A 72,089-nucleotide genomic window follows, 5' to 3' on the forward strand; every position below is an offset into this window, starting at 1 on the left:
TCGCTCTGGTCCCTTGGAGAGGGACAGGAGCGCCCATACATTTTAGACCTCGCATTTCTAATTTTTACGTTCAAAATCCCATCCTTGACATTCAAAATGGCACTCTTGCTTGGAATTTTGAGTTTAATTCATGTGACCTTTGGAAGGAGCTTGCTTTAAAACATTTTCGCCCTGGTCCCTTGGTGAGGGACAGGAGCGATCCCACCTTTTGTCCTTGGACTTCATTTTCCAAATTGCCAATTCATGATGTGAGGTAGGCAATGATCATTATTGCTCGTTCTATGCATGCTTAACTCGTTTTCTCAAGACAGAATGAGCTCTTCTAAGGATTTTCGCCCTGGTCCTCCAGTGAAGGACAGGAGCGATTTTTGCATTTGAGCTTAAGATTGTTGACTTTTGGGGTCGATTCCTTGTTCATCGTCCTTCGAAAGACATTTCCCATCTTGTATCACATTGCCTTGGCATGGCCTTGGAAGGAAATGATTGATTTTATGAAAAATCGCCTTGGTCCTCCAGTGAAGGATAGGAGCGCTCTTTAGCTTATTGCACACATTCATGATCGCATCAACTTCCAATGACCTTCGAGGCGTAAAACATCATCCCTTATTCCATCTTGAGTCTTGGAAACGAAAGTAGCATTCCAAAATGTTAGGCTATTTAGGCAAATTTGAAGATTTCGCTCTGGTCCCTTGGTGAGGGACAGGAGCGCCTTAGCCAATTTTCATTAAGTTTTGTGATCCTTGCAACTTCATTCTTCCTTGAAGCATTTTAAATATCATCGCCATCTTGTGCCTTGGCCTGTATTCGTCCCAATTTGGAGGGGAAGACTTGATAATGTGTTTTTCGCCCTGGTCCCTTAGTGAGGGACAAGAGCGCTTTGGCCATTATGAGCTCACTTGTGTTTTGCAAACTTTCAAAATTATCTTCAATGGATCGATTACGCCTTCCTTCCTTCATCTCAAACTTGAAACTCGCGTTACCTTTGCCAAGAATTTGTCTCTTGAGAAAATCGCTCTGGTCCCTTGGAGAGGGACAGGAGCGCCTATTGCAACTTGGGTTGATTTTCTCCTTTGTAGGCCACTCAAGTTATATTCAACGAATAAAACATACTTCTCTTGACCTCCTCAAATCGCGAAATCACTTAAATCTTGCAAGGAAAATGCAATTTTGGAATTCAAGCTCCGGTCCTTCAGTGAGGGACAGGAGCGATTTTTGTCCTCAAGGCCAAATCATTACAACTTTTATCTCAAATTTCCTTTGCTGTGGAAGATACCATCTTTTTGCAAGCTATGAACAAGAGCCCAAATCCTGAAAAGGTCGAAAAAAGGTGCATACAAAGAAAATCGCTCTGGTCCCTTGGTGAGGGACCGGAGCGAATTCATCTTGCTAGGTAAAACGTTCAACCTTTCATCGCTTTTGACTAAGTCTGGGTGTTCTATCATGTTGATTTCATCCATCATTGTATCCTTGGTGCTTCAATTTGATCAATCAAGGCCAAGAATGACCTAAGCAAACCATTTCGCCTTGGTCCTTCAGTGAAGGACAGGAGCGAATTCACCTTAAACCTTCAAAACTTGTCATTTTTGAGTCTTCAAAATCTTCAAAATCTTTAATTTACGTCCAATTACCTCCCCCGGAGATCCTGCACAAAACAATTAAAACAAGTCAGTAACCAAGATGCACCAAATATCATTTTCGCCTTGGTCCCTGGGAGAGGGATAGGAGCGATTTTGCCTTTATAAGCCAAAATATCCAAAATTTAGGTCTTCAATCACTTCACAAGGCATAATTAGGTCATCTCCAAGGCCGGGAACCAGTTATCAAGCCATCAAAAATTTGGTCAAAATTTATCCAGACAAAAAAAATGCACAATTCCATCATTAAAATGCTAACACTTAGACCTAACTTGAATGTGCCCTCAAAATCCTGACTAGACCTAACCTGAGACATACTTGACCTTTTGACAGGCTTATCCTATTTCAAAATTTGTAATCTTCGGGAGGATGCTTAATAATCTTTAAAATTTGACTGGACTCGGCCTGAAAATATCCAAAAGAAACCCCTAAGGCTTAACCCTAGTCCAGACAACTCACTCACTTAATCAAAACCCTAAAAGCAGAGAGAAGAACAGGCAAAACAAAAGCAAAAAGAGGGGGTCCCCATTTGTATGGGGCGATGTGTGAAATGGTCACAACAAAACCATAGCTGCATTTATCACCCAACTGCAACCACTGAAGCATTTTGCTTGCATGCATCAAGTCACACATACTGCTCATGTAGAGAAGATTCATTTCACCATAAACTTTACCACTATAGAACAGCCATAAAACAAACTTTATCACTATAGGGCAGCCACAAAACATAAAGTACTTGACTCATCCAATGATGCATTAAGCGTACACAAAGCAGCAAGGATAAAACTCTCTAGATGAAGTCAGCATCAAAAGAATCACCCTTTTGCAAATGAAGAGACTTTTTCCCCACACAAAGGCACATTGTTGTTACAATCATAGATGAACTACGCTCCAAGTACTCAGCAAATCAACAACCAAGTTTTTTGCACCCCCACAATCATTGGGTTTTTCTCACATCTAACACCTTGTACAGCTTGCCATTGCTGCCCCTATGATGAGGGGGTTTGGGAGTGGAAACCAGAATCGAGAACTTAGACAATTAATTTTATCACTATCAAAATATCATTGATAATGACCTGTAAAGCGGAAAAATCGAACCCTAGTCGTTCTCCCCTCCCCAACTCCAAGGAGAGAGAAGGGAGAGTCACTAGGGTTGATGGTTTTCACTTAGGAGAGACTTTACATTCAAAAGAGGGGTTGAAACCCACAAGATCCAATCCCACGCAATGCAAGATTGGATTCTAAATGAGTTTCAAGGGTTAAGATAGCAAGGATACCCTCTTTTGTAAAGAATATAGATAGAAAGATTGAACTAGGAATGCATGTAAAGTAGGAAAGATTCGCTTATAAACAGAGATAGGGATATGGGATGAAGCTGCGGACTTGGAATTAGCAGTAAAATGTCGAGACGGTGCTGTTCTGCAAATTTGAGCGAAAGTTGACGGGACGATGGCGCCCGGCGTGCACACGGTCCTCCGAAAAATCCGCGAAACGAAGGGGGATCTGTTCGTCTCTGCACAAGGATTCTAGATCTTCAATTACAGCCGCGTACCTGCAACCTTGTTGTAAGAATGTTTGTATTCTTACATGCGAAGGTGTAATGTATGTAGTATGTTGTATGTTGTATGTGATCTCCTCTTCAATGGTTGAATCCTTGTCTTGAATGCAACACTTAGCCTTGAATGGAGACTTAGAATGCTCAATTGCTTGAAGGAATGCTTGAATGCTTGAATATCGCTTCCGCCTCTTGCTACACATATGTCCTCCTCCCTTTCTAGGAGAGGAAAAGTAGTTTATATACTTGTCAATTAGGGCTGATAGACTGATTTTCCCGACCTTAGGCCGACCAGGAAACATTATTTTCCAATTTGCAAACTTAAAGACCCGAAGCCCCATAAGAGACCGGGCCCAAAATAGGGCCAGGGACCAGGGCGCTGGGCGCCATGGTCCTGGGGGACCAAGGCACTGGGCGCCCTAGTCTTGAAGGACCAGGGCGCTGGGCGCCATGGTCCCACCTCCAGGGACAGTAGGGTGCAAGGAGGATCAGGCCAGGGTGCTGAAAAATGCAGTTTTTGATGTCATGAACAAGTTTCGGGGTCTCCATTCAGGTTCCGTGTTGCATCGCCATCGTGAAGACCCAAATGTAGTCGAAATTGCAAGTGTCGCAATTTTAGGACGCTACATTTAGCCCCCACTTTAGCGGGAGTATAAGCGTACACTCATACTTCCGGTAAAGTACAAGGAAACAACATTGAAAGACTTTCACCACGTCAAGGAGGCAAGATACACCAAGCCCCCAGTGGACTAAGGATCTTACGACTTCGATTGACAAAGTAAAAGGGAAGATCACGAGGGAGAACCATGACTGTCAGTAGTAAGGTTCCCTCACTATGAGTCGTGCAAGAAAGATATCAAAAATTTTCAGGGAAAGCTAAATTTGTCAAGAAATTTTCAAGTATCTTGAAAAGATATGAACGGGATGTATGCCCCCCTACGTTAAAGCGATCACACACGCCTCACCGGGGGTGATTGCTTTAAGGTAGTGATACATATAAGAAATGAGAAAGGAGCACGTTATCATGAGGATTTAGCCCCCAAGTGTGAGATAAGCCCAAGGATAATAGACACAAAACACAAAGCACAAGGTGACTTCGCTTTCCTCGGGGTCAGTATGCTGTATCAGTATGTATGCATAATTGTTCTTCATTCCTCAATCAAGGAAGGTCACCTAGAAGAAGGGAACACGTGTCTTTTGAGTCAACATGAGAGAGACCAAAAGAGATCTCAATGTTTTGCATCGTCCTCAAGTAGACAACACTAAGGACAACAAATAGAAGAATGAGAATAACACATAGAAGAAGTCACAAAAGAGAGGAGGAGAGAGTCTGTTATGCTAATGAACTAGTCTAGCACGTCATCTACCCCCCGATCTTGCTGATCAATATTTCGGGAAGGTAGGAAACATGCTAGAGGAGGAACATCCAACACAGCAGATGGAGCTATCACAAGATCCAAACAAGGGCTATGTTCATACCCCAAGCCACAGTGTTCTTGTCTAGGAGCTAGGATAAGTGCTTTAGAAAATGCGTTAGATAAATGGTTATTAACATCAACATATTCATACTCACTATCAGAATGAACAGGAGTAATATTTTCATCTATATCATCATCAAGATTTATAAAAATAGGATCTTTAACTCGCACAGGATCAAGACCATCATGCATCTTATGTTTAGGAGATTTCGGCTCAATCGTCGGCTGAGGAGAAAATGGAATAATACTAGCTGAAGGTGTTTTTGGGGATTGCAAAATTTGAGAAGCAGCTGCCTGAGCTCTAAGACGACGCTTTCGTCGGCGTTCACGTGCAGAACGATTTCGTTTAGTCTTAGTAGGAAGTTGAGAAGATTGAGGAGGAGGAATGTTCTCATCCTTATCACTTGGGTGTTTAGGTTGTGGTCTCTTAGGTTGAATAATAGGAGAAGAGGAAGGTCTCTTCTCTCCATAAGAGGAAGGAGGAGGAACTGCTCCATATAAGGGAGCAATATTTGGTTTAGGAAGGAGACCAAGCCCCTCATGACGAGGAGGTATAGGTCTACGTTTAGGAAGTTTATTAGTCATAGGCATAGTCACATTCATAAGAATGGGTAGGGAATCTTCTTGAGGAAAGACATTAGTTTTATCTTTCAAAGGAAGAACTTCCTTCTCAAGAATGATAGGAATGTCAAGTTTGGGTGTTCTAGGTTCATTTAGAGATAGGATCATATCTTTTTTCCACTTTTGATAAGATTTGAAAAGATGATCACTTCGCGGAGGAAGAGATTGGAATTGTTTAGGCCAAAAGTAATCAATAGGAATGCTAGAAGTTCTTTCAGCTAGTTTAAAGAGACTATGATTGACAGTAACAACTTCACCATTATGGGGAAATTTCAAACACTTGTGAATAGGAGAAGCAATAGCTTTCATGGAAGATAGCCAAGGATAGCCTAGCTTCACACGAAATTGTTCGGATGATGGAATAATAACAAAGTCCACATCAAGGGATTTGTTATGGACCTCAATAGGTAATGTAATAGAACCAATTGCAGGAGAAGAAAATGCATCAAATAGTTTCACAACCACATTTGTTTCATCATAGATCACTTGATTTAATTGCAAAGTAAAAAGAAATTCTTCAGTAATGACATTAACCATACAAGAAGGATCAATAAGCACTCCACGACAAGGTGTATTCTTGACTTTTGCAACTATATATAAAGGACCATCAGGTGCCCTGATAGTTTCACTGGAATCAAATGTGATGGAAGGTTCTTTAGGGATTTTCTGCTGCTCTACAAAGTTAATCACATTCGAAGTCATGGACACAAGATCATCAGGTGAGACAGAGGAATCAGTAGTATCAATCGCATTAGAGGTATGAGAAGGCAATGGATCAGTAAAAATCTGAAGATTTTGGTTAGGAGGAGCTACAGATGTGTTGCCTTTATCATTCACACCAGAAACAGAGATAGTATTATTATCAATCAAATCTTGAATTTTACCCTTTAAAGCAAAACATTTTTCAGTATCATGCCCAGGATGACGATGAAATTGACAAAAAGATTTGTTATCAAAATAGGGTGAGTTAATCTTTGCAGGATCTATTTGCCTTATAGGAGGAAGAGTAAGCACATTTTGTTCCAATAACTTATTCATAATACTATGCAATGATTCATTCAAAGGAGTGAACTTTCTTTCTTTCTTGAAAAACTTAGAAATAGGAGGCACACCTGATGCCGCATTCACATTGTTGTTGATGATGTTTTCATTGAATTTAATGGACTCTCTGTTCGGTTTAAACTTCCCAAATGGTTGTTGACTACTATCACCCTTATCACTTGGAGCCATAGGATTTGCTTGTTCCATTTGACTCACAGTCAGTTGATAATTGTGAAGAGTTGCGCACAACTGTTGGAAAGAAGTAAACTCAGAAAACAAGAGTTTTTCTCTAATATCTTTTTGTAAATTAGAAATAAAGATTCTTTGAATATCATTGTCAGGCACTGGAAAAGAAATTTGAGCATACAAATGCTTATATCTACCAATGAAATCAGTCACTTTTTCTTTAACACCTTGTTTACAATGCATTAAATCAATCAAAGTAACTTTAGGACTTACATTGTTTTGAAATTGTTGAATGAAAGCATTTGCAAGTTGTTCGAAAGAAGTAATAGAATAAGAAGGCAACGAGCAATACCATTGTAGGGCTTTATCTCTTAATGTTCTAGTAAACAGTTTTGCAAGCAACCTTTGGTCATAAGCAAAATCAGTACATATTGTTTGAAAGGTCTTAACATGTGTTAGAGGATCACCCTTACCATTATAAAGCTCCAAATGCGGAATTTCAACATGTTTAGGGGGGATAGCTCGAACAATGTCAAGAGAAAGTGGGCTCGCAACATCAAATGTGGGCACACTAAACTTAGATTGATTCATAGAGGCAATTTGTTGCTATAAAGAAGAGACAGTTTGTGCAAGATTGTTAATGGTCGCTTCAGTCGAAGAGTTCATATTAGACGTGTTAGATTGTGATGGAGGTGTTATGTTATTGAAAGAAGGTAGAAAGTAAGGTGGTGGGACACTATGATAGTTAGTCATAGGAGATGATTGGAAAGGAGGAACACTACAAGGAGGAATGGAAGGGTTAAATGAATTGCCCCCTTGCGTCATGTTCATTTGTGGAGATATAATAGGAACACTCATTGAAGGAACGAATGAAGAAGCCGGATTGAATGAAGGAAGAGGGTTGATTGAAGAAGAAGGATTGCCCCCATGACTAGTGATCATAGGAGGAATGTCTTGCATTGAAGTAGTCATTATGTTTGAAAAAATAGGCATACTAGCAATAGGAGTTGTCAAAGGAATAGAATGATTAACTTGAGTAGGAGGTTGTGTGTAACTTAAAGTTTCGGCACAATTTTTCATAGGCATCACATTTGAATCCACAATGTGTGCAATACCACGCAAAATATCAATTCCATTCTTATCACTTTGAATCATACATTTTAGACCCTCAATTAAAGGAAGAGCTTGACTATCAGGGTATTGTTGAGACATCCATTGTCGAAAATCATCAAATTGGTTATCCAATTTTGAAAGTTGTTCTACAGAAACCTCATGGAGAGCTTCTTCATCATTAAGAGGATTAGAGGAATTACCCATGTCCTCGCTAAAAAGGCCATTCAAATTAGGTTCCATCTCCTCGGTAATTACACCTTGGAAAGACTTAATTCTAAGGCTTCGTCTAACGGGAATAGTGTAAGTAGGGCTTATTGTTGTAAAACTCATGCACTAAAGAGAGAGAAGATTTTGAATTTTAGAGGTAGCAAATTTCAGTAAAATCAGCCAATCTCCTAGATTTAAGCTGTTAAATGCAATCAGGACAATCTCCCGAAATTTCGGAAAAAATGTCCGGGACCGTGGCGAACGGAGTGGACACGGTCCTCGCAACTTTTTTCGAAATTTTCAGGGATGAAAGTTATGATGATTTTAAAGCTAATCTGAAAAAATTGAGTGATTTTACGATCTGTAGATAGACCAAATTAAAGTTGCAATCTCAAAATTGAGCCCTACCAAGATTGTTGAAAAATGTAAAATTTGAATTTTGAAAAAGAGAGAGAAACTGAAATTTTGAATTTTATGATTTTAGAGGGAATGCTGAAAGCAATGCAGGCTTCGAAATTTAACAGTTGACTCGATTTCATGCAAAATTCGGATTTTGAAAATGGAAATCAAGGTTGTTGCAATTAAACACTTAATTTCAAAAGTCACAAATTGTAAAAATTTGAATAAAACATTGAAATTTCGAATGAATGCTAACACACTTTTCAGATTTAGGACTGTAAGAAACACAATTTTGATACAAATTTCAATTTCAACAATTTTTGAATGATTAGAAGCCTTAATCCAAGCAATCGCTAGACCAACTTTGACTTTAATTTTGAAAGTGTTAAAATTGATAAAATCAGCCAAAATTCTGGATTTTAGTAGAAAAATACAGTAAGATCTAGCTCCCGAAATTTCGAAAAAAATGTCGGGGACGATGGCGCTCGAGGTGCACACGGTCCTCGCAACTTTTTTCCAAATTTTCAGGGATGAAAAATATTGTGATTTTATTGCGGAATCCAAAGTTACAGCCGATTTGGAAGTGTTTTGATTAGTGAAATTATCAGTCAAAGGTTGAATCAAGAAGGTTTTAAAAATTAGGGTTTTGACATTTAACCACTTAATTTTCAGAATTAAAGCACAAATATGAATTGACAATTTGCAATAGAAGGGTAGATCTGAAACAAGCATTAACAATTAAACATTCCACAAGTTTAATTACTAAAAAGAAAATTTTAGGGTTTTTATGCAATTAGCCTCTAAAATTTGCAAAAGATCAAACATGGAAATGTAATTAAGGAAACAAAATTTTCAGATCTAACCATGAATAATCAGAATGAGGATGTTCACGTCGGATTCACCAAAATGTAAAGCGGAAAAATCGAACCCTAGTCGTTCTCCCCTCCCCAACTCCAAGGAGAGAGAAGGGAGAGTCACTTGGGTTGATGGTTTTCACTTAGGAGAGACTTTACATTCAAAAGAGGGGTTGAAACCCACAAGATCCAATCCCACGCAATGCAAGATTGGATTCTAAATGAGTTTCAAGGGTTAAAATAGCAAGGATACCCTCTTTTGTAAAGAATATAGATAGAAAGATTGAACTAGGAATGCATGTAAAGTAGGAAAGATTCGCTTATAAACAGAGATAGGGATATGGGATGAAGCTGCGGACCTGGAATTAGCAGTAAAATGTCGAGACGATGCTGTTCTGCAAATTTGAGCGAAAGTTGACGGGACGATGGCGCCCAGCGTGCACACGGTCCTCCGAAAAATCCGCGAAACGAAGGGGGATCTGTTCATCTTTGCACAAGGATTCCAGATCTTCAATTACAGCCGCGTACCTGTAACCTTGTTGTAAGAATGTTTGTATTCTTACATGCGAAGGTGTAATGTATGTAGTATGTTGTATGTGATCTCCTCTTCAATGGTTGAATCCTTGTCTTGAATGCAACACTTAGCCTTGAATGGAGACTTAGAATGCTCAATTGCTTGAAGGAATGCTTGAATGCTTGAATATCGCTTCCGCCTCTTGCTACACATATGTCCTCCTCCCTTTCTAGGAGAGGAAAAGTAGTTTATATACTTGTCAATTAGGGCTGATAGACTGATTTTCCTGACCTTAGGCCGACCAGGAAACATTATTTTCCAATTTGCAAACTTAAAGACCCGAAGCCCCATAAGAGACCGGGCCCAAAATAGGGCCAGGGACCAGGGCGCTGGGCGCCATGGTCCTGGGGGACCAGGGCACTAGGCGCCCTAGTCCTGAAGGACCAGGGCGCTGGGCGCCTGTTGACGTGTATTTCATACACAATCATACACAGAATAAAATACCGACAGGCATCTTATCCTTTCTTGAGAAAATAGTCTCTAACTGCTGAAGATCTGCAAAAAGGATCAGTTAGATGGACTCCAAGGTTCTTTTAGTGGGGTCTCCACGTGTGGACAAGCTTTTTTTAGTGGTATGATGTGATTTGCTGTTCCCTCCAAGGCGTCTTACGGATTCCAAAGGCTCGAAGATTTTACTAATCTAAAAGGGACTTTCAAAAATAGCAAAAAGATAGGGTTTAAGGAAGTCTAATCTAGCCTAATCCTATGAACGACTTAGCATGAATGAGATTTGGCAAGACTCAACCAACTTCAATTTTGCCATAAGATAACAACTCAATTGAAATTAGTGCGATCTTCTAAGGTAATAATGGTGTTCAATGCATCAAAGACCAAGGACACTACTATGAAGGTACATATCCTAGATACAAAAATGCTTGAAGGTTAAGGATGCAAAGTGTTTTCCAGTCGACCACGCAAGGCGTTCCTACAATCAGCAAGAAGCTGAAAGATTCAGGAACCTGGTCCAGCGTACATGTAGTTGGATGGATAGATCTCATACAATGGCCATAGAGTTTGTTACAAGGATGTCGAAGATCACCCATCAGGCTATCCAAGTTCTTGAGATTATTCACAGATTGATGGCAACAGTAGCTGCGTTTGCCCATACCAAGGACGTTGTCATCCCTGTCTTGAAAGTTATAAGACACACATCCAGAAGAATTTTAGCGCAGGAGAGGATCTTAGAAGGTGATTCTCACAGTTTGTTTCAGTGGTCAACCTTACTCCATATAAAGAGTGTTCTCTTCGAGGACATCAGTGTTAGATGTGGTCAAGTTGAGGAGGTGATCAATCCGATCCAGGACAAAGTATTTGAAGTACTTCGTACCATTCTTGGCAGAAGGATCGAGGTCGAGACAGATGTGGATTTACAAGAATTTGAGGATAGAATCAAGATCATCTTTCGCAAGGACGCAGATGTTACAGATGAGCAGTATGATCAGATGTATGCCACCATGCTCCTGATTGATAGAACAAAGGAACTTGAACCTACTTGGGACACGGCTCTTCTAGATGCATTTGATCAGGTTATCCACTTAGAAGAGAGTATCAAGAATCTTCCCGAGATTCCAAACACAGAAATCGAAGGAATCGTGACAAAATTCATTGCATATGCTAAGAAAGAGAATTGGAAAGGGAATAAGATTCTAGATGAAAGGTTGTTACAGATGACATGACATCTTATTTCTCATTGGTTGATACCTCCTAGATTTTTGTGCCAAATTTAATATTTGGCTATGTATTTAATATTGTTCAATAAAAAGGAGGTCATTTGTAACAAACCCTAATTAGGGTTTAGGTGTCATGATCTTGTCCATTGATTTATTTTCAATCTGGACCTTTCATTGTAACTGGGGATGCTATTTATACCCCCATTTTTCATTTCATTTAAAAATAGTGAATAGTGTAAGAGATAATAGTTGATGTAATAGAGAGATTAGAATTAGAAGCAATTTTATTTTGTAGCAAGATTGAGTCTTGAAGAGAGAAATTCAAGCAATTGTTGTATATGATGACTTGGAAATCAATAAAATATTGAAGTTATGGTGTTTTGTTGCAAATTTCTCAAGTTATCTTCATGGTTGTTGGATGTACTTGAATCACGCTCAATCAAAGTAGTTTGTTAATTTGAAAGGCTAAGTGTGAGATTTGATATTTGGTGGGATTCGCAATCCAAACCACTAGCTTCTTGCTGATTGTAGGAACGCCTTGCGTGGTCGACTGGAAAACACTTTGCGTCCTTAACCTTCAAGCATTTTTGTATCTAGGATATGTACCTTCATAGTAGTGTCCTTGGTCTTTGATGCATTGAACACCATTATTACCTTAGAAGATCGCACTAATTTCAATTGAGTTGTTATCTTATGGCAAAATTGAAGTTGGTTGAGTCTTGCCAAATCTCATTCATGCTAAGTCGTTCATAGGGTTAGGCTAGATTAGACCTCTTTAAACCCTATCTTTTTGCTATTTTTGAAAGTTCCTTTTTAGTTTAGTAAAATCTTCGAGCCTTTGGAATCCGTAAGACGCCTTGGAGGGAACAGCAAATCACATCATACCACTAAAAGCTTGTCCACACGTGGAGACCCCACTAAAAGAACCTTGGAGTCCATCTAACTGATCCTTTTTGCAGATCTTCAGCAGTTAGAGACTATTTTCTCAAGAGAGGATAAGATACCTATTGGTATTTTATTCTGTGTATGATTGTGTATAAAATACACGTCAACAGCGCCATGGTCCCACCTCCAGGGACAACAGGGTGCAAGGAGGATTAGGCCAGGGTGCTGAAAAATGCAGTTTTTGATGTCATGAACAAGTTTCGGGGTCTCCATTCAGGTTCCGTGTTGCATCGCCATCGTGAAGACCCAAATGCAGTCGAAATTGCAAGTGTCGCAATTTTAGGACGCTACATGATCAGTGATGAAATATCATACTATCAGCATCAAAGATTCAAATTTGATTATTAGAAATTTAGAACCTCTCCCAAAGTTTTCACTAGACCGAGGAAGAGGAAGATGTAAAATGTTGTAATATGCAATTTATGAATTATGATAAATCATGATGTTGTTCAAAGGCAATCAACATTAATTCATAATAGTTGTCAACTAACTATTAAATCAGGATTGCACCTAAGGATGTGATTTTGTACTCAGTTTCCATTCAAGTCAATCAAATTTAATAGAAGACACTTTTGTACTCCTTTATGGACTCATCAGATACATCTTATCATTGAATTTTGAAAAAAAAAAAGTGTTTCTAATGAAACTTAAGCAAATTTTTAAGTTGCTGAGTTTTTGCCGAGCCGAGGTTTTTGGGTCTAGTGAGTTTTTGCCGAGTCCAAGTATTTCAACATTAGTTACAATAGCTGACCTCTTCAAGACATGAGCTGAAGGCAAAAGAGAATGTCTCTAACTCACATGGTGATGAAAAGTATTCCATACCTAGTTGTTGACCTATATAGGGAAGCTCTTCCTCATACACATCAAATGAAAAACTTCAAGGCTCGAGAATACTTTCAAATTGAGCAACAAAAGAGATACTTTCTTGTCACACATCTTGCTGCTCAACCTCATTGAAAATGGTATTCTAGTCCCAAATAAAACATTCAAACTAACATATATTATCCCCAATGCTGAAAGTCACATCTTCATCTTGAATGAAGACCTCATATTCAACATCATCACATTCAAGGACAAGGGAAAACCAGCATATATCATGGTTACATGCGTTGGTGCACATCTCATCAACACATACCTTGAATTTATGAGACACTTCATATGAAAATCTAAAATTTTTGGGTTGTCTCTCTGTTTTGGTTCTTTCTTCTTGGTGACTGACTACAACGAAGTTAGGTTCATGACACAAACCATCCTCTACATCCATTGCTACAACATCATTTTCTTTAATTTCTTCAAGTGCAGCAATAACCATACCATTTCCACACACGGGAGCATCATTTTCAGCCTCAAGCTCTGCAAATAGAACAAAAGAAGGTAAGACATCATTAGAAAAAAAAAATCTCTTTCACCCTTCTCATCACAGGCTGACACATGTTCTGAGTAATCAACTTTATGAGCTGATCCAACTGTTTCCTCTACTGCACATGCACCTTCCTTTAAACTGCTGCAAACATCAATGAATGAGAAACTTCATTGGCCCCATAACCAAATAAGAATGCCCACTGCCTCAAATGTTGAAATCAGCCTCAGTCCAACTCATTAGAATGGACTCTTGATGTGTCTGTCGCTAGAGACCTCATATTCATCCCAATTCAATAAAATGGAACCACCCTGACCTTGTCCTTGAGCTAACACCCTTTTGACACCATCCAACCTACTATCCCAAAGGTCCTGGAGTATTTTTTGCCACCAAAGTTTGGCTGAGGACTCTATTTTGAAATGAATTTTGATTGTTGGGCTGACTACATGACAGCACCACTCATGTTCCTGAGCCAAGGTATTCTATATTGGAACAAAGGCCTTAGATGGGCCCACAACAGCTGGATTACAAAATTTGGAGATTTGGCATAACTTAATTGATTATCCACTTGCATATTTTCTTGGTAGGGCTGCCTATTTGCTATATATGTCTAGATGTGAGGCTGATAAGGCCCACTATTTTGTTCTTGTTGCCTACTTAGAGCAGTTAATTCATTAGAAAAGCCTTGTAACAAAGTTTTTATTTCTTGTAGCTCACTGGAAGTAGTAGAGGTGATTGAAGGGCTGATTGTTGTTATAGGGACAGGTGCCAAGATGGGTTAGGTGGGTGGAATTACAGGGAACAGAGACATAGGGGGTCTAGGAGCTAGCTTTCCTGCCTAAATTAAACAATTTTCTACCTCGATATAAATGTCATAGGCATCAAGTAAGTTGTTCCACCAATAGACTAAACCATAATAGCAATGTCACAATTGATAGCTCTCAGATAATACAAGAAAGCATGACTTGGGAGGACCAGACCAAGGGAGGGATTTTGTCCCATGTCTTTTGAAATCTTACGTTGAAGTCTAACATAAATTCTTGGATTCTTGGGGAGCTCTTTTAACGGTGGTCAATTGCTCAATGAGGGAGAGGTGGTCACTTTTATCTTCAAACTGGCAAAATTTGTGTCCCTGCTCATCCCAATTATGGATGGAATTGGATTGCAGACCCATGTATTAGTGTAGAGCTTTCTCTTTTAAGAAAGTGGCAAGAATCCTAACAGCTACGTTGTCTTTTGTGACATTATGCAAAGAGCAAATGTTTGTGACAACTTGAATGTGCTTATTGGGTGCAATGTCATTTGTTTCACCTCTGAAGCATAGGATGCTTTTAAGGGCATCCACTGGTATTTAACCCCACAAGGTAAGAGCAAGAGGGTTGCCACCACAAAAAGTGGCAAAGACATGATTTCTAGGGATAGCCATAGGGGTAACATGGAATGACTTGCTATGTTTTGAGAGAAAATGCTAACAAGTAGTGATTTAATTGCGTCCTTGAATATGAAGAAAGTTGTCCATAATATCTTACCATACTGAAGAAGCATAGAAGAATCTTAAAAAAAGAAATGATAATACTTAGAAAAAGGAAGGACAGACCTACCCAACCAAAGAATATGGGTACATACTAGCAGAGTCACCAAACTCTGAACTCGCAAAGTCACCACGTGCATGTTGAAATTGCCTTGAAAAGCTAAGTACACTGAAGAACACACCAACACTTATGAGTGATCTAAAGCTCACAAACCTGGTCCCACCGAGTGTGCCAAAAACTATTGGTGCGGCTAGTGGGGAAACTTAAAATACTTAAAACTATATTGTTGAGCTCAAAGTCACCATGGTGTTGGAGAAAACTATCCTATAAGGAACGATGCACCAAAGAACGTACCAATCCCTCAGAGTATGATGTATGGATCATAAAACTAGGTCCCATTGTGCATGCCAAAAATTGTTGTCACATGAAATTGCACCATATTGAACTATATCCACCATTTCAATCCAACAATCAGGCTGTTCTTAGAAGAGGGACTCTTGTTGTTGAAATCAGCCTCCAGAGAAGGCTGCCTTCTTCTCTAATCTAAATGTGGCAATGTTGGTCCAACCCAACACGACATAAATCTACAACTAATCTTAATCTACTGATTATTCAAGGACAAGATTAAGGAGTGCATGAAAGAGAGAGGAGGGTGATGCACCTAGATTAAAATTTGATTCTTACTGCCCACTACAACAATTAATTAAACAAAACTGCAAAAGAAACTCACACAACTCTCTATTATGCTAGCTCCTAGAAAATTGCACAGAGTTTCAATTTTAACATACACCAAGAAGGGCAAATTTATCCACAATTAGCTTCTACAAACATATTAAAGACAACATACAACCCTAGAAAGCATAGAAGCATTCATGCAAATATGAAGGAAAAAATATTTGCACAACACATTTTAAGGTGAGAAAAGGTAACTAATGGTAGCTTTATTAACATAGTAATAGAGCTTGTTTACAATAGCGGAGCTATAGAACATGCAGGTCTTTAAAACAAACAAAAAGAATGCTTTACAATAAGTGCATATTGTGCCTTTATTTTGCTTAGCAAGTGAGAGAGAGCAGGAATATGTGGCATGGAGAAAACCCTATCTGCCATCTGCAACATTTGACCTCTACTGAGCACAAATCCAATTTACACACATATAGGAAATCCTCCCAAACACCCCTTTCTATGTTTTTCTTGAAGGGAACAGAACAATTTGCAAGAAAAATCACCCAAAATAGCTAAAATCACAGCTCAAGCATGGTTCTCCAAGAAAAAGGACTTACGGAAGAATAAGTGAGATATGGGAGCCTGCAACCCCCTAGGAACCTTGGAAAATACATTTAACCGCATCCCTATAGCTTCACAACCCAAGATGGGGCAGTTGAGAGATTCAAAGGAGCATTGACAAGGCACATGGAGGAGAGAAGGCACAAAAAAAAATGTTTTAGGGTTTACATCTAGTCTTGGTCATTGCCTTAACTCTTTTTCACACCTTTGCACTTTCACATTTTGCCTTAGCCGCAATCACCACCTCCAAGTTCACGAGCCATAGGGGCTAGACATTTTACCTACCATGTGCTTGAAGGAGACATTAAAATTCTTAAAACCCCGCCAAACCTCTCGGACTTGTCAAATGTCAAGGGTCAGGCTTGATGCACTACCTTCAACTCTTTCCATTTGTTCACTCACTTGCCCAGGTCAAGCATTGGGCCTCTAGTTTGATACATGTAAACGGCATAAAATGCCTATGGTTTTATTTGTTATCTGTCAATGTATTAATTAATTATATTAAGTGGGTAGTCACTCTTGGTAGTTATGTGTCGGTTGGTTGACGGTTGTGTTCCTCTCAACAACCATCGGGTTCTTTAAATATGTTGTGTACCACCAAGGAAGTAGTACAGTATGTAATCTTTGGCCGACCATCTCTAGTCTCTTCTCTGTAATAATTGCATGTGCGAATAAAGATATATTTTACTACCGTGTCTGGTATGCATTGTCATGTACATTATTATTTCCTATATTTAATTTATCAGTTGTACCAGCAAACAACACATATCTCATGCCATTCACCGCCTTCCTTCATTTGATGTTGATTTTGATTGTGTCAAGAATGGAGCAGGAACTAGGAACCCATTAAGGTTCTTAAATACAACATGAGTTATCGATAGCCACCTTCACTTAAACTTAGCCAATTTCTGTTTTTGCAATTGGCATAACTAGCTAAGGTGAGGGGCAAAACTAGGAAGTACAAAATGACAAATATTACCCACATTGAGTATCTCAGATCAGTTAGCACCAATGGATTACAAGGGGGTCGTTAAATATCAATAGTAATATCACAAAGGATGGTTCTCATTCATCTCTTTTGCAATTCACATTGTGCTCGCATTTGGTGGTTTTGTGTTGTGGCTGTCCTATGTGGAGCCTAGTTGTGGTCGTGGTTGTTTCCTTTGTCATGTTCCTATGTTTTCTTGTGGGTTATGGCTTGCAAACTAGTGTCGGTTGGCTACAAAGATCCATTGTGTTGGGAAAAGATCTTTAGGTACTAGTCAATAGTATTTCGGGAGAATGTAATGTCCCCTTTCAATAATACCCTAGTTTGTACCCTAAAATCACAATTCCAAGTTTCCTACTAGGGTTAGGAACATTAACTTAATCATAAGATATTTTTAATTTATTGGGGAAATTCAACCATAGGGAAGCTAGAATAAGGTGTCTTGGATCCTCTACCCTAAGCCCAAGAGCGGATATACCGTCCCTCTTGGCCTCATGTGGCCCGTGCTATCCATATGAGGTGTTGTACCCAATGAGATGTCCCACAACCATTCCCCCTCATCTTGCCATCCATTTCCCTCTTCCTATGATTGGACTCCTTGGTGTGTTCATTCACTGTGATAGAAGGATGAGGTGTATTCACAATAGGGTGCCCCCAAAAGCCCATCTCTTCTAAGCCCAAAGGCAGTACCCTTTGTACCCCCTTGGTCTCATGGGACCATTTGGTCACCACCATGAGGTGGCGTACCTAGAAGAGTACCCCATCACCATACCCCTCTTATAATCCCTCATTTCCTCTACCATGGCTGACTTTAATAATCATTCAGAACATGTAAAGAATTTCCAGTATTATGCATGTATTCTACATATAATAAACAGACATAAACACTAGCATATCATGAAACAGTAATGAACACACACAATTAATATTTACTATGCTATGTTAAGCAGTCTATACAGAAATGCATCATTAATGACACTGTGCAGTTCACTATGCCATATATAGAGAACTCATATCACACTACAATATTGAATCGAACTACTGTATATTTTGATTTCTTATGTATGCCAAAATCTGATCTTATTTGATGATCACATTAGAGGGTCATGTGTTGTTTATATATATATCCCAATCGAAGATGGAGAGTTGTGTCTTTCTCCATGGTGACTCTTCTTGTAAGGGTCACTACTCCCCATAAGTTATCCTTCGCCTTAACTAATAACTATTTGTTGTAATTACACCTCTTTGATTGCTTAATGACATGTATTAACATAAGTGCAAACCTTCGTATTATTAGAATATTTAATTATATTTTAGTCACCTATATTTAGTTCCTTGTTTAATGGTCATTTAGCTTTTTAGTTAATTAGCTTTTAAGCTTTATTTAGCATTTAGCTTTTTCTTTTTAGTTAATTAGCTTTTAAGCTTTATTTAGCGTTTAGCTTTTTAGTAGTTCACTTTAAACGACTTTTTCTTAATTTAGAACGTCGTCCTTGTAATCTCTTTATATACGCTTGTATATTGTTGAATAGTTTATCCGATTATTGAATCATTCATTCAATTTATTTTTCATGGTATCAAAGCAGGTCAATGGGATTCTTTAAAGTTTGGCGATAAAATTCATGCCCTTCTTTTTGGAATATTTTCCAGATTTTTTTTATTGTTTTTTTATAAAAAAAAACGATTTTGCTATTTAGAAGGCTTTTTGAGGGTTTCTGGTTTGTGGGCGAATTTCTGTGTTGGGCAGCAGTTCATGTTTTTTTTAGAGTTCTGGAGATTTTCGGGCCTGCAACTTGGAGGTTTTTTTTTGCAGATTGAAAATTTTCCTAGGGTTTCTGCAATTTTTGAGTAGGGTTTTGACCCTTCAGTCCAAGTCAAAATTTTATTCTAGTTGTAGATTCTTGATGGGTTTTTCGAGATCTCAACTGGGTCGTCGTCAAATTTTTTTGGGTGCATCGTTTTCAGTGCCTCGATTTTTGAGCCATCAAATATGCATTTTGATTTCAAATTCTTGGTAGGTTTTTCAAGAGATTTTCTGGGTGCCTTGTTTTCCATGCCTTGAATTTTGTGCTAGCGAATTTGCCTTGGAATTTAAAAACAATGCAATTTCTGCTAATTTTGAGGACGTCAGGAATTTTGGTGTTTTCTGGGCACTATTTATGTTATTTTAACTTTCTAGAAAATTTTGATTTCTGGGTTTCTTCCAAACCTTGAAATTCATGCATTGGGATTCGTGTCTCGAATCCCACTCCAAGGTTTTAGATTTTTTGTGCAACTGCTTCTATTCTGATTTTTGAATTAGATTCTTTTGTCTCATGCTTTCACTAGGTTGACCTTGTTCAACCTCCATTTTCGTGATCGCGTCTTTGACCAACATCATTTTGAAACATAGTCAAAAGTTCAACAGCTGCCACAACACCTGGAAACAGTGCAGCTGCTTCTATTCTGATTTTTGAGCCATCAGATTTGCATTTTGATTTCAAATTCTTGGTGGGTTTTTCAAGAGATTTTTTGGGTGCCTTGTTTTCCGTGCCTTGAATTTTGTGCCAGCGAATTTGCCTTGGAATTTAAAAACAGTGCAATTTCTGCTAATTTTGAGGACGTCGGGAATTTTGGTGTTTTTTGGGCACTATTTATGCTGTTTTAACTTTCCAGAAAATTTTGATTTTTGGGTTTCTTCCAAACCTTGAAATTCGTGCATTGGGATTCGTGTCTCGTATCCCACTCTAGGGTTTCAGATTTTTTGTGCAGCTACTTCTATTCTGATTTTTGAATCAAATTCTTTTGTCTCATGCTTTCACTAGGTTGACCTCGTTCAACCTCCATTTTCGTGATGGCGTCTTTGACCAACATCATGTTGAAACACAGTCAAAAGTTCAACAGCTACCACAACACCTGGAAACAGTGCATGTTCATGATATCTGAATATCGTTACCTTTATCAGATTTTGATTTAGGCCAAACCTCGTCTTACAGGTCCCAGGGTTTTCACGATTTTTTCCTGAAAAATTGTCTGTCGGTTTTTTTATTTTTTCCACAAAAAATCATGGGAGGGTTTTCACAATTTTTTCCTCAAAAATTGTTTGTAGGGTTTATAATTTTCCCTTAAAAATTATCTCATTTGTAATCCGCGATATTCGCGTAAGATTTTAGTTATATGGGTTTTACCATTTTTTTCCACAAAAACGATGATTTGTAACCTCAAATTTCTTGGTTTTTCGATTTTCTCCTCAAAATCGTAAATTCTCTTTTCGAGGGTTCCTATTTCAGGGTTTGACAGTTTTTTCCTCAAAATCGTGCTTTGTTGTAGTTAGTTTAAGTCGCAGTTTAAGTCGCACCTGCCAAGGCGAACATCTGCAACCGTGGTATCTTGCAGTCAATTTTGGAGTTGATACTCTTGTGCAAAAGGGTTTGCCGATTTTCCTTAAAATCATGGTTTCAGTTTTCAGTTTGGTTACCCAACATTAGGTTGGATGGATTCTGGTATTCTTGGTCATTAACACTTTTCAAATCTAGGGAGGGTCTCCACCATAGCAGAGTGTTCTTTTCATTTGTGATCAAAAGACCTGCAGTGTCTTCTGTAGAGTAGTTAGTAGATAGAATGACCATTAAGGGAGGGTATTAGAATATTTAATTATATTTTAGTCACCTATATTTAGTTCCTTGTTTAATGGTCATTTAGCTTTTAAGCTTTATTTAGCATTTAGCTTTTTCTTTTTAGTTAATTAGCTTTTAAGCTTTATTTAGTGTTTAGCTTTTTAGTAGTTCACTTTAAACGACTTGTTCTTAATTTAGAATGTCATCCTTGTAATCTCTTTATATACGCTTGTATATTGTTGAATAGTTTATCCGATTATTGAATCATTCATTCAATTTATTTTTCACGTATGTCTCTAAATCTATTCTCCATATTATTATCTTAGATAAATCTATGCATTGATGTAGTTAAGAATGCTGGCCATCGATGGAATGGTATCATTGTCTTCGTCTCTGCTTTGTGAAGATAAATACTGGCTGATACATTGACTTCAGATAATCATGAAATCTCATAAATGAGATGACTTTCTGATTAATGGTATCTTGCTGTAAGGCCATTTCATGTGACTAGGTCACTGTTTATATAATGTCAGACCGGGGGCATGACAGAGAAGATGGCATCAGTTGTGAGCATCAATTGCGGAGGATTTTTGCAATAAGTAGGAAACGCTGATTCTGTCTATTAAGGTTAAAAAATGGGTTAAACTCCTTTTGCTCCTTTGAATGAATGCAATGTTCAAGGAGGATGTTAGTGTTAAAGTAGGTGAGTGTTGTGTAGGGGCCCACGTTCTTCACTCTCTTGTGGATTCTGAGAAAAAGATTCATGCTCTAAAAAAGGAACTTTGGTCTGTTAACGAGTACATTGAAAAGATCACATCACTTTGCCAAGACCTTCATTTGGTGCTTAAGTATCTCTTGGCTTCTCAGTAGCAAGGTACTCTGGAGATTACAAGCACATACACTACGCCATCATTAGCTGATGGTGTGCTGAAAAGGATACAGAAGAGGCCTAGTTAATTCATTGCATCGAATTCAAAGCGCTGTGCTCCCTTCAGTGGTGGTGCCAATGCAGTACTGAAGTAAGTGGTGGTTGCAGGTGATGTGTGCTGTGGGGGGTCAAAAATTGAATTCTGGGGTGGGAGGCGGTGCTATGGGTAGCACCAGCAACCGGAATGTTTCTCATCTTCCCTGAGGATGCCCGCTTGAATTGGTATTGGTTTCTGGTTCTGAATTTTGTTCTGACCATGTGTTAGGTTTGTCATTTTGTTCATTTAGTTGTATGATCGGTCATCACCCTTGTGCAGGTCTGTTTTGGCATCTCCCAATTTATATTTTGGATGCTTTGTTTTGTCTCTTGCCCTCTCCCCTGCATGAATCTGGGTTTGGCTTCTTTGGTTTTGTTCTCATTTATATTTGTATGGTTTCTGTGTGTGCTTGGGTGAGGCTCCCTATAGAACCCCTCCAAATTTTATCTTTTAAAATTACACAGTTTAAAAATTCAAATAAATTCATTCGCTAAAATGTAGAAGTCATTTTTCATTGACTATGTTTTTTTTCATGGAACAACACCATTACAGCCTACCCTTGGCCGTCAGCTTCCAATGTACACTGCATCTCAGTATGATAATCATTTTTTCTTGTAAGCTCTCTTTTGGTATTTCAAATTTGGGTTCTCCATGCAAATATTTCTTCTATTTGATACAATCACTGGAAACCTCATCTAGGGTACCATACTCTTCATAATGGTTACACAATTCTTTTCTTCTGCTTTCTCAAACTTTTATGTTAGATTTAAATGAGGCGTATTTCTGTTTCAGATGTTTTCCACTTTAAATTAATTGGAATAGATTGAATAAACAACATTAACATTTACAGCTAAAATATAAAATTCCAGAACAGACATCCTCATTGCAGAACAATATGTACATTGACTTCACATTTGATACAAAAAAAATGTCAATTATATATGGTATAATGGAGGTAGCCGGCTAACTTCAAAGGAAAATAAACTAAAACATTGTAAGCTTTATTGAGTTGAGGTAACTTCCTGTTGAAGTTACCTGTCAAAAGTATTAAATGTCAATCTATAATGATGATAATAGCCTGAGGAGTTTTGTTTCAAAGTTTAGAACAAAATATAACAATGACAAATGCATAATGTCTATATAATGCATCATGAGAGTTTTCTGCATTCTGCACTGGTCAAGAAATATGAATTGGCTTATTGTGCCTTGTCCATTTAAGGCTTGATAGATTTCTGTTTCCATTCATAAACAACAGAATTTTTGTTTTACCTGTAAAGACAACATAATTCATTTGAACAAAAGCTAAAAAGAAGATTACTTTCACCTCCAGATGCCTTTTTTAGTTTCATCTTATCTTAACTTTTTTTTTTGCTGGATTACACCATTTGACTTCCCTCCATCTTCACAGCGTGAAAAACCTCCAGCTGCCCAGCACCCTCTTCTCACTCCATATGCCTCTCAAAGACAACCAAATGGACTTACAGCCAAAACATCATATGGAAAAGCCACTTTTTGGTAGAGGAGAAAGCTTCAGTCCATTTGGTCATAACCAGCAATTCCAACGGCCACAATACACCTACTCATCAAAGTCAGAAGTGCCAGTGGCTGGATCCTGAGTTGCAGACTACTCTAGCAATGATTGAGTGTCTACTTTCAAGACATGAGCTTTGATAGTAGATGCATGCTCCAATTTTCTCAAATCATGTTCAATGGCAACATCCCTTCTCTTTCCCTTTTCAATTCCAATCAAAATCTCTCTATCAAAGTGTTTGTGCCTTGCTTGTTTTGTACTCTCGTTGCAATGAGCCGTGCTGATTTCTTTCTAGCAGACAAATTGTTCATTCGTACATTTTGCACTGTTACCGTGCAAGTTCTTGCTATTGTTTTTAGATTGTTCCTTCTTCCCTTTGCTAAGACATGATTTTTCAATTAATGATTCCTTAAGTTTACATTTTCTAACTACCTTACTCTTTTCCTTCATTGTTTTTTAATATATATTAATGCCATTTGTTTTTTTATTTTCCATGTCCATGTCCTTTACATGTTCTGTATTGACAACAACCTTTTCACGAGTGGCCACATGTCTGAGAACCTTCTCTTTTGGAACTCCTCTATTTTCATCATCCAGCACATTCTTTTCCTTTTAAGTACTAGCTCCTGACAAACCTAAGTACTTCCTTGAGTGACTTAATAATCTTCCTTACATTAGCAACATCTTTATGGCCATTCTCCTTTCTAGTTTCCGCTGTTCGCCCCTCTCTTTGCATTTTATATGACTCCTTTGCCCCACCTGGCATTGACCCCTTTCCTGTCTTAGACAGCATACCAGAATGTTGAGCAACAGCAGTTTCCAAATTTTCACTTTGGGATAGACAAGAACTGAAATCCTTCTCATTAGCTAAATTGTTGGGTTCTTCAGGTATTAAACTCCTTTCACTATGAATAATTGTCTCCACATCATGAGAAATTCCCATCTCCAGCTTTCTTTGATCCAATTCCTTCATTGATAGTTTTGATGAATCCTTTGACACTAAAGCATCAGATGCTTTAGATACACTAACTTTGTTCCAGTATCTGTCTTTAATCACTTCACTTTATCACCCTCTGAATGCAGAGCATTGCACTTTGTTAGATTCAAATAAACTGGCGGTGGTATCTTTTTTCAGTTTTGGAGCTTGAATTCCTTTCCCACACTTAAAGGCTAAAGCCAATACTATTTGCTAAGCAAGCGTCTTTTACCTACAATTTCCCTGATGTTCTTTTAATAACTTTGGAAGACAGGTCTTCCTTTCCTTGTCCTTCCATTAATACCTTAGGAAGAGGTGAAATGAGAGAACCACCAGGCACTTCATATGATGTCATAATCTGCACCCAATAAACCAGCACCAATCAATAACTCATCGCAATCTACAAAAAAATTCCAAAATGTGACTAGATTTAGATGAAAAGTAAATAAAGATTGAAATATAGTTTCTTACTCGAATAAGTGATAAGGGAGTCATATCAGAAGGGGTATCCACTCCAGTGGTAACCATCTGACCTGTATTTAGTTCTTGAGGTGTTTGAGGATTATGTTCTCGTATTGGTAAAAAGGAGCCATAAAATCCAAACTTTGGCCCTGTACAATTTGCACAACAGAAGATTAATCTAATACAGAATCAATTTTAATTTCTCATTATTAATCTAAGGCCACTACAGACCAATGTATTTGCTGATCTATTACGACTGTTGACAACGTGTATCATGCATATCAGAAAACAATAATTATGATACTCCAACTCCCTTTCCAGAAGGACAACCAACAGGATATTAAAATGGGCTCTGACCAATGACTGACTTAAATAAGAACTGATAACTCAGTAGAGAGGTATTAGATGTGTTAAATCACTCGTGCACTGAATCTCCTTCACACACAATATTACTTGTCAGGTGGACAAAGATTTTGTGGGACTGCAGCAGTTCCAAAACAACTAAATTACCGGATAAGGTATTTACTATGTATTCAACATTCAACCTTCATGTTTTCTGTGCCAATAATAGCTAGTAACAAATGAAAATCACTGCTTAGAAAATAAATAAACTGACTGCATCTATAGTTATAAAATCAAAGAAAAGACATAGGGCTGTAGTCAGCGTACAATGTCTATTATTATGTTTCGATAAAATTGGTTAACTGACTATGTATTAATTGTTCGTATTAAGTGTTTGTTAGCTTCAGGTAGTTATAAGCATTAGTTGGTTGACAGTTGTGTTCCTCTTAGCAACAGTCAGGTTCTTTAAATACATTGTGTGTCATCAAGGAAAGTAGTATGATCTAGTCGGATCAACCCCAATCCCTGGCTGAACAACTCTAGTCTTTTATAATAATTTCATGAGTGAATAAAGATGTATTTTACTCTTCTATCTGGTATGCATTGTCATCTCTATTATTTATTCATGTATTTATTTTTTATCAGATAGAGCAGTCAACAAGAGAAATAGAATGATATTGAGTTGTTTTCATTATTCAAAACTAATTTGATAGTACAAATGAAAATAACTACAAAAAAATCACAGCTTCAACTGCATTTTTAGTTACAAATCAAAGCAAACACATAGGTGACAAAATGATATCCAGGTCTTTGTGCCATGAAGAACTAATATGCCAATCATGTTATATAACCATACATCTTATCCTTAAGGAAATTAATAACTGGAACGAAAGGAAGATTATCAAAGGGTTACGAACATATTTAAATGTACCCAGACAACATGACGTTTTGCATTGCCTTTTCAAAGTGTAAGGTATGACCAAAAAAGCACCAATCCTCGACATTTGCCATGTAAGAAAACATCTGGCTAAATTAAAAGAGATGCCAGCCTATTCACATTGTACAATACATATGCACTGTATGCTATATCTGGGATAGTATCCAAACAGAAGAATACAAGAATTATGGTGAAATTGGTGACTCTGATCAGAAAGAAACAAATTATATTGCTGTCGATAAATGACCAAAGGGACTAACCAAGTACATCAAGTTATATTAATGAGGTAAAGTCCAAAACCCAAAATAGTAAAAAACATCTCCAAAATCAGACTACACACTAAGAATCACTAGTATAAAAACATATGCCTGCCAGTTGTAAACTTCAAATGCTTATATGAAACACAATGGAAAAAGCATACCTCCATTTCCAAAAAAGTACTCCCTTTCAAAGTGATTTCTCATATGCCCAAAACAATCATTCAGTCTACATTCCTGTTATCATAAGGATGAAAGTCATGAAACCATGGTTAGTTTTCTGCAAAATTGCAACTTCAGCTTCCATGGACAATATATCGTAGCCATATATGCCTATGCCTAATTGTTTGAACACGTTATCCAATACAAGAGGCCTAGAAGTGAATGTGTGCATCAACTCATAGCCTAAAAAACTATACCTGAACCATCTAGAGGATACTAGCAAAAAAATGTCCACTGTTACATTAGATGTTACATTAGATGAGGAATGAGCTGTAAGAAAATTACAAGAGTATTTAGATCAAAGGCCTGTCCTAATTCGATATCATTGATGTCTTCAGCCAAATCCTCTTGCTCTTGTTCTCGTATTGGTAAAAAGGAGCCATAATATCCAAACTTTGGCCCTGTACAATTTGCACAATAAAAGATTAATCTAAAACAGAATCAATTTAAATTTCTCATTATTAACTTTAGGCCACTACAGACCAATGTATTTGCTGATCTACTACGACTGTTGACACGTGTATTAAGCATATCAGAGAACAATAATTATGATACTCCAACTCCCCTTCCACAAGAACAGCCAACAGGATATTTATCATGTTATTTGTCAAGTGGACAAAGATTTTGTGGCACTGCAAGCAGTTCCAAAACAACTAAATTACCGGATACTGTATATGTTATGCATTCATCATTCAACCTTTATATTTTCTGTGCCAATAATAGCTAGTAACATGGTAAACGCATAATAACCAAGTACATCGACTTATAATAACGTTGGTAAAGTCCAAAACCAAAAATAATTAAAAAGAACTCCAAAATCAAACTAGACACTAAAAATCACTAGTATAAAAATATATACCTAGCAGTCGTTAACTTCAAATGCTTATGTGAAACACAATGGAAAAAGCATACCTCCCTTTTTACAAAAGTACTCCCCTTCAAAGTGATTTCGCATATGCCCAAAACAGTCACTCAGTCTACGTTCCTGTTATCATAAGGATGAAACCATGGTTAGTATTCTGCAAAATTCAAACTTCAGCTTCCATGGAGAATATCACAGCCATATATGCTTAATTGTTTGAACATGCAATCTAATACAAGAGGCCTAGAAGTGAATGTACGCATCAACCCATAGCCTCGAAAACTATACCTGAACCACCTAGAGGATACTAGCAAAAAGAGTTCACTCTTACATTAGATGAGGAATGAGCTGTAAGAAAATTACAAGAGTATTTATATCAAAGGCCTGTCCTAATTCGATATCATTGATGTCTTCGGCCAAATCCTCTTGCTCTTGTTGTAACTGAGAATTACTGTCAATCTGATCAACATTGCTCCTTCCAGTACTGTATTTCTGCCGCTGCTGCTGACAATTGTATTGCTGAGACAATGTAACACCTTCCATCACACACTGCCTAATATAATATTATTACTCGACTTGCTGTGGCACTAAAGAGCCCAAAACAGCAAATGAATCGATTTCACTTGAATGGGTATCCCAATTTCGCCTACACAATATAAAATTCCAATTACCCACCACGAAAGAAGTCGAAGGGACAGTAATCTACCCAAAAAATTCCATAACCAAATCAAAAGACAAAAAAGATAATATAGGCAGTAATGAACTGAACCCCTGCAAAACCCCAACTATAAATGTGAAAATGGGGTTCAATTCAGACTGACCTGAATTGAGGGGCAATGGTTTCGAGAAAGTGTGTAAATGTGAACTGGAAAGCCCATTAGGGAGCCCAATTCAGACAATCAGGCATAAAATCTTCCTTTCTCCCATTTAAGTGTTTAAAAAGCAGCCGTTTGCCGATATATTGCTGAGTAAGTAGACACAAAAAGGCAGGGAGAAAAATAATATAGAAATGATTTGAAATACAAATATGAATGCATAAGATTGCGACGTTCCATCAACTCGAAGAAATGATTTCCTTAAGGGACTTTAAGGTTTATAATATTATGTAGGGGTCTTATTTTTAGGTTTTCAATTTATGGAAATTGTTTTTCTTTAATCTAGGGGAAAGGACCCAGTAGTCGTGCACCCTAACTTCACGCTTCTCAAAATCCTACTTGGAAATTTCGAATCACTCCGATTTTTTTACAGCAGCTTACTTGGCAAGTCCCCTGCTTATAACTAAGGTTTCAGGGCCACATCATCAAATATGATGCCACATCAGCATGTTTTTTGCCAAGGTGTCCAAAACAGCCCCCAAAAAAAGTGAGACCAATAGGCGTGCATTAGAGACCCCAATAGTTGTGCAGCCAATGTGGCATCACCTGATTGGTTACTTTTTACAATATTAGTACATTTCTTAACAACTATTGGTACATTTCCTAACAACTGTTGGTACATTTCCTAACAAAATTTGATATTTTTTGTTTCAAACAATAGGTTTTATTTGTTCAATTTTTGGAACAAAAGGTATCAACAACCCTCACAACAATTGGAACATGCTCAACTACTGGGTCCTTTCCCCTAATTGGTTCAAATAATTTGCATTTTATTATCAGATTTATGAATCTACTTTCTACATTAATTTTTTTTTGACAAATTTTTAGGTCATTAAAATAGTATTTAGTATGTTTTAATTAAACTAATAAATTTTACCTTTATTATTGAAACTAGGTGAAAATAAATAAGCGTTCCACATTTAATAAACACTCCTTTGATTTTGATTATAAGTTTAAAACATTTAATAAATTTAGAATATATTTCACCTAATATTCATATTTATATGTGTTGATAAATTCAATACATATTTTTGATGCATTTTAAATTATTTTCATAAATATTTTATGTTACACTCAAAAGTACTATTATTGTATCAATGAGATGATGAAAATTAAATTGTATTTGTTCAATTTAGATTTAAAAGAAAAAAGTGCTCTACATTTGATATTTAAAACATTTAATTAATTTAGAATATAGTTTTATGGTGAATTTTAGATTACAATTGTTTAACTACTCTTTAATTGTTACTAGTGAAAATATTTTGATGCTAGTTAATTGGTCAATTTAGATTTAACTTTAATTCTTATTAATTATTATAATTATTCTTAAGATTAAAATTAGGTTCCTAACTCACTAATGGTCAAGGTTATGGTTAAAATAATGGTTATTATTCAATTATTTTTCCATCAATTAGAAAATTAAAAAAACAAATGACCTATTAAAAACATATCTATTATTAATTATATTTTATATAGTAGAAAATATCCAAAATAATTAAAGCTTGATTAAACAATTTAATATTATACATATTATTAACATATTTAATTCTAACCTAAATTATATTTATAACATAAATAAAATAAAATATTATATATCCTTATCATCTAATATTAAATCTATATAATACAATAATATAATCTAAAATATTATACAAAGATTAATATATTAATTATAAATAATTTATTAATAATAACATTACCTAAAATACATAATAATAAATCTCTTATTAATAATTATATTAAAAAAATCAATTAAATAATTTTTATATAAGATTAAGATTATTTTTATTAACTTTAAGGTTATAATTTAAATAAATGACTATAACTTAATTAATAATTATATTATATTTTAACTTTAATTCTTATTAATTATTATAATTATAAAATCTTTATAATTATGCTTAGGATTAAAATTAGGTTTCTAATTCACTAAGGGCTAAGGTTAGGATCAAAATAACGGTTAAATTATTTATAAATTAAGATTAAAGTTAGGCTTAGAATTAGATTGTGAACTAGAATTAGAATTAAGAAAAAAATAGGATTAAGGTTGTATTTAATGTTAGATTTAGAGTTAGATTTATGCTAAAAATTTGGGCTAGGTACAAATTATGTTAAGGTTAGAACTAGGATTATTTTTACTAAGGTTCGAATTAGTTATAGATATTATTGTAAGTTTACAACTATATTACAATTGTGGGCACTCTTCATTATATTATTGCAAAAATACATTATCTCAAATTATTATTCAACCTTACTCTAAACAAAAAAAATATTATTTTTGCAATACTAAAAAGACACACTTGTTAATTAATAAATTAACAATTAAAAATATATATTATATATTAAATTATAAAAAAAAATTATAAATTATTAAAAATTAGAATGTAATACTATCATATAATATTTTGTAATATATTATTAAATTGTGTATTAGAAATTATGTAATATAATATAGTATTTTAATATCTAATATTAATATATATCATTTTATAATATCTATTATAAAAATACATATTAATTTTAAAGAGTATTATTAGAAAAAAAAAATTAGCTTGGAAAAAATTAACAAGTTTCTATATCCATCCTAGTTTTAAGTATTTTGAAAAAGTATCAATAATAAATTTTGATGATATTTATTTAAAATTTGACAAATAATTTTATTTTAATGATGATAATTGTTTGAAATTTGACAAGTAATACTTAAAAATAATAAAATAATTTTTGAAAAATAAATCTATATATATATATATATATATATATATATATATATATATATATATATATATATATATATACAGAGAGAGAGAGAGAGAGAGAGAGAGAGAGAGAGAGAGAGACACACACACACACACACACAAAATAATGATAAAGTAATCAATAATTGTAGTACTTGCCTCTTTAGTATTATAAAAATAAGTATATGTATGTGTATGTATATCCGTAATGTATACATACATATTCCATCTTACTATTGTTTACATTAATCATGTTTGCTAACAATATTTCACTAAAGTATTCCAAAACAAAATAAAATCATTTATGAAAAAGAGGGATGTAACATACCTTCTCCCTTGTGAATCATCGTCCTCAATGATTGATTATTATTATTATTTAAAACCCATACACAATAGTTTTTCTCAAATCAAACATCACATAAAGTTCAAATATTTTTGAAGAGATACAGAAAATTTTGAAGGATTTCATTATTATCCTCCCAAATGGCACTTTCCTTAGAAAATTGGTCCCACTGGACCTTACATTGTGTAACCTCGCAGTTATGTAAGTGAAGCTTACATATCTCAAGCACTCTGAGGGCTCGATGATGACCACCTCTAGATCCTCCACCTGCAAGGAGTTCCAATCAATCATGTGATAAAAGTCTACATGGAGTTCCAGTCAATCATGTGATCAAAGTCTGCAAAGAGTTCGAGACAATGTTTTTGAAGAGCTAAGGAAAATTTTGAAGGATTTTATCATTATCCTTCCAAGTGGCACTTTCCTCAAAAAATTGGTCCCATTAGACCTTGCATTGTGTAATCTTGCAGTTACATAAGCAAAACTTACGTATCTCAAGCACCCTGAGTGGCTCGATCATGACCACCCCTAGATCCTACACCTGCAAGGAGTTCCAGTCAATCATGTGATCAAAGTTTGCATTATACCTTTTAAGATAGGATATAAATGAAAAACATTGTGCAATCAAGCGAAAGTTGGAGGTAGAGAAATCTTGGAAGCTATTGGGTTGATAATCTCCAAGACTCCTTTCATATAATGCCTTAAATGGTGTCATTTTAACGGCTGGCTAGTGTGGGTTATTGTAAGTAAATTCTACTAGAGGTAGGTAATCCTCTCACTTGTACTTTTGGTCCTTATAGTACATTCTTAGAAGATCCTCTAAGATTTGGTTTACTCTTTTTGTTTGGTCATCTATTTTTAGATGATAAGATGATTTGATGTTCAACCAGGTGCCAAGACCTACAAACAAAGTTTGTCAGAACCTAGACGTCATTTTAGCATATCTATCAGATATGATCTTTTTCAATACTCCATGCAATCAAAATTTGTATTGAACAAACTTACGTGCTAAATTAGGTGCTCCATCTATAAAGTTCTCTAACATAAAATGAGCTACATTGGAGAGTCTATCCACCACTATTAATATCGCATTTTGTATGTTTCTCAACATTGGTAAACCCTGTACAAAGTTCATACTAATGATTAAATTTCATATTCAATTTGGAATGGTGTGTGGTTGCAGTAGACTTGTTGGCTATTGATGTTCTTCTTTCACCCTTTTACAATTGAAACAATCTGCCACAAATCTCACAACATCCCTCTTCATTCCCTTCCAAAATTATAAAGGTTTAACATCTACCAAAAGCTTGGTAATGTTGGCATTTGATGTTCCTGTGATGCTTCGGTGAAGATTGGTGTTTCCTGATACTTATAGATTCTTAGGAGTTGTCATTGATGGAAACTCAACCTACTAATTTGATCTGATATGGAGTTTGGCTAACCGGATGTCTTGGATAAAGTGTTTCTAGATTAAGATTGTCGGTGTAGTTCAGTATACAGTTTTGAGATCATTCTCATTTTCGGTGAAGAAGGTTTTGGTTTCGGTGATCAGTGATTAGTTGGTTGGGTATATGAAGCATATTATGATGATAATCCACCCTTCGATGTTGATTCCTATGCTTGATTCCTATGTTTGATTGAAGGTCTGGTATCCGGTAGAGCAGCAAAATAGATTATTTATCATATTTGGTGGTATAACGTGTGATTGGGTTCTTAGAGTTGCTTTTTGTGATTGGTGATGTGTTCAAGATGGTTGATGAGACCTATAGGAAGCACATGTTCATGTATTTTGGGTCCGAAATATGGTTCGGTAAAAGATATAAGCCGACTTGCAATTACACATTTCATTTTTTATGTTTGGTGAAGCCGACTTGTGGAAGATCATTTTTGTTGGTGCGAATATATAAGATCGACTTGGTTAGTATCTGTGTAGCATCCTAAAATTGCAACACTTGCAATTTTGACTGCATTTGGGTCTTCACGATGGCGGCGCAACGTTGAACCTGAATGGAGACCCCGAAACCTGTTTGCGACACCAAAAACTACATCTTTTTGCACCTTGGCATGATCCCTCCTTGCACCCTGCTGTCCCGGGAGGTGGGACCATGGCGCCCAGTGCCCTAGTCCCTGGTCCTATTTTGGGCCCGGTCTCTTGTTGGGCATCGGGTCTTTAAGTTTGCAATTCGGAAAATAATGCTTCTAGGTCGGCCTAAGGTCAGAAAAATCAGTCTCTCAACCCTAATTGACAAGTATATAAACTACTTTTCCTCTCCTAGAAAGGGAGGAAGGAAAGAAGCAAGAGCAAGACGCGGAAGCGATATTTAAACATTCAAACATTCAAGCATTCAAGTATTCCTTCAAGCAATTGAGCATTCTAAGTCTCCATTCAAGGCTAGGTGTTGCATTCAAGACAAGGATTCAACCATTGAAGAGGAGATCACATACAACATACAACATACCACATACATTACACCTTCGCATGTAAGAATACAAACATTCTTACAACAAGGTATCAGTATTTGTTTACATTACAAACATTTACATTTACAGCATTCTCATTTCTTGGTTAATTCCAAAACCGGGGTTTGACCTAAAGGCAAACCCCTAATCCCTAACCCCCCAATCATCCTCTCTTTTCTATGTGTAGGTTGCAGGTACGCGGCTGTAATTGAAGATCTGGAATCCTTGTGCAGAGACGAACAGATCCCCCTTCGTTTCGCGGATTTTTCGGAGGACCGTGTGCACTCCGGGCGCCATCATCCGTCAACTTTCGCTCAAATTTGTAGGGCAGCACCGTCTCAACATTTTACTGCTAATTCCAGGTCCGCAGCTTCATCCCGTATCCCTATCTCTATTTATAAGTGAATCTTTCTTACTTTACATGCATTCCTAGTTCAATCGTTCTATCTACATTCTTTACAAAAGAGGGTATACTTGATGTCTTAACCCTTGAAACTCATTTAGAATCCAGTCTTGCATTGCGTGGGATTGGATCTTGTGGGTTTCAACCCCTCTTTTGAATGTAAAGTCTCTCCTAAGTGAAAACCGTCAACCCTAGTGACCCTCCTTTCTCTCTCCTTGGAGCGGAGTGGGGGGGAACAACTAGGGTTCGATTTTTTTGCTTTACATTTTGGTGAACCCGACGTGAAACATCCTAATTCTGATTATTCATGATTAGATCTGAAAAATTTTCTTCCTTAATTACATTTCCATGTTTGATCTTTTGCAAATTTTAGAGGTTAATTGCATAAAAACCCTAAAATTTTCTTTTTAGCAATTGAGCTTGTGAAATGTTTAATTGTTAATGCTTGTTTCAGATCTACCCTTCTATTGTAAATTGTCAATTCATATTTGTGCTTAATTTTGAAAATTAAGTGGTTAAGTGCTAAAACCCTAATTTTTAAAACCTTCTTGATTCAACCTTTGACTGATAATTTCACTAATCAAAACACCTCCAAATCAGCTGTAACTTTGGATTCCGCAACAAAATCACAATATCTTTCATCCTTGGAAATTTGGAAAAAAGTTGCGAGGACCGTGTGCACCCCGAGCGCCATCGTCCCCAACATTTTTTCCGAAATTTCGGGAGCTAGATCTTACTGTATTTTTCTGCTAAAATCCAGAATTTTGGCTGATTTTATCAATTCTAACACTTTCAAAATTAAAGTCAAAGTTGGTCTAGTGATTGCTTGGATTAAGGCTTCTAATCATTCAAAAATTGTTGAAATTGAAATTTGTATCAAAATTGTATTCCTTACTGTCCTAAATCTGAAAAGTGTGTTAGCATTCATTCGAAATTTCAGTGCTTTATTCAAATTTTTACAATTTGTGACTTTTGAAATTAAGTGTTTAATTGCGGCAACTTTGATTTCCGCTTTCAAATTTGAATTTTGCATGAAATTGAGTCAACTTTTAAATTTCAAAGCCTGCATTGCTTTCAGTATTCCCTCTAAAATCATAAAATTCAAAATTTCAGTTTCCCTCTCTTTTTCAAAATTCAAATTTTGCATTTTTCAACAATCTTGGTAGGGTTCAATTTTGAGATTGCAACTTTAATTTGGCCTATCTACAGATCTTAAAATCACTCAATTTTTTCAGATTAGCTTTAAAATCATCATAACTTTCATCCCTGAAAATTTTGAAAAAACTTGCGAGGACCGTGTGCACTCCGTTCGCCACGGTCCCTGACATTTTTTTCGAAATTTCGGGAGATTGTCCTGATTTTATTTAACAGCTTAAATCTAGGAGATTGGCTAATTTTATTGAAATTTGCTACCTATAAAATTCAAAAATCTTCTCTCTCTCTTTAGTGCATGAGTTTTACAACAATAAGCCCTACTTACACTATTCCCATTAGACGAAGTCTTAGAATTAAGTCTTTCCAAGGTTTAATTACTGAGGAGATGGAACCTAATTTGAATGGCCTTTTTAACGAGGACATGGGTAATTCCTCTAATCCTCTTAATGATGAAGAAGCTCTCCATGAGGTTTCTGTAGAACAACTTTCAAAATTCGATAACCAATTTGATGATTTTCGACAATGGATGTCTCAAGAATACCCTGATAGTGAAGCTCTTTCATTAATTGAGGGTCTAAAATGTATGGTTCAAAGTGATAAGAATGGAATTGATATTTTGCATGGTATTGCACACATTGTGGATTCAAATGTGATGCCTATGAAGAGTTGTGCCGAAACTTTGGGTTATACACAACCTCCTACTCAAGTTAATCATTCTATTCCTTTGACAACTCCTATTGCTAGTATACCTACTTTTACATCAAACATAATGACTAGTTCAATACAAGACATTCCACCTATGATCACCAGTCATGGAGGCAATCCGTCTTCTTCAATCAACCCTCTTCCTTCATTCAATCCAACTTCTTCATTCATTCCTTCAATGAGTGTTCCTATTACATCTCCACAAATGAACATGACGCAAGGAGGCAATTCGTTTAATCATTCCATTCCTCCTTGTAGTGTTCCTCCTTTCCAATCATCTCCTATGACTAACTATCATAGTGTCCCACCACCTTATTCTCAATCAATACCTTCTTTCAATAACATAATACCTCCATCACAATCTAACACATCTAATATGAACTCTTCGATTGAAGCGACCATTAACAATCTTGCACAGACTGTCTCTTCTTTACAGCAACAAATTGCCTCTATGAATCAATCTAAGTTTAGTGTGCCCACATTTGATGTTGCGAGCCCACTTTCTCTTGACATTGTTCGAGCTATCCCCCCTAAACATGTTGAAATTCCGCATTTGGAGCTTTATAATGGTAAGGGTGATCCTCTAACACATGTTAAGACCTTTCAAACAATATGTACCGATTTTGCTTATGACCAAAGGTTGCTTGCAAAACTGTTTACTAGAACATTAAGAGATAAAGCCCTACAATGGTATTGCTCGTTGCCTTCTTAGTCTATTACCTCTTTCGAACAACTTGCAAATGCTTTCATTCAACAATTTCAAAACAATATAAGTCCTAAAGTTACTTTGATTGATTTAATGCATTGTAAACAAGGTGTTAAAGAAAAAGTGACTGATTTCATTGGTAGATATAAGCATTTGTATGCTCAAATTTCCTTTCCAGTACCTGACAATGATATTCAAAGAATCTTTATTTCTAATTTACAAAAAGATATTAGAGAAAAACTTTTGTTTTCTGAGTTTACTTCTTTCCAACAGTTGTGCGAAACTCTTCACAATTATCAACTGACTATGAGTCAAATGGAACAAGCAAATCGTATGGCTCCGAGTGATAAGGGTGATAGTAGTCAACAACCATTTGGGAAGTTTAAACCGAACTGAGAGTCTATTAAATTCAATGAAAACATCATCAACAACAATGTGAATGCAGCATCAGGTGTGCCTCCTAGTTCTAAGTTTTTCAAGAAAGAAAGAAAGTTTACTCCTTTGAATGAATCGTTGCATAGTATTATGAATAAGTTATTGGAACAAAATGTGCTTACTCTTCCTCCTATAAGGCAAATAGATCCTGCAAAGATTAATTCACCCTATTTTGATAACAAATCTTTTTGTCAATTTCATCGTCAACCTGGGCATGATACTGAAAAATGTTTTGCTTTAAAGGGTAAAATTCAAGATTTGATTGATAATAATACTATCTCTGTTTCAGTTGTGAATGATAAAGGCAACACATCTGTAGCTCCTCCTAACCAAAATCTTCAGATTTTTACTGATCCATTACCTTCTCATACCCCTAATGTGGTTGAGACTAATGATTCCTCTTTCTCACCTGATAGTCTTGTGTCTATGACTCCGAATGTGATTAACTTTGTGGAACAGCAGAAAATCCCTAAGGAACCTTCCATCACATTTGATTCCAGTGAAACTATCAGGGCACCTGATGGTCCTTTATATATAGTTGCAAAAGTCAAAAATACACCTTGTCGTGGAGTGCTTAGTGATCCTTCTTGCATGGTTAATGTCATTACTGAAGAAATTCTTTTTACTTTGCAATTGAATCAAGTGATCTATGACGAAACAAATGTGGTTGTGAAATTATTTGATGCATTTTCTTCTCCTGCAATTGGTTCTATTACATTACCTATTGAGGTCCATAACAAATCCCTTGATGTGGACTTTGCTATTATTCCATCGTCCGAACAATTTCATGTGAAGCTAGGCTATCCTTGGCTATCTTCCATGAAAGCTATTGCTTCTCCTATTCACAAGTGTTTAAAATTTCCTCATAATGGTGAAGTTGTTACTGTCAATCATAGTCTCTTCAAACCAGCTGAAAGAACTTCTAGCGTTCCTATTGATTATTTTTGGCCTAGACAATTCCAATCTCTTCCACCGCCGAGTGATCATCTTTTCAAATCTTATCAAAAGTGGAAAAAAGATATGATCCTGTCTCTAAGTGAACCTAGAACACCCAAACTTGATATTCCTATCGTTCTTGAGAAGGAAGTTCTTCCTTTGAAAGATAAAACTAATGTCTTTCCTCAAGAAGATTCCCAACCCATCCTTATGAATGTGACTATGCCTAAAAGTAGACCTATACCTCCTCGTCATGATGGACTTGGTCTCCTTCCTAAACCAAATATTCCTCCCTTATATGGAGCAGTTCCTCCTCCTTCCTCTTATGGAGAGAAGAGACCTTCCTCTTCTCCTATTATTCAACCTAAGAGACCACAACCTAAACACCCAAGTGATAAGGATGAGAACATTCCTCCTCCTCAATCTTCTCAACTTCCTACTAAGACTAGACGGAATCGTTCTGCACGTGAACGCCGACGAAAGCATCGTCTTAGAGCTCAGGCCGTTACTTCTCAAACTTTGCAATCCCCAAAAACACCTTCAACCAGTATTGTTTTGTTTTCTCCTCAGCCGAAAATTGAGCCAAAATCTCCTAAACATAAGGTGCATGATGGTCTTGATCCTGTGCGAGTTAAAGATCCTATTTTTATAAATCTTGATGATAATATAGATGAAAATATTATTCATGATGAAAATGCTACTCCTGTTCATTCTGATAGTGAATATGAATATGTTGATGTTGATAACCATCTATCTAACAAATTTTCTAAAGCACTTATCCTAGCTCGTAGACAAGAACAACGTGGCTTGGAACATGAACATAGCCCTTGTTTGGATCTTGTGATAGCTCCATCTGCTGTGTTGGATGTTCCTCCTCTAGCGTGTTTCCTGCCTTCCCGAAATATTGATCAGCAAGATCGGGGGGTAGATGACGTGCTAGACTAGTTTCATTAGCATAGCAGATTCTCTCCTCCTCTCTTGATCTCTTTTGTTACCTCTTCTATGTGTTATTCTCATTCTTCTATTTGTTGTCCTTAGTGTTGTCTACTTGAGGACGATGCAAAGCATTGAGATCTCTTTTGGTCTCTCTCATGTTGACTCAAAAGACACATGTGTTCCCTTCTTCTAGGTGACCTTCCTTGATTGGGGAATGAAGAACAATTATGCATACATACATATGATATACATGAATTATCATACAACATACTGACCCCGAGGAAAGTGAAGTCACCTTGTGCTTTGTGTTTTGTGTCTATTATCCTTGGGCTTATCTCACACTTGGGGGCTAAATCCTTGTGATAACGTGCTCCTTTCCCTTCTCATTTCTTATATGTATCACTACCTTAAAGCAATCACCCCCGATGAGGCATGTGCGATCACTTTAACGTAGGGGGGCATACACCCCGTTCATATCTCTCCAAGATACTTGAAAATTTCTTGGCAAATTTAGCTTTGCCTTGAAAATTTTTGATATCTTTCTTGCATGACTCATAGTGAGGGAACCTTACTACTGACAGTCATGGTTCTCCCTCATGATCTTCCCTTTTACTTTGTCAATCGAAGTCGTAAGATCCTTAGTCCACTGGGGGCTTGGTGTATCTTTCCTCCTTGACGTGGTGAAAGTCTTTCAATGTTGTTTCCTTATACTTTACCAGAAGTATGGGCATACGCTTATACTCCCGCTAAAGTGGGGGCTAAATGTAGCGTCCTAAAATTGCGACACTTGCAATTTCGACTGCATTTGGGTCTTCATGATGGCGGCATAACGTTGAACCTGAATGGAGACCCCGAAACCTGTTTGCGACACCAAAAACTGCATCTTTTTGCACCTTGGCATGATCCCTCCTTGCACCCTATTGTCTCGGGAGGTGGGACCATGGCGCCCAGCGCCCTGGTCCCTGGTCCTATTTTGGGCCCGGTCTCTTGTTGGGCATCGGGTCTTTAAGTTTGCAATTCGGAAAATAATGCTTCTAGGTCGGCCTAAGGTCGGAAAAATCAGTCTCTCAACCCTAATTGACAAGTATATAAACTACTTTTCCTCTCCTAGAAAGGGAGGAAGGAAAGAAGCAAGAGCAAGATGCGGAAGCGATATTTAAACATTCAAACATTCAAGCATTCAAGTATTCCTTCAAGCAATTGAGCATTCTAAGTCTCCATTCAAAGCTAGGTGTTGCATTCAAGAAAAGGATTCAACCATTGAAGAGGAGATCACATACAACATACAACATACCACATACATTACACCCTCGCATGTAAGAATACAAACATTCTTACAACAAGGTATCAGTATTTGTTTACATTACAAACATTTACATTTACAGCATTCTCATTTCTTGGTTAATTCCAAAACCAGGGTTTGACCTAAAGGCAAACCCCTAATCCCTAACCCCCCAATTGTCCTCTCTTTTCTGTGTGTAGGTTGCAGGTACGCGGATGTAATTGAAGATCTGGAATCTTTGTGCAGAGACGAACAGATCCCCCTTCGTTTCGCGGATTTTTCGGAGGACCGTGTGCACTCCGGGTGCCATCGTCCCGTCAACTTTCGCTCAAATTTGCAGGGTAGCACCATCTCGACATTTTACTGCTAATTCCAGGTCCGTAGCTTCATCCTGTACCCCTATCACTATTTATAAGTGAATCTTTCTTACTTTACATGCATTCCTAGTTCAATCGTTCTATCTACATTCTTTACAAAAGAGGGTATCCTTGATGTCTTAACCCTTGAAACTCATTTAGAATCCAGTCTTCCATTGCATGGGATTGGATCTTGTGGGTTTCAACCCCTCTTTTGAATGTAAAGTCTCTCCTAATTGAAAACCGTCAACCGTAGCGACCCTCCTTTCTCTCTCCTTGGAGCGGAGTGGGGGGGAACAACTAGGGTTCAATTTTTCCGCTTTACACTTTGTGTGTGGTAATGATGTATGTAATGGTTTTAGGAGTGATTGAGTGCAGTTTCACGTGCACGTCTTGATTTTTGATGATCCAATGAGCGGTTGCAGAGCAGAACAGAGCAAATCATTACATTAGTTACAACGAATCACCTTGAGCCTATCCAAAACTAATTTGTGGCATAGTTAGATGCTATTTTCTAGTTCATCACTCAGTTTAATCCTTTTGTAATCATATGTAAGGCATTGACAATGCCTTCCTACGGGATTGTACCCCTATTTTTGTAACTAAGAAGTGAGCTCTAGGAAGTATGCCTGAATGCAAGTGCATTCCCCTTTTGTAATGTTGTTTTGCTACTGGCCATAGTAGAATAATATTATGGATTCAAATCCCACCATGTTTTTTCCCTTTTGGATTTCCATGTAAAAATATTGGTGTTATGGTTGCATGGTTATTTGTTTTGTGTTGCTGCACTTTACTTTCCTTCTTATCCATCTAGTGGTTAAAGAATCAGAACAACAAATTTGAAATTTGCAGAACACTGATTCACCCCCCCCCCCCCCTCTTAGTGTTCATTTATTCCAACAATTGGTATTAGAGCCTATTTCCTCTGAGAAAGCCTAATAGCTTGAGGGAGACCTAGAAGATTGAATCAATGGACTCTGGTTTGCAGAGATAGCTTAGTGTGGCACTTGAAGACCTTGATTCAACAAGTAAAGAAGTAAGTTCCTTAAAGAGAAACCTGAGTGCAACTGAAGATTTCATTAAGACATTGAAAGGTAAAGTGATAACTTCAAGAGACAAGAGGAAAGAGCTGATGGACAAATTAAAAGAGAAAGAAAAACAAAGCATGGAAAATCAGGGCAAGACTGATGAATGTGAAAAGCTTGCTAGAGAGAATGTTGTTCTAAAGAATGAGATGCAATCAATTGTTATGAAACTAACAAAGGAGATTGAAGACCAAAACAAGAATGAAGAAAGCTTAACTCAATCACTAAAAGATAGAGAAGATGAATGTTGTAGACTGAATTATGAGATTGATTAGCTAAGGCTTGAACTGACACAATCCAAAAATGATGGTCAAGAACTTGAAAGACAAATCACAATTCTGAGAGATGGGCTTGCTACTGCTAATGATTACAAGGAGAAATTCAAGGCTAGCTCAGCAATGCTTGATGAGATGCTGGAAAGTCAAAGATATGGAAAGGACACAAGAGGACTTGGATATGAGAAAGGAGATTCCTTCGGTTCTGGACAAAGCAATGCAAAACCTAATCATTAGAAGAGCAAGAATCCTTCGGTAAGACAGCCTAATGCTTATAAATTCAATGGTAGATGTTTTACTTGCAATAGATTCAGTCATATGGTAAATCAATGAAGAAGTAGGATGAATAATGGGATGATGAATAACACGATGGATAATGTTCCTACCTTTCAATGCAACCATTTTGGTCACAAGTCAAACATGTGCATAATGATGAACAATTTTTAGAATAAAAGATGTTTTGCATGTGGGATGTTTGGACACATCTCTAACCAATGTAGGATGAGACCAAATCAGATGAATTTTAGGCCCATGCAGAGAAATATTGTTTGCCATGCATGTAACAAACCAGATCACATTGCAAAATATTGCAGATGCAGGAATAATGGTGTGGTAAACAAGAACAAATCAGATGAGAAAGGCAAAGCAAAGGTAGAGGAAATCATAGATCAACATATGAAGATGTGGGTTAAGAAAGATGATTCTAATGTGTGGAATGGCTCCACATCTGAATCCAGCGATGGAACCTCATCCAGTAACTAGGGTTGTTTGGCCTTAGGGGGAGTTTCTCATGCAGATTCATAAAACCCCCTCTTTGGAGATCTGTAACCGATTCCAGAAGGTTGTAGAAGGTTTAGATCATGTATGCAGATGATACCTGGATGATTCTTTGAAGATTTAAGGTTTCGATGAGAGATTTCATGAAAAAAAAGGCAATCGAAAGCCAAAAGGTTGAAGCATTTATTACAACCTAAAATTAGGTTTTCAGAGGTTAAAAAGGCATTTCAAAGGTTCATTCTTCACAATGCAATCAAGCGAAAAGTGCAGAGCAGTGAAGAGAAGAGATTTGGCTGCCTAAATCAAGCTTGTAGCGATTTGAAAGTGATTTCTTGCACCCGATTGAATAAAAAGGTATTTATCTATTTCACGAAGCTATCTATTTTCAAACCCTAAGTTTGAAATGGCATCTGCATCTAGAATTCTACTCCTTTGGTTGTTGAGATTAAAGATATGGCAAGGCCAGTTTTTAAGAAATGCCCTTTCAAGTTTGTTGAAGATGATCTGGAAGGATCATTTTCCTTTCAAGTCTGTTGAAGATGATCTGGAAGGAGCATTTTCCTCGGTACCCTACGATGTTCTTCATAGCAAAGATATTAGGGCATACATCCAATGTGATCTTGAGGATCTCAGGAGTGCTGACATGCTATCCCTGTATAACAAGCATTTTATGGACAACTTGGGAAACCTAAAACCGAAATGTAAGATTCTTCAAGACAAGGGTTTCATGTAGTTCATCCATTTCCCATCATTTGATGAAGCTGAATAGATCCGATACGTCCTTAGCAAGGTCCATGAAGAGTTCATGTGGCTAGATAGGCCCCATAAGATCACCAAGCAGGTGATTCAAGTCGTAACATGCCTGAGTGCAACTGGTGAAGTGCTTGGTCTAAGGAAGACATCAAATAACATTTTGATAGCCAGTATTGGTTTAAAGTTTGACAATAGAGAAATGACTATCAATGACATCTTGGAGCATGATGTCAGATTTGCATCAATGGTAGTTGGTTACAAGGTCTATCAATCAAGTAGGCAGAACTCGGTTTCTGGTACTGCAATATTTTCATCTTATCAAATCCTAAAAGAATGTAAAAGGTATAATTTATGTGAAGTTCTTTTAAGAGAATTGTTGAGTAACTTAAATAAGATCAAGCAAGATAAAAAGAACACCTTCAAGTTTGGTTCCCTTATCATTTGTTTGGCATTATACTTCCTTGATAAGATCCTCGATATAAAAGGGAAGGTTCAATGGGCCTATGACAATCCGGTGGCCATGCAAATCAAGGAAGGGTTCTTGGGAATTCGTGACAATGTTATGAGGATATCCACATTATGGGGATACTTTAATAATTTTCAATCCACTATGAAGAGCAGAGAGAGAATCCCCAAAGCCAGTGGAGAATATGAGAAAACCATTTGTTTCATGGTAGATAAGGATCAATGGTTGATGGGGGCAGTAGAGCCAAGGACAGTGTGGATCATGCCCATGGGTTATGAGGTCGATGCAGACACACTTGAGGTATATGCACATCATATATTGAGTCAACCCATAGAAAAGAAGGAGCCAAGATTTGATACTTTTAAGGAGAAGGACCTAAGCCTATACAAGCAATTCTTTGAGCTGACAAGAAAGAGAAAGATCGGGAAGGAAGTGGAGGTTGTTGCAAAACAGATGGGCTTGACAAAGGAGACTATATAGAGGGAAAGAGCTTAGAATATACTTAGAGAAGAGGATGTAATCAAGCCATATCCCAAACCAGCAAACCCTCCTAAGCAATCCAAGGCAAAGCCTAGCAGATCTGTATCTCTCTCTGGAGTGAAGAAACTGGTACCCCCACCCAAGCCCAAGCCAGCAGTATCAACTGGTGGAGTTGAGAAAAGGAAAAAGGAGAAGCCTTCAAGGGAGTATGTGGTAGCTGAGGAGGAGACAAATTCAGATGAGGAAGTTTGTGTTAGACAGTTCAAATAACCAGAAGACAACTGAGAAAGGGGGTGAATTAGTTGTCACAAAGTATGGGAACCATTAGCAATTTAAACTTTAATACCGAAACCCAAAACATTAATACTGGAATAACAGTTAAACCAATTAAGAATAAACAATAATCACAGAATAAAAGCCATCCACATAACACTAAGATTTGTATGTGGAAAACCTGGTAAAGGGAAAAACCATTGTGGGAAGCCTACCCACAGTCAGATAATACTTTTGCAGTAAGTATGTGAATTACAATTGAGGGGCCTACACATGTAGTAAGGCCAACAACCTAGAGCGCACTGCTCATCACAAAAGGAGCCTCATTGACTACATATAAATCCAGAGTACAATCTGGAGAAGTGTTGAACTACAAAAGATAGCATCTCCTATGCCTGAGTACAATTCCGGTTAAGCTCAATGTCGGAGGACTAAATCCTCTAACATAAACCCAATTCGATCTCCAATGATCGACCAACTCCTCTGCTTGAATAATATTACATTATTTGCACATTGCATTCCTTGACCATGACCTCTTACAATAACCATGATGATCTATAATGAGATCTTACATCTATATATACAAACCCTTGGCCCTAAACAATCAGGTCGACCACCAGATAATAAACCAATTACATAATTATAATCCATGTCGGCCTTACACCAAATGAATAATATCAACACATAAGACATCCTGGAAATACATCAATAGGTCCTATCCACATGTTTCAATAAAGTCGGTCCATAACCTAGATCAACCAGGACCAAGAATAGGTCCACACCACAACAATGATTCTCCATCCGCCAAGTCTCAAACATGATCACCAACAACATCCTGAAACTCCATCAGAAGTTGCACCAACACGACTTATGCAATTCATCAAAGATCTCTATCAAAAGCTCTGCTGGTGAAACCCTCGTCGGAACCAGAAACCAATCTCCTAAGCAAGCAGGATATCAACCGATTACCAGACCAAAACCAATTGACCAAATATGAGCATGAGTATCATGAACAAGCCAATTCCATCACAAGACTCTGTTGGATCCAAGTTGACCAGAAACCACTTAACCTACTGGGACCAGAAAGGTGTCGGTAAAGCATCCAAACAACTAGTATTGGCATCAATGACAAAACATCAATGCAACACATAATCAATTCCACCAAACACCCAATAGTTTGGAAAGTTAAGAAGACTGCTACTTATGCTAGAGTAGTCAGAAAGCCATCTTGTGATGCTCCACCCTCCAAGAAGACAAAGACTCAAGGAGACCCATCCGAAAATCCTAGAGGAAGAAAGAAGCATAAATCTGAGATAGATGAAGCTTTGGAGTCCAGTAAGGTTAAGTTCATCCCTCCTAAATCCTTAGAAGAAATCAAGAATGAAATTATAAATGATGGAAATTTGAATAATCTTTCTATATACTATGAGAATGTTGATGACAAGGAGTAGAGGGAATTTGAAGAAGAAGTTGTTCAGTACATGAATAACTTCAGTAGAGCTCTGATTGAACTGTCATCTAAGATTCCTAAAGAGTTATATGATAGTTTAGATATCCAGAGAAATGTTGCTTGCAGGAAAGATGAAGAAATGCAAGAGTATGTTTTAGTAAAAACTTGTTCAGTCATATCAAGGGATGAAGTTGAAAGAATATTGAAGATGGAAAAAGAGAAATTCAGAAGCAAGAGGAGAATTAACAAAATTATTCTTGGTAAAATTGATGAAGTTGCAAAAGAGATAGAGCAAATAATAAAATACTTTTTGTTAGAGCTGAGATATGAGGTGAATTAGGAAGAGGTTGCTACCCACCCAGTAGAGAACATTCATGAAGACACTTCCATTCCAAAAGTAACTGTAGAAGTCTCTAGTGGTCTACAAAATTAGCCATTTGTTGATTCGGTTAAGCAAGATGCACCTACTGAGAATCTAGCAGCATATATCTTTGGTGAAGCTACTTAGGACCCTCCTGAGATAGAAGTAATTTTAGAGATGATAGCTGAGGAGATAGCAAAAGGTGAAAAGGGTGTGAGTGCAGAATCCAAAGGTTGAAAAGGAGAAGGATGATGAGCCAATAGAGAAACCTCTGGTAGCCATGATTGTGGCCAATGTCACTGACAGAGGCAAGGAAATTGATGTAGAGGATGATTTTTCTCATGATCCGATAGATTTGAGCACCTTATCCCCTCTTCAAGCATTGGAACTTGCCACGCAGGCTCATATCAAGGTAAGTGAAGACTTGTTGAAATATCAGTCTGAAGATAAAGAGGTCATCTCTCTTGCAACTGAGGTTTTGGAAAATCTTTTGCCTAGTTTCAGTCAGGACTTCGGTGCTTCTCCCTCCGGAAAGCTTAAGAACATGTTAAATTTTTTTAACACTCATTTTGTATCATTAGAGAAGGTTGCATATGAATCTATACAAAAAAGATTTAATGAGATGAGATAGCAAAAAAATTTGAAAGAAGTTGAGAGAGATAGAGCCAGCCTAAAGACTGCTATGAAGAGTGTAGAAGAGGTATTGAATGAAGGTGGTAAAATTTTCAAATCATGTTTGTTTTTGCCCAAATTTACTGCAGACATTGATCGACAAATAAGAGATCTTGAGGGTAAGTTAGCTAGTATCGGTCATTCTTTTGCACACCAATCAGTTTTTCCAGGTTCCCTTGAAGCACAAATTTTGGATTATATCGATAAAGTAAAGGGTTTGAATAAAGACAAGGAGAATTTTTTTAGTATAGTGGGAGATCTGAGAAGTTTGATAACTCCCTGGATGGACACCTTACTTGGAGCACAACATGATGCAATCAGTGGCTTAGGTAAACCGATGCAATCTAATCTTCAAAGTCTTGAGATTCATGCATTCATGTACAGTGCCCTAGTAATGTTTTGGAGTTTTTTTCTGAGAGGATGGAACTAATATTTGGAATCCCTAAAGATGACCTACTCAGACATCTTTAAGTTCATGTAATCAATTGCATTCATTTATTGTACATAAGTTTTGGCGAATTCCCACCCTTTGCCATTGATGTCAAGGGGGAGAGAGAGAGAAGTAAAAATTACAGTGTAGATTGATGCATATCTTTAGGGGGAGTCAACCAGTTAGTGAGTGTACAGATTTCTAGATTGATTGCAATGATTGGAGCACTTACCATTTTTCACCAATGTTGCCATCAATGCCAAAGGGGGAGATTGTTGGCATTTGATGTTTCGGTGATGCTCTGGTGAAGATTGGTGTTTCTTGATGCTTATAGATTCTTAGGAGTTGTCATTGATGGCAACTCAGCCTACTGATCTGATCCGGTATGGAGTTTTGGCTAACCGGATGTCTTGGATAAAGTATTTATGGATTAAGACTGTCGGTGTAGTTTAGTATATAGTTTAGAGATCATTCTCATTCCTGGTGAAGCAAGTTTTGGTTTCGGTGATCAATGATTAGTTGGTTGGGTATATGTAGAAGATTATCATGACAATGCACCCTGATGTGTTGATTCCTATGCTTGATTGAATGTCTGATATCTGGTAAAGTAGCAAAACAAAGTATTCATCATATTTTGTGGTATAACATGTGACCGAATTCTTAGAGTTGATTCCAGTGATTGGTGATATGTTCGAGATAGTTTATGAGACCTCTAAGATTCATGTGATCATGTATTTTGGGTCCAAAATATGGTTTAGTAAAAGATCTAAGCTGACTTGTAGCTACACGTTTTATTTTTTATGTTTGGTGAAGCCGACTTATGGAAGATCATTTTTGTTGGTGTGGATATATAAGATCAACTTGGTTAGTATCTTTGTGTGTGGTAATGATGTATGTAATGGTTTTAGGAGCGATTGAGCGCAATTTCACATGCCCATCCTAATTTTTGATGATTCGGTGAGCAGTTGCAGAGCAGAACAAAGCATATAATTACATCAGTCACAGGGGATCACCTTGAGCCTAACTGGAACTAATTTGTGGCATAGTTAGATGTTATTTTCTAGTTCATCACTTAGTGTAATCCTTTTGTAATCACCTGTAAGGCAATGAGCCTTCCTCTGGGGTTGTAGCTCTATTTTGTAATTAAGCAGTGAGCTCTAGGCAGTGTGCCTAAATGCAAGTGCATTCCCCTTTTGTAATATTGTTTTGCTACTAGCTATAGTGGAATAATATTACGGGTTCAAATCACACTGTGTTTTTTCCCTTTTGGGTTTCCACGTAAAATTATTGGTGTTATGGTTGCATGGTTATTTGTTTTATGTTGTTGCACTTTACTTTCCTTCTTATGCATCTGGTGGTTAAAGAATCAAAATAATAAATTTGAAATTTGCAAAACAGTGATTTACCCCCCCCTCTCAGTGTTCATTGATTCCAACAGGTAACACTCAAATGTCTAGAATATGGTGTTGAATGCATCTCCTTCCAAACCATTTTGCTTAATTCTAAGGAATATAGTGCATACATTCATCCATGATATCTTAAAAGGCCATTTGGCTCAGCATTGAATCCTTAACACTTTGGATCTTGAAGATTATTGTGAAGGGATTTTCTAACTTGATTATAGTATTCATCTCCTTCCAATTTTTGTAGAACACCTGTTCTAAACTCAGTGTTAATAGTTACCATAGAAGCTAGGTGTCTTCAATGACTCAAGGCATTTGTCACTCTATTCTCCTTACCCTTGATAGAACTAATTTTGAAATCATAGTTGGAGATCAACTCTAACCATGTTCTCTAATGAGCATTCATATTGGGCTGGATAAATATATATATTAAGTCCTTGGTGATATGATAAGAGTTCAAATGGTTTTCCCATTAGATAGTGTTACCGCATCTATAGAGCATGTACAATAGCTACTAGCTCAAGTTCATGAGGTGCATAATTTTGTTCGTAGTTTTGCAACTTCTTAGACTCATATGCTATCACTTGTCCATCCTGCATGAGAACTCCTCCCAATCCTTCTCTAGAAACATATGTAATTACTACAAAATGGCCTTTGGGATCTCACTTTCAAATTGGTGTTGTAATTAGTTTCTCTTCAGATTCTCAAATGCTTTCTAACATTAATCCATGCATTCAAATAGTTTCCCCTTCCTCTGAAGTGTAGTGATAGGATGAGCTATTCGAGAGAAATTCATTACAAACTTTATGTAATAACCTGCCAATCCCATTAAACTCCTCACCTCTTGAATATTAATTGGAATTGGTCATTATAGTATGGCCTTTATTTTTGTCAGATCTACTATTATTCTCTTTTCAGAGATGATGTGCCCTAAGTATTGTACTTCCTTATGAAATAAGGTGCACTTGGATAACAACCCATATAATTTTTCTTCTTGAAGTCGTTGTAGGACTATTTATAGATGTTGAAAGTGTTCCTCCTCATTCTTAAAGTAGATTAGAATGTCATCCAAGAATACCAACACAAACTTATCTAGGCAATCCTTAAACACACTATTTATTAGATTCATAAATGTTGTTGGGGCATCGGTGAGCCCGAAAGGTGACATGGTAAACTCATAGTGCATGTATCGAGCTCTAAAAGTTGTTTTATGAATGTCAAGTCTTCTTTCAATAAGAGTTGATGGTAACCATTTAACCATAAATCTATTTTGGATAATACTATATTCCCTCGCATTTTATTAAATAGATCATCAATCTTGGGTAAGGGGTACTTATTTCTAATAGTGACCTTAGTTAGAATTCGATAATCTATACATAGGTGTAGGGTTCCATCTTTCTTCTTAACAAATATCACCAGAACTCCACATGGTAATGCATTGGGTTGAATCAATCCCTTATTGATAAGCTCTTATAGATATGATTTTAGCTCCATAAGCTCAACAATTGTCATGCAATATGAAAATTTTGATACAAGTTTAGCTCCTGGTACCAAGTCAATGCTGAAATCAAACACTCTCTTAGGTGGTAATCTTGACAATTCTTCAAGAAATACATCTTCATACTTCCAGAGGTAAGGATATTTTTCAGAAAAGGTTTCTTCCCTCTTGATGGCTTCCTTTAACCCATTTCCATCATGGGAGGACATCTCATACACCATCATATCATCGTGATAAGAAAATTCTTCGAGATCTATGACTTCTTCCATTTTTATTTCAAACATATGGCACCCCTTCCTATTGCTTCTTTTCAATTACATGATAAAGAATTTTTGCACTTTGATTTCATGTTGGATTCCTTGAAGATACACCTTGTTTCCAAGGTCATCCAAACATTCCACAATATTTGAGAAGCATTCTACCTTTCCCCTATTCTCCCATAACCATTTCATCCCTAATATCACATCGTAGGAACCTAGGGGTGCTATAAACAAATTGACCTCTTTAGTAAACCCTAGAAGTTCATCCCTAGCTTCAAACAAACACCGCTCTACTTGAGCTCTCATTTGATTGACATATTCTATAGTCTAAGAATTAGCCATGTAGCCAATTATTATAGTGAATCTACTTAATGGTTTAGGAGATATGAAACATTTTGTGGCACCAATATCTATCAATACAATTATGGGATTTACATAAAGAATACATGTCTTCTCAATTGGTGTAATTTGATATTATGCTTACTTATTATCCAAGGTTGTGTGAATTCTCTACTGAAAGGCTGCTTGTTGGGTGGGTAAGGGGTTTCTTTGTTTTGGCCCCCATGGTTCTTAATTGGGCATTGATTAGAATAATTGTCTCTACCACATGTGAAGCATCCACCTAGTGGTCCCTTTCTTTCAATGCTTTTGTTTGAATGTTCTCCCTCCTTCCAAAAGTTATGGAATCATTTTTTATCCCTCTTGTAATCTTTCTGATTCCCTTTGAATCCTTTTTTTCTTAAAGGGTTGTGAATATTGCATCCAATTGACTTTCTTTCACCCTATATCCTTGTAAGCATCATCCTTCTTCAATTTGTGTTCCTACCTGACTGCTTTCTCATATGATTCATCCATACTATGGGGTGCAATCTTGTTTATGGCTCCTCCAATATGGTTATCGAGCCCCACGATAAAATTTCTGACATGATAGTTTTCATCTTGTTGGAACTAAGGTACATACTTGAATAGTCTAGTAAGCATTTCCCAATATTCATTAATTGACAACTCTCCTTGTCTAAGGTTCTAAAAAACCATTAATATTTGGCCATAAAACAATTGTGGAAGTCATCTCTATCTAAAAATTCGTACAAGCTACTCCAAGGTAATTTCAGTTATCTTTAATCCTAGTTCAACCTTTTTATTCTCCCACCATGTAGCCACCTCTCCTAACAGTTGATAAGCTCCCTAGACTACCTCAGAGTTGTTGAAGTAATTTTGGATCTCAAAGTACTTTTCCATCTTCATCAGTCATGCCTTAGCAGCATTTCGAGGCATAGAACCTTCAAATTTTGGTGGTTTAATCTTTTTCATGTCATTAGAAAGTTTGATTGCTAGTTGATCTTGCTTATTATATTCAAATTTTGGTGGTTTAATCTTTTTCATGTCATTAGAAAGTTTGATTGCTAGTTGATCTTGCTTATTATATTCAAGTTTTGAATTTTGAAGTTCTCTTCTTATTGCTCACTATGCATGGTTCGCTCTTGTCTACTGAAGTTTCCTCTAAACTGAGTTTCATCTTCCCTAGTTCCATGTTGACCCTCTACCTTCCTTTCTAGGTTCGTAAGCTGGTTTTTGGTTTCATTCATCATGAATAAGAGCTTATTCATTTTAGTTATGGGGTTGTTGGCATCCACAAATTCTCCATGATCATTCCTAAAGTTGTCTATTCTCATGTTTTATTTCTTGATAATCTTAAGAATGTCCTATTAGTTCCTAATGTATCTTTATTTTAACACCATGGATTAAAAGAAAATACACAATTAAGTCCACAGTTATTTACACAACAAAAATTTTATCTTATATTACTAAAGCCAAAATTTTCATCACCAAATGATAATTATTACAAAATAAGACTCAATCTAGGAGTCGCTATCCTCATCAATGATGAGATCTTCTTGATCATCAAATTCAAAATAAGGAACTCATTTGTATCCAAAAGCGGGCACTCAATGGGCTTTAGGCCTTTCTAACTCAACCTTTTTCCCAAATAGGTTCTCAGGAAGCATTATAGGTTTTGGTTTAATCTCAACAATGATGGAAGATTTTACTATATCTTACCTCGAAGCTTTCCGCTCATGTCACTCCTTCTAGAGTCATTTAATAGTTTTTGCTAAAGTTTCGGTGCTTGAAGGAGGTGAACAAAATGAGTATTCATGTTTAAGTTTGGTCTTCCACAGAACGACAAACATCGAGTTGCAAGTCACCCTTTTTCGTTTACCGGTTTGAATCTGAAACTTGGAATCACCAAAATGCTTCATTTTATTTTTCTATCTTAGGTTTTCTAGGTATTGAGGCCTAGGTTTAGTGTCAAACCTAGTAGCTCTGATACCATATGTAACAAGCTAAAAAAACAACAAAAAAAGAAAAAAAGAAATAAAACACCTTATAATAACATGATATGCATTTTTTTAGAGTTGTAACTATCTAGTTCAATTGAAAATAAAATTTTACTATCTATCTAACTGAACTTCAACATAACTGAAACTAACTAACTTATTTGGAAAGGGAAATGCATAAATAAAAATCTTTTATTTCTTGAAAATAAATACATTTTAACATGTAACAAGCATATCTACATAAGAGAAAGGATCAAAGAATTGTAAAACAACATGCTCTACATCTGAATTCACTCTTTACAAGTCTCAACATTGTTGTGGAGAGGGAGAGTATCATCAAGGGCTTTACCTCGAACAATAGACTTGGCGGTCCCCTGCACACCTTCCTTCTGAAAGTGGCCCTACCCTTCACGAGGGTGCAAACTAAGGATCGGGTCTAGTTACCATCTTGCCATATGAGCCTGTTGTTTAAAATCTACATGTATCTAGCCGGTCACACACTATAGGTACCTCCTAACTAGCATGACCCATTGACTAGAAGGTGTATCTTATTCATGTGAACTAGCAATTGCATGCATAGAGCAACACCACCTTGGCCAAGGTTAAAAAGTTGCAAGCACGATTTATGTGATGTCAATATTCACCACCCTTAATCGACTTGTTCAAACACACTTGTGCACATCTGTCCCACTAGTCTTCTAACCATCTAGTCACATAAACTTACTCATGTGTACTAATATTAACGGTCAATAATGACCTTAATGAGATTATGACATAATTAGACAAGCCAACTGTTATATAATCACTAACTCAATAGTTTCAAACTACCATCATGACAAAAACACATGAATAACTTCAGTTTCCCTTTTTAGTTGTATTGTGACATTCTCCATGAATCTACAATAACATAGTTCTATTATATGTTTCAATTTTATATATATTTATTCCAGTATTTATTTCATGCAAACGCAACCAAAGAAAATGATTTTCTTATTAAGATCATATGACTCCGGTGTCTGGCTATGTTTCATTTACATATGTTATACATTGATTTAAGAATGAATCCTATTCGGTTTGGCTAAGTAATTGAACATTCATTAAAGAAATAATAATTGCCTTATTCGGCTACTATGCCCTCGCATACTATCATTTAATTCAGATATTATCTTGCTCTGAGATTACATCTCAACATAGCCATACTCCAATATATTTAAACAAATGCATATCGACTCCTTAATGTTGATTACATTTTCTCTTTAACTAAAGAATACAATGCATTTAATGGCTCATTATTGGTTATCTTAGTGATGTCAGTATGAGACTAGAGTTATTACTCTTAATACAATACACTATGGCATTAGAAATGATAGAAAAGACTGCAATATTACAGAATAAACAAGAACATGTCTAATTGAATTCAATGAACAAGAGAAAGTATCTCCCACCACTAGCTATTTCTAGACTCCTTACTGACATTGCATTAAGCTATCTTTCTATCAATGTGATGAGTATACTTGCAAAACAATACGATTAATATACTTGCTAAGCAATTGTGTTTTGCAGGTGGTATTATCTACTAGATTAATGAGAGCAAAAGAATATGTATATTCTTGATTACCCGTGTCCTTTGTAAGAAAAAACTCTCGCAAGGCTTGTGATTGCTTATATTATGAAAGATAGTAACTCACGTTCTTGTAACAGTCGTGAGGTGGCTCCTCCAAAATGCATAATATATATATACACACGTGCATGTACGTGTACATATACATACATACATGTGTATGTGTTGTGTATCATTCACGTACTGTCGGTAAACAGATTTGTTACTACGATTGTTTCTCTAAAACTGGCCTTGTTCTCTTGAAACACAAGGACAAACGCTCTAATAGTTGGAGAAATTGTGGTGAAGCCACAATCTTCCTCTACATTTGAGAGGTGCAACTCCCTCCTTGATGGGGTTTTTTGGGATTTTAACGTACTTTTAAATTGAAAGTACATAAAGGAGAAAACATAAAAGTAAAGTAATATAAAGGATAGAAACCCCAACAATAGACATGCGGACAACAATTGCAATTTCCAAATTGGTAACAAATTACAAGGGGAGTTTATAACATAATGTGTTTAGCCATGAGATGATGATGAAAGAAGAATGACATATCTAAACATACGAAGAGATAGGCTACTCCAACACATTCGAACCAAGATACAAAGGTTGTTTGTGTATCATCATATCAAGTGCACATATCAAGTATGCATAAAAATAATACAAATTTGGCATACGAGAAATTGATAACGATAACACACGAATACATTTAGAACACACAAACTAAGATGTATTCTTCATTATCCTTTTGAAATTATACAAGTCCAAAATCCTTTCTATACATAGTATGAACATAAAAAATTCTTTGAAATGTCTCTAAAAATTTCTACAAAGTTTCTCCTCTATAAGATTTCCCTATTACATTACAAATAGCCTTATATTTATTAGCTTCACATGATAGCTAATTCATAACTAACTTTACATTTCGGATTAGAAACTGCCTCACTTTTATGAAAAAAAAAACATTGATTAAAAACCACTAAACTTTCATACAAATAAAGCCCATTTACTAACTTTTAGTTACAATTTGTAAAGACGTAAACTCTTTAACTTTAAACAAATCTATAATTCTTTTAATAAATTCATTTACTTCTCTCTAAGTCACATAATGTCTTTCAACTAAGGTCATTACATGTGCGAGTTCAATAATAGAAATAACAAGTTTAAATCCAATAAATAGATAAAACATAGTATTGTTTACAAAAAATGCATTCTTTCGTAGTATAACATCATGTAATTCACCCTTCTTAGTTACATGACAAGATTTAGGCATTCAATTGCCTTAAACTAAAATATACAAATACAAGATAATATACAATAATGAGATAAGATATGTCCTTTGATCTTCAATCCATAAGCTATCTTCAGTTCAATCCTTCGAATGAAGACGAGAACAAGATTCGGGTGCTTTTTCCACCCAACATTGAAGCATATGCTTTCCCGAAATTCTTAATCAAACAAGAATACCCGACCCTGCATGAATTGCTTAGCAAGAAGAATTCGACATGCAAAATGGAATCTTGGTGCATGCCTAGAATGATGCATGCATTTTCTATTATTCTAACTCATTTAATAAACAAACAAGATCAATACAAGGATATGGTAGAGAGTCATAAATACATCCATCTATTCCAATGGTTAATAAGTTATTCAGTTGAGTATAATGCCATGTATAACAATAAAACATAGTTTGGAAAAGCAAACTATACTCTCTAAACCCCATATTCGGCACCTGTCCCGGAAGATAAACTTTCCCTAGTACACATAACTAGCATATTCATTCATCTAGCATGCCTATTTCCTTTCATTCAACATAAACCAAATTACATTTTTGGAGTAAACAATCTTTTCATTTCAACATAATAAAATAAGTTTTTAAATAAGAAGGTGTAACACATGTATGCACATATTTGCATATAAAAAGAATACAAAAATGAAAGATATGAGCACACGTTCTTTTAAATCTATGTTTCTTATTTTGTCTAATAATCATTTCAGCATGCAATATTTCTTTATTTTGATATTATTCATCCATGATTCAATGTTTCCAATGGTAATAATCATTAAAAATCAGATTTAGTATATTTTTCAATAACAGTAATGTAGCGTCCTAAAATTGCGACACTTGCAATTTCGATTGCATTTGGGTCTTCACGATGGCGGCACAACGTTGAACCTGAATGGAGACCCCGAAACTTGTTCATGACATCAAAAACTGCATTTTTCAGCACCCTGGCCTGATCCTCCTTGCACCCTGCTGTCCCTGGAGGTGGGACCATGGCGCCCAGCGCCCTGGTCCTTCTGGACTAGGGCGCCCAGTGCCCTGGTCCCTGGCCCTATTTTGGGCCCGGTCTCTTATGGGGCTTCAGATCTTTAAGTTTGCAAATTGGAAAATATTGTTTCCTGGTCGGCCCAAGGTCGGAAAAATCAGTCTATCAACCCTAATTGACAAGTATATAAACTACATTTCCTCTCCCATTTGGGGAGGTCGAAAAAGAGGAAGACATATGTGGGCAAGACGCGAAAGCGATATTCAAACATTCAAGTATTCAAGCATTCAAGCATTCCTTCAAGCAATTGAGCATTCTAAGTCTCCATTCAAGGCTAAGTGTTGCATTCAAGACAAGGATTCAACCATTGAAGAGGAGATCACATACAACATACAACATACTACATACATTACACCTTCGCATGTAAGAATACAAAACATTCTTACAACAAGGTATCAGTACTTGTTTACATTACAAACATTTACATTTACAACATTCTCATTTCTTGGTTAATTCCAAAACCGGGGTTTGACCTAAAGGCAAACCCCTCATCCCTAACCCCCCAATCGTCCTCTCTTTTCTGTGTGTAGGTTGCAGGTACGCGGCTGTAATTGAAGATCTGGAATCCTTGTGCAGAGACGAACAGATCCCCCTTCGTTTCGCAGATTTTTTGGAGGACCGTGTGCACGCCGGGCGCCATCGTCCCATCAACTTTCGCTCAAATTTGCAGAACAGCACCGTCTCGACATTTTACTGCTAATTCCAGGTCCGCAGCTTCATCCCATATCCCTATCTTTGTTTATAAGCGAATCTTTCCTACTTTACATGCATTCCTAGTTCAATCTTTCTATCTACATTCTTTACAAAAGAGGGTATCCTTGATGTCTTAACCCTTGAAACTCATTTAGAATCCAATCTTGCATTGCGTGGGATTGGATCTTGTGGGTTTCAACCCCTCTTTTGAATGTAAAGTCTCTCCTAAGTGAAAACCATCAACCCTAGTGACTCTCCCTTCTCTCTCCTTGGAGTTGGGGAGGGGAGAACAACTAGGGTTCGATTTTTCCGCTTTACATTTTGGTGAACCCGACGTGAACATCCTCATTTTGATTATTCATGGTTAGATCTGAAAAATTTGCTTCCCTAATTACATTTCCATGTTTGATCTTTTGCAAATTTTAGAGGCTAATTGCATAAAAACCCTAAAATTTTCTTTTTAAGTAATTAAACTTGTGAAATGTTTAATTGTTAATGCTTGTTTCAGATCTACCCTTCTATTGCAAATTGTCAATTCATATTTGTGCTTTAATTCTGAAAATTAAGTGGTTAAATGTCAAAACCCTAATTTTTAAAATCACAATATCTTTCATCCTTGAAAATTTGGAAAAAAGTTGCGAGGACCGTGTGCACCTCGAGGGCCATCGTCCCCGACATTTTTTCCGAAATTTCGGGAGCTAGATGTTACTGTATTTTTCTGCTAAAATCCAGAATTTTCGCTGATTTTATCAATTTTAACACTTTCAAAATTAAAGTCAAAGTTGGTCTAGCGATTGCTTGGATTGAGGCTTCTAATCATTCAAAAATTGTTGAAATTGAAATTCATATCAAAATTGTGTTTCTTACAGTCCTAAATCTGAAAAGTGTGTTGGCATTCATTCGAAATTTCAGTGTTTTATTCAAATTTTTGCAGTTTGTGACTTTTGAAATTAAGTGTTTAATTGCAGCAACCTTGATTTCCACTTTCCAAATTCGAATTTTGCATGAAATCGAGTCAACTTTTAAATTTCAAAACTTGCATTGCTTTTAGCATTCCCTCTAAAATCATAAAATTCAAAATTTCAGTTTCCCCCTCTTTTTCAAAATACAAATTTTACATTTTTCAACAATCTTGGTAGGGTTCAATTTTGAGATTGCAACTTTAATTTGGCCTAGCTACAGATGGTAAAATCACTCAATTTTTTCATATTAGCTTTAAAATCATCATAACTTTCATCCCTGAAAATTTCAAAAAAAGTTGCGAGGACCGTGTGCACTCCGTTCGCCACGGTCCCGGACATTTTTTCCGAAATTTCGGGAGATTGTCCTGATTGCATTTAACAGCTTAAATCTAGGAGATTGGCTGACTTTATTGAAATTTGCTACCTCTAAAATTCAAAATCTTCTCTCTTTCTTTAGTGCATGAGTTTTACAACAATAAGCCCTACTTACACTATTCCCGTTAGACCAAGCCTTAGAATTAAGTCTTTCCAAGGTGTAATTATCGAGGAGATGGAACCTAATTTGAATGGCCTTTTTAATGAGGACATGGGTAATTCCTCTAATCCTCTTAATGATGAAGAAGCTCTCCATGAGGTTTCTGTAGAACAACTTTCAAAATTGGATAACCAATTTGATGATTTTCGACAATGGATGTCTCAAGAATACCCCGATAGCGAAGCTCTTTCATTAATTGAGGGTCTAAAACGTATGATTCAAAGTGATAAGAATGGAATTGATATTTTGCGTGGTATTGCACACATTGTGGATTCGAATGTGATGCCTATGAAGAGTTGTGCCAAAACCTTAGGTTATACACAACCTCCTACTCAAGTTAATCATTCTATTCCTTTGACAACTCCTATTGCTAGTATACCTACTTTTACATCAAACATAATGACTACTTCAATACAAGACATTCCGCCTATGATCACCAGTCATGGGGGCAATCCCTCTTCTTCAATCAACCCTCTTCCTTCATTCAATCCAACTTCTTCATTCATTCCTTCAATGAGTGTTCCTATTACATCTCCACAAATGAACATGACGCAAGGGGGCAATTCATTTAACCATTCCATTCCTCCTTGTAGTGTTCCTCCTTTCCAATCATCTCCTATGACTAACTATCATAGTGTCCCACCACCCTACTCTCTACCTTCTTTCAATAACATAACACCTCCATCACAATCTAACACGTCTAATATGAACTCTTCAACTGAAGCGACCATTAACAATCTTGCACAAACTGTCTCTTCTTTGCAGCAACAAATTGCCTCTATGAATCAATCTAAGTTTAGTGTGCCCACATTTGATGTTGCGAGCCCACTTTCTCTTGAAATTGTTCGAGCTATCCCCCCTAAACATGTTGGAATTCCGCATTTGGAGCTTTATAATGGTAAGGGTGATCCTCTAACACATGTTAAGACCTTTCAAACAATATGTACTGATTTTGCTTATGACCAAAGGTTGCTTGCAAAACTGTTTACTAGAACATTAAGAGATAAAGCCCTACAATGGTATTGCTCGTTGCCTTCTTATTCTATTACTTCTTTTGAACAACTTGCAAATGCTTTCATTCAACAATTTCAAAACAATATAAGTCCTAAAGTTACTTTGATTGATTTAATGCATTGTAAACAAGGTGTTAAAGAAAAAGTGACTGATTTCATTGGTAGATATAAGCATTTGTATGCTCAAATTTCTTTTCCAGTGCCTGACAATGATATTCAAAGAATCTTTATTTCTAATTTACAAAAATATATTAGAGAAAAACTCCTGTTTTCTGAGTTTACTTCTTTCCAACAGTTGTGCGCAACTCTTCACAATTATCAACTGACTATGAGTCAAATGGAACAAGCAAATCCTATGGCTCCAAGTGATAAGGGTGATAGTAGTCAACAACCATTTGGGAAGTTTAAACCGAACAGAGAGTCCATTAAATTCAATGAAAACATCATCAACAACAATGTGAATGCAGCATCAGGTGTGCCTCCTATTTCTAAGTTTTTCAAGAAAGAAAGAAAGTTCACTCCTTTGAGTGAATCATTGCATAGTATTATGAATAAGTTATTGGAACAAAATGTGCTTACTCTTCCTCCTATAAGGCAAATAGACCCTGCAAAGATTAATTCACCCTATTTTGATAACAAATCTTTTTGTCAATTTCATCGTAAACCTGGGCATGGTACTGAAAAATGTTTTGCTTTAAAGGGTAAAATTCAAGATTTGATTAATAATAATACTATCTCTGTTTCTGGTGTGAATGATAAAGGCAACACATCTGTAGCTCCTCCTAACCAAAATCTTCAGATTTTTACTGATCCATTGCCTTCTCATACCTCTAATGCGATTGATACTAATGATTCCTCTGTCTCACTTGATGATCTTGTGTCCATGACTCCGAATGTGATTAACTTTGTAGAGCAGCAGAAAATCCCTAAAGAACTTTCCATCACCTTTGATTCTAGTGAAACTATCAGGGCACCTGATGGTCCTTTATATATAGTTGCAAAAGTCAAGAATACACCTTGCCGTGGAGTGCTTATTGATCCTTCTTGTATGGTTAATATCATTACTGAAGAATTCCTTTTTACTTTGCAATTGAATCAAGTGATCTATGATGAAACAAATGTGGTTGTGAAACTATTTGATGCATTTTCTTCCCCTGCAATTGGTTCTATTACATTACCTATTGAGGTCCATAACAAATCCCTTGATGTGGACTTTGCTATTATTCCATCGTCCGAACAATTTCGTGTGAAGCTAGGCTATCCTTGGCTGTCTTCCATGAAAGCTATTGCTTCTCCTATTCACAAGTGTTTGAAATTTCCCCATAATGGTGAAGTTGTTACTGTCAATCATAGTCTCTTTAAACCAGCTGAAAGAACTTCTAGCGTTCCTATTGATTACTTTTGGCCTAAACAATTTCAATCTCTTCCTCCGCGAAGTGATCATCTTTTCAAATCTTATCAAAAGTGGAAAAAAGATATGATCCTATCTCTAAGTGAACCTAGAACACCCAAACTTGACATTCCTATCGTTCTTGAGAAGGAAGTTCTTCCTTTGAAAGATAAAACTAATGTCTTTCCTCAAGAAGATTCCCAACCCATCCCTATGGATGTGACTATGCCTATGACTAATAAACTTCCTAAAAGTAGACCTATCCCTCCTCGTCATGATGGACTTGGTCTCCTTCCTAAACCAAGTATTCCTCCCTTATATGGAGCAGTTCCTCCTCCTTCCTCTTATGGAGAGAAGAGACCTTTCTCTTCTCCTATTATTCAACCTAAGAGACCACAACCTAAACACCCAAGTGATAAGGATGAGAACGTTCCTCCTCCTCAATCTTCGCAACTTCCTACTAAGACTAGACGAAATCGTTCTGCACGTGAACGCCGACGAAAGAGTCGTCTTAGAGCTCAGGCAGCTGCTTCTCAAACTTTGCAATCCCCAAAAACACCTTCAGCCAATATTATTCCATTTTCTCCTCAGCTGACGATTGAGCCGAAATCTCCTAAACATAAGATGCATGATGGTCTTGATCCTGTGCGAGTTAAAAATCCTATTTTTATAAATCTTGATGATGATATAGATGAAAATGTTATTCATGATGAAAATGTTACTCCTGTTCATTCTGATAGTGAATATGAATATGTTGATGTTGATAACCATCTATCTAACGAATTTTCTAAAGCACTTATCCTAGCTCCTAGACAAGAACACCGTGGCTTGGGGTATGAACATAGCCCTTGTTTGGATCTTGTGATAGCTCCATCTGCTGTGTTGGATGTTCCTCCTCTAGCGTGTTTCCTGCCTTCCCGAAATATTGATCAGCAAGATCGGGGGGTAGATGACGTGCTAGACTAGTTCATTAGCATAGTAGACTCTCTCCTCCTCTCTTGATCTCTTTTGTTACTTCTTCTATGTGTTATTCTCATTCTTTTATTCGTTGTCCTTAGTTTTGTCTACTTGAGGACGATGCAAAACATTGAGATCTCTTTTGGTCTCTCTCATGTTGACTCAAAAGACACATGTGTTCCCTTCTTCTAGGTGACCTTCCTTGATTGGGGAATGAAGAACAATTATACATACATACATATGATATACATGAATTATCATACAACATACTGACCCCGAGGAAAGCGAAGTCACCCTGTGCTTTGTGTTTTGTGTCTATTATCCTTGGGCTTATCTCACACTTGGGGGCTAAATCCTTGTGATAACGTGCTCCTTTCTCATTTCTTATATGTATCACTACCTTAAAGCAATCACCCCCGATGAGGCATGTGCGATCGCTTTAACGTAGGGGGGCATACATCCCGTTCATATCTTTTCAAGATACTTGAAAATTTCTTGACAAATTTAGCTTTGCCTTGAAAATTTTTGATATCTTTCTTGCATGACTCATAGTGAGGGAACCTTACTACTGACAGTCATGGTTCTCCCTCGTGATCTTCCCTTTTACTTTGTCAATCGAAGTCGTAAGATCCTTAGTCCACTGGGGGCTTGGTGTATCTTGCCTCCTTGACGTGGTGAAAGTTTTTCAATGTTGTTTCCTTGTACTTTACCGGAAGTATGAGCGTACGCTTATACTCTCGCTAAAGTGGGGGCTAAATGTAGTGTCCTAAAATTGCGACACTTGCAATTTTGACTGCATTTGGGTCTTCACGATGGCAGCGCAACGTTGAACCTGAATGGAGACCCCGAAACTTGTTCATGACATCAAAAACTGCATTTTTCAGCACCCTGGCCTAATCCTCCTTGCACCCTGTTGTCCCTGGAGGTGGGACCATGGCGCCCAGCGCCCTGGTCCCTGGCCCTATTTTGGGCCCGGTCTCTTATGGGGCTTCGGGTCTTTAAGTTTGCAAATTGGAAAATATTGTTTCCTGGTCGGCCCAAGGTCAGAAAAATCAGTCTATCAACCCTAATTGACAAGTATATAAACTACATTTCCTCTCCCATTTGGGGAGGTCGAAAAAGAGGAAGACATATGTGGGCAAGACGCGAAAGCGATAATCAAACATTCAAGCATTCAAGCATTCAAGCATTCCTTCAAGCAATTGAGCATTCTAAGTCTCCATTCAAGGCTAAGTGTTGCATTCAAGACAAGGATTCAACCATTGAAGAGGAGATCACATACAACATACAACATACTACATACATTACACCTTCGCATGTAAGAATACAAAACATTCTTACAACAAGGTATCAGTACTTGTTTACATTACAAACATTTACATTTACAACATTCTCATTTCTTGGTTAGTTCCAAAACCGGGGTTTGACCTAAAGGAAAACCCCTCATCCCTAACCCCCCAATCGTCCTCTCTTTTTTGTGTGTAGGTTGCAGGTATGCGGCTGTAATTGAAGATCTGGAATCCTTGTGCAGAGACGAACAGATCCCCCTTCGTTTCTCGGATTTTTCGGAGGACCGTGTGCACGCCGGGCGCCATCGTCCCGTCAACGTTCGCTCAAATTTGCAGAACAGCACCGTCTCGACATTTTACTGCTAATTCCAGGTCCGCAGCTTCATCCCATATCCCTATCTCTATTTATAAGCGAATCTTTCCTACTTTACATGCATTCCTAGTTCAATCTTTCTATCTACATTCTTTACAAAAGAGGGTATCCTTGATGTCTTAACCCTTGAAACTCATTTAGAATCCAATCTTGCATTGCGTGGGATTGGATCTTGTGGGTTTCAACCCCTCTTTTGAATGTAAAGTCTCTCCTAAGTGAAAACCATCAACCCTAGTGACTCTCCCTTCTCTCTCCTTGGAGTTGGGGAGGGGAGAACAACTAGGGTTCGATTTTTCCGCTTTACAAGTAATAAATTTCCAGAATTCAAGTTTACATGTATATATTTACTTTCATGATATCTAACTAGGTTTGCTTGTTTGAATGTTTTCTACAGGTTCATACAAGTTTGGTATGAATCAATATGTTATCTCTTTTTAGATTGAGATTTGAGAATACATATATTAGCATATAATGAAACCCATCTTCTTCTATATTCAATATATTTGCGTACACACACACACACACACACACACACACACACACACACACACACACACACATATATATACATATGCGTGTGTGTGTGTGTGTGTATGCACACACACACACACACATATGTGTATGTATATTCAACTCAATGTTGATACCAGCTCATCCGATAAGCTTCAAAACCTAATAAATCACATATCCTCTCAATTTGATTCTTTGACCAAGGCATCAATCCGACAGGCTATGAAGAATTTTAAAGATGCCAAAGTTCAAACATTTTTGCAAATGATTAGCAATGATAAGGCCCAGCTTGAAAAGGAATTAACACTAATTGATGAGGCCTTAACAAAAGGCAGTAAAATTTATAAGTCTTGTCTAGTTTTGACAAATTTTACTATTGAAATAGACAAGCAAATAGATAATTGCAGAGGACAATTAGCTCATATTTCTTAGGCTTATGATCCTACGGCTAACTTAACCGGTAGTATTGAAGGCCAAATTTTGACTATTATGGAGAAGATTAGGAATTCTGAGAAGGAGAAGGAGAAAATGGTTAGGCAGTCAAGTGAACTCGAGAACCTAATTGGTCCCCGGTTAGACACCTTAGTGTATCATAAAATGGACTGCATTCAAAATATGTCTTAGGAGACTCCAACTGAGATTGCAGCTATAGAATTTCATGCTTATGTTTTGAATGGTTTTGTTTCAATTTTGGACAAGTTGCGAGCAGGATGGAACACCTATCTTGGGTTCCTTAAGGTTTCATATGCAGATGTCCTTAAGCATGTATAGATTTGATCATCCAGTGTGTGTCTATATATGTACAGGCAATTTTGATGCACACCCCATCTTTGACATTGTTGTCAAAGGGGGAGAGATAAGGTGAAAAATGTACAAGCTGATTGTGTACAGTTCGGTGATGTATATTTTTGGGTTATTGATCTAAGGGGGAGCCTTAGAATCCTTTCATTCTTTTTCATCCAGTGTACATGTTTCATAGGTTTCAACACTTCGTCATTTTTCACAGGTGTTGCCATCAATGCCAAAGGGGGAGATTGTTGGCAATTGACACTCATCCGGTATTTTTTTATGCTTGATTTATGGTTTAGTGTTGTCATTGATGGAAACTCTTCTTGGTGGTTCGATCTGGTGACCGTGATTCATCTAATCTGGAAGTAGGAGTTAACTAGTAGGTAGTTAACCGATAATTCAAGACTATATCAATGATGTTTTGGTCCGGAAAGATTTATGCTGATTGCGGTGATTTTGGTGATTGATTTTGTGATCTCAGTGAATGGAAAGATTCTTAGGAAGCGTGTGACTATACTCTTTTGTTCCAGTGCTATGTGTTGTTCATGATTGAAGCCGACTTGAAGCTGCATGTTACACTTCTTGAAGCCGACTTGAAGGAGATTATCTTCGAATATGATCGGATATATATGATCGAATTGGTGATTGGTTTTTGGTATAATACTATTGTGGTGATTCATTTTGGTACGATTGAGCATAGTTTCACGTGCGCATTTGGTTTATAGATAATCTGGTAGCTAATTGAGATAGAAAGAAAGTATTTGCAAAGCAAGGACAGTCAGAGATCTTGTGCTTAACCGGAACTCATTCATGCATTATCATATGGTATTTCAGAATTCATTTCATTGTAATCAAATTGTAAGTCAGTGAGACTTCCCTAAAGGTTGTAGCCTTCGAGGTCATTGTAATTGAGCAGTGAGCTTTAGGCAGTGAGCCTGAATGCAAGTGCATTTCCCATCTATGTAATATTTATGTACTCCTGGCTATAGTATATGAATATTGTGGGTCCCAGCCCCACCGTGGTTTTTCCCTTTTTGGGTTTCCACGTAAAAATTCCGATGTTGTGGATATGTGGTTTATTTGTTGCTTGTTTATGTTCTTTTCTGTTATGCATTGCTAACCTATGGATATAGAATAAGTTTGTGGATTTGATTTCCGACAAATCACTGATTCACCCACCCCCCCCCCCTCTCAGTGATCTCTGATTCTAACAATATACATACATATATACATATATACATACATACATACATACATATATATATATATATATGCATGCATGCATGCATGCATACATAGATATATACATATATATACATACATACATACATGCATACACATACATACATACATACATACATACATATGTGTGTGTGTGTGTGTGTGTGTGTGTGTTTATATATAAATATGTTGTGTTGTGATTATTCACTGCAAATATCAGCATATTTGAAAACAAATCTTACAGAGATCATATATGTAACAAAGATAAATAAATAAGAATAGTTGAAAGGAGATGTAATCTATGAATGTTTTCATCTTCTTCTAATTTGAAATCTGAAAGTGTATTTTCATTCAGCTTAAAGGAAAGAATCGGTTTCATGAATTTGAACATATGTGTATGTATATTTACATACATATAAAGCTTATGTAGTTTTGATTTTATCTTTAGATTGAAATAGATATGTAACTTCAACAACCAGTAATACAAATTTTGACAAACAAAGATTTCTAATTCTATAGAGAAAGACATTTCTTCTACAGAAATATAAATTTGACAGAGATAAGATTCCAATAGAGATTTCATTCTCAGAAGTAATGTGATTACCATTTTTAAACTCCTACACATACATACATACTGGGTATGTGCACAAAGATGGTGGTCAGAAAAGTGGACACCACCCAAAACAAACATGGAAAAACAAGCAACGCGTATGCGGTTCTAAAATTTGAAATGACCGTGTACATGCTTAGGTTTGTTGTTCCCGAGCCTAGTGAAGGTAGCACGTACATGTTGCTTTTTGGGAAAGTAGTGTGTACGCGCTACCTCTAGGAAAATGAGCGCGTACACGCTACTTATAGGAAAATGAGCGTATACATGCTAATAATCCCAAAAGAACCCCGTACGCAGTGCCTGTCAAAATTTAAAAATAAAAATAAAAAATTGGGTCTTATTTTCCCCTAAATAGCGCGTTTTTAGTTTGTTTTTTCTTCATTTTCTCTCCTAAACCGCGAATGGGGTGCTAGATTTCTCCTCCAGACATTATGGATCAAGGTTAGTTTTTGTTTATTTTTGTCTTTCTTTCCCGTTTGTTCAATTTGTTTTACATTTTGAATTTAATTTCATTAATTTTGATTAGGTTTTTTCATTTTTTGTTTCAAAAAATAGATTCTTCTAATCCACAACAAGAACAACCAAATGCACCTCCTAAAAAACCACAAGATACACCCCCAGTTCCTCCTTTTAACCGCACACTTGAAACACGGGAGCAATTAATTAATCAGTTAGGACAAAATACGTCTAAAATAAATAGACTGATTGTTAAATTGAAAACATCTGAACTTGAGCATCATCAATCCCTCGCCATTAGCCTAGAAACATTAGCTAGTGGTGTCATAGTTGTTTCCACACAAATTACCAAATGGGGAAGCTTTAGGGATAGGTGTCATCAATTCTATGCTGATAGGCTATCATACGAGGGAGTTAAAAACAAAAATATTAGTAAACAACAAATATGTGCCCTTTTCGTTGATCCCAAAACTGGTCAGTCATTACCTCTTAATGCAAGGAGGTTTCCCATATTTGGTGTACCAATGTGCAGATGAAGAATCTTTTTTGGCAGAGGTGGTGGATGGTCTTTAATAATCCACTTTGTAATAATTATGAGGTGTCATTATATTTTTTGAGAAAAGTATATTGTGAGTTTCTGCTCAATGTGTGCCCAAACTATTTTGACATGAGAGAGTTCCATGGTAGAGGTGGTGGCTCTGTCCAAGATAGACCTGGAGCCCGTAGGCGATTACTCACGGAGAGTCACCGCCCCCTAGCACCCAAACCCAAGGTGCATCAGGTTGTCCCAGTAGAGTTGAAAAAGTCGATGGAGCTATAGACTCTTCAGGTGGCCACAACATTGACTGGTGCCATCATCCAGCATGGGACGTTGTTAGCTCACCCTATTGTATTGGATGATGAGCCATTAGTTTCTCCAAGTGGCGACAGAGAGCATCCAGCATATGTGTGTCAGTTGCTCGAGGATATGCTTGGGGATAGATGATGCAGCCGGTGAAGATGGATCCACATCTCATCTATGCATGATTTGCGGAGGTAGATGTCAGGCTCGCATGACTGAGGATTTCGCACTGACAGATGATTTGATGGACATGGTGTTTGCCCATGAGTGACATACACAGGTGTGTTGATTTGAATTCATAGCATTTTATTTATCAGTCACTTTAAATTTGTAATTACATAAATAAATTTTCATTTATACATCGAGTTAAATTGAGACAAATAATATGCATTTCAAGATGCAACAGTGGTATCCCATACTCCTCCCCCCGTTACTACAGTTGCAACTTCGATGCCTGACGTATAAATTTTGTAACATGTTAAAATAGAATAGTACACTTTAAATTCAAAAAAATACAAGATATACTATATTTAATGCTTGGTCCAATTTTTGGTGTGTAGGTGTTGACAGGGGACCAAATGTCCCAGATTCATGACATCATGCTCTCAACGATCGATTTTGGCCTACAAGGCTATACGGTATCATATTTTGTACAACCCTTTTTATGTATTGTTTTCATGGAATATGTAAGTCATTTCATTTTAGATTTTTCAAATTATGTTTAATTTATTATCTATACTAATATCTCATGTTAATTTTGTTTTTTTAGGGTCCCCCTCCGCGTCTAGGGTTCATCCTAAGAAAAAGAATTCCTTGAAGACGCCAAAATGTGGGAAAAAGGTAATTGAACACATTTTTAGTTGTACAATTGTTTGAAAATGTTGAAATCAAGTATTCGTTGGGGTTTGTAGATTGATTACTATTTTTTGTCTATTTTACATGTACAACGACCATTGAGCTATGTGGATTTGTTGAATGCACCTGATTTGCTCGTGGATCGAGAGAGGGTGGAGGTATGTATCTCAACTTTATTTTCTTGATTTCATGATTATATGCATGCGTACATGTGAAATTGTGATATATTATAATCTTATAATTTTTTCATACATGAAATATCCATACCTATTTCATCAATAGCGAACCCTCCTCCATGCACTAGAGAAGCATCTCAGGATCCGGTACACTTTTATTTGATATGTAAAATTAATTATTTTAACCTACAATACTTATCATTATATTAATTTATTTAATCTTTGAACATTTTTTGTATAGGTAATAGTGACAGTTTCTCCATTAATGGTGAGCCATCCTCAGTCCATTGGAGAAGCATCTCAGGCACAGGTACGTCATTGTTCTCTATATTATAGATTTTAAGTGTTTTTGATATATTTATGTTAGTACATTGTATTAATTGTACACTTAATCTACAATAGACCCCTTCATGGTACGGCCATAATGTGGATCCATTTAAGTATGTCTTCAAGAAAACTCCCAAGAGTGACAAGGAGAGGAGAGCGAAGACATTAGCTCCTAGATCAACTGATGAGGTAATCTACTTTTCAATTGCAAAGGAATTATAGTTAAATGCATAGTTATGTTGTTGATTGTGAACTATTTTCTACAAAATAATTCTAACTTGGCTTTTGAATTGTGGTTTTGCAAACATCTACAGAGCCGCATATTGCATCAAAGAGGCTTGATTTTGATGATCCACCACAAGTTTAGGGTCATATAGTGTTAGTTTTGGTCATAGAATGACCAATACATGTAGATATATTCTACATTTTTATTGTATATCGATTTGGACATGGCATATGCCACAATTTTGTAATACTTGTATTGACTTGGCAGACATGCCTTTTTTTTATATATATAAATGTCGATATTCGATCCAATAAATGTGTACTGAGTTCATTATTTTGTATTCGTTGTATTTTGTGGTTGTCCTTTTATAAATTTAATTGATCATTTTCCTATGTAATCAACAATATGAATATAAAGAACAAAAATATATGATATAAAACATTGCAATCGTGGAATATGATTTGATAAAATTTCTAGACTGTTGAATTAGCTCTACAAAACTCCTTGTATTCAGTTCATTATTGTGTATTCGCTGTATTTGGTGGCTGCCCTTTTATAAATTTAAATGAATATTTGCATATGTAATCAACAATATGAATATAAACAACAAAAATTGATAATATGAATATAAACAACAATCTGTGTTTGGTGCGAGAGCACCCTCACGCTCGCAATGGTCAAATTTTGTTCGTCATGTGCACAAACCGACGTCATAAGCACGTCCAGGTGGGCAAGTTTACACTAGGCATGCCCCTGTCATGCATCCCAAAGTGTCGGAACATCGAGAGTCATACCATACCGATGCGATCTCTCAAGTGCCCTAAATCCAAAAAATTGTCAAAATTTGACGGACCGTTTCTTCAAATCCAAGAGACATATGGTCGATCTGTTTGAACCCATGGGGTTGCGTGAGGCTCCTCTACAATGTCCTATCTCGGTTTTTGATGTCTCGAAGCCATTTTCAATTGGTAGCATTTTTTTGCCTGCTACAAAAACTGTCAGTTGCATGCAATGCAAAGTTGTAGGATTGGCTATAATTGATTCAGCTCGTCGTGTGCACAAACTGACATCGCGAGCGTGTCCGAGTGGGCAGGTTTACGCTAGGCATGCTTCTATCGTGCATCTCAAAGCGTCGGAAAATCGAGAGTCATACCGTACCAATGTGATCTCTCAAGTGCCCTGAGTCCAAAAAATTATCAAAATTTGACGGATTGTTTCTTCAAATCTAGGACACATATGGTCGATCCGTTTGAACCCGTGGTGTTGCATGAGGCTCCTCTACAATGGCCTATCTCTTCTTCAATTGCATTAGGTGCACTATGTTCGTTTGGTAAATCAAATTGAGATGTTGAGGATGACATACCTTCTTCTCCCATTGTTCTTATGTCATGTAATTTCTTCATACGTTGCCTTTGTCTTTCCTTTTCAACCTTTCTTTGTTCCATCGTTCCTCACTTGTTCTTTCCCATGGTTGATATCGGTTGTCGTAAATAGAA

The 72,089-nt window shown here is 36.7% G+C and overlaps 1 protein-coding gene across 2 annotated transcripts; it reads right to left on the reverse strand.

The window, feature by feature from the left end:
• Positions 1–22,962: 22,962 nt before the first annotated feature.
• On the reverse strand, positions 22,963–28,612 carry LOC131034647 (uncharacterized). 2 transcript variants are annotated; one of them, XM_057966206.2, is made up of 7 exons: positions 28,416–28,612; positions 27,958–28,240; positions 27,645–27,717; positions 27,018–27,133; positions 26,675–26,747; positions 24,984–25,123; positions 22,963–24,870 (listed from the first exon to the last, which is right to left on the reverse strand). In XM_057966206.2, the coding sequence occupies exons 2-7, from the start codon at positions 28,135–28,137 to the stop codon at positions 24,745–24,747; spliced, it is 708 nt and encodes a 235-aa protein (XP_057822189.1). In that variant the 5' UTR covers positions 28,138–28,240; positions 28,416–28,612; the 3' UTR covers positions 22,963–24,744. The 2 variants fall into 2 exon arrangements, with proteins under 2 accessions (XP_057822189.1, XP_057822188.1); XM_057966205.1 differs by lacking the exon at positions 28,416–28,612 and having other exon boundaries at positions 27,958–28,404.
• Between the last annotated feature and the right edge of the window lie 43,477 nt (positions 28,613–72,089).

Source organism: Cryptomeria japonica, chromosome 5 (genome assembly GCF_030272615.1).
Source record: "Cryptomeria japonica chromosome 5, Sugi_1.0, whole genome shotgun sequence".
Taxonomy (NCBI): Eukaryota; Viridiplantae; Streptophyta; class Pinopsida; order Cupressales; family Cupressaceae; genus Cryptomeria; species Cryptomeria japonica.

Bases quoted from the DNA above. Each gene is read 5' to 3' on its own strand.
- LOC131034647 (XM_057966206.2), bottom strand. From the start codon at position 28,137: ATGGAAGGTGTTACATTGTCTCAGCAATACAATTGTCAGCAGCAGCGG. The intron at 27,134-27,644 runs GTATGCTTTTTC...CAAATTGTACAG, and splicing joins GTACTTTTGTAAAAAGGGAG to GGCCAAAGTTTGGATATTAT. The intron at 25,124-26,674 runs GTATGCTTTTTC...CAAATTGTACAG, and splicing joins GTACTTTTTTGGAAATGGAG to GGCCAAAGTTTGGATTTTAT.